General features: G+C 43.6%; 2 long non-coding RNA genes across 2 annotated transcripts; one reads left to right on the top strand and one right to left on the bottom strand.

Annotated features, from left to right (window-relative positions):
- Positions 1 to 31,159: 31,159 nt before the first annotated feature.
- On the bottom strand, positions 31,160 to 34,503 carry LOC125521647 (uncharacterized). Its single transcript, XR_007289347.2, has 2 exons — positions 33,163 to 34,503; positions 31,160 to 31,631 (listed from the first exon to the last, which is right to left on the bottom strand). It is a non-coding gene; the product is annotated as an uncharacterized LOC125521647 (long non-coding RNA).
- Positions 34,504 to 46,291: 11,788 nt separating this feature from the next.
- On the top strand, positions 46,292 to 50,098 carry LOC147959608 (uncharacterized). The gene is made up of 2 exons (XR_015612017.1): positions 46,292 to 46,942; positions 49,795 to 50,098. It is a non-coding gene; the product is annotated as an uncharacterized LOC147959608 (long non-coding RNA).
- Positions 50,099 to 72,089: the final 21,991 nt, after the last annotated feature.

Below are 72,089 nucleotides of genomic sequence, written 5' to 3'. Positions count from 1 at the left end.
TAAAAGCAACAAATTCTTCAATTTTTTTGATATCGTACTAACTATAAACACCCTTTTCATAAGAAGATAAGATTTCATTATCACTAAACTCACTTAAGTAGGGGAGGTATCTTTTAGGGTTCTTAGAGCAACAAGTAAGATCACAAATTTCACAAAGATTCCAAGCATAACATAGCAATCTGTTTATTTGATCCCATAAGTGTCTTGCTTTTTCAGACAAATGGTGACGCATAAAATGAGCATGCTCATCTAAAGATTTCCCATCAACTAGGCTAGTTGGGGTTTCAGCACGAGCGCATAAGGACCAAAGATGATCCAAGTAGAGCACTTTAAGTGGATCCATATCAATAGATTTTTAGCAAGCAAAGATGCAAGCAAAATAGAAGGCACATGGAAACACAAAGAAAGATACATACGGGAAGAAGGCGAACGGAAAAAGGGCGAATAAAACGGCAAGGGTGAAGTGGGGGAGAGGAAAACGAGAGGCAAATAGAAAATAATGTAATGCGAAGGATAAGAGTTGTGATGGGTACTTGGTATGTCTTGACTTAGCGTAGATCTCCCCGGCAACGGCGCCAGAAATCCTTCTTGCTACCTCTTGAGCACTGCGTTGGTTTTCCCTTGAAGAGGAAAGGGTGATGCAGTAGAGCAACGTAAGTATTTCCCTCCGTTTTTGAGAGCCAAGGTATCAATCCAGTAGGAGACCACGCGCAAGTCACCTCGTACCTACACACACAAATAAGAACCTCTTAACCAACGCGATAAAGGGGTTGTCAATCCCTTCATGGCCACTTGCAAGAGTGAGATCTGATAGAGATGATAATAATAAGATAAATATTTTTGGTATTTTTATGATATAGATTGAAAGTAAAGATTGCAAAATAAAATATATTGGAAACTTATATGATGGAGAATAGACCCGGGGCCATAGGTTTCACTAGTGGCTTCTCTCAAGATAGCATAAGTATTACGGTGGGTGAACAAATTAATGTTGAGCAATTGATAGAAAAGCAAATAATTATGAGAATATCTAGGCATGATCATGTATATAGGCATCACGTCTGCGACAAGTAGACCGAAACGATTCTGCATCTACTACTATTACTCCACACATCGACCGCTATCCAGCATGCATCTAGAGTATTAAGTTCATAAGAACAGAGTAACGCCTTAAGCAAGATGACATGATGTAGAGGGATAAACTCATGCAATATGATGTAAACCCTATCTTTTTATCCTCGATGGTAACAATACAATACGTGTCGTTTCCCTTTTTGTCACTGGGATCGAGCACCGCAAGATTGAACCCAAAGCTAAGCACTTCTCCCATTGCAAGAAAGATCAATCTAGTAGGCCAAACCAAACTGATAATTCGAAGAGACTTGCAAAGATAAACCAATCATACATAAAATAATTCAGAGAAGATTCAAATATTGTTCATGGATAGACTTGATCATAAACCCACAATTCATCGGATCTCGACAAACACACCGCAAAAGAAGATTACATCGAATAGATCTCCAAGAGAATTGAGGAGAACTTTGTATTGAGATCCAAAGAGAGAGAAGAAGCCATCTAGCTACTAGCTATGGACCCGAAGGTCTGAACTAAACTACTCACACATCATCGGAGGGGCCATAGAGTTGATGTAGAGGCCCTCCGTGATCAATGCCCCCTCCGGCGGAGCTCCGGAAATGGCCCTAAGATGGGATCTCTTGGGTACATAAGGTTGCGGCGGTGGAAATAGGGTTTCGTGGTGCTCCTGGATGTTTGCGGGGTATATGGATATATATAGGAGGAAGAAGTAGGTTGGTGGAGCAACGAGGGGCCCACGAGGGTGGAGGGCGCGTCCAGGGGGGTGCGCGCACCCCCTGCCTCGTGGCCTCCTCGATTGTTTCTTGATGTCCACTCCAAGTCTCCTGGATCACGTTTGTTCCAAAAATGATGCTCCCGAAGGTTTCATTCCGTTTGGACTCCGTTTGATATTCCTTTTCGGCGAAACTCTAAAATAGGCAAAAAAATCAGCAATTTGGGTTGGGCCTCCAGTTAATAGGTTAGTCCCAAAAATAATATAAAAGTGTAAAAATAAGCCCATTAACATCCAAAATAGATAATATAATAGCATGGAGCAATCAAAAATTATAGATACGTTGGAGACGTATCAGCTGTCAACAGTCTCAGCTGACTCATGGGGGCTATGCAGTTAAGTTCTACTCTTTTACACAGTGATCAATAGGACCGGCTCATTCATACTGATTAAACCGGCCCTTGGGGACTACAAATGCAAAATTATGCTATTATCAGCATCCGGTTTAGTTTTAAACCGGACTTGGAGGGAGTCTAGGACAGAAGCTTGTAAGTTTTTAGAGTCTATAGATTATTCAATCTTATCATAATCAGAAGACTTGGGGCTGGCAGGATATATAACTTATGTAAGCCGGATGACATACCTCATACTTTTGGTGCATCTGTTTAACCATTTCAATTTCCAAGTCACGGCTGGAGTGTACTTGATTGAGATAACCAGATAATACTTCACTATTACTCAATTGAGCATAGTGGGAGACATCAAACCTCACTTTTCGTCTCTCCATGACCTCTTGTTTGGCAGAATATCTAGCTAATACAGTTGGATTCCTCGGTTCAGTAAAGCTAGTGCCAGTGATCTGAATGTCATCACCATGAGTCTCTGGCGGGTTAAGTGAGCTTGACGGTTCAGTAGTTGACGGGTCAATGTTTGTTTCATCAATAGACAACTCAGGCATCTTAGTTTGAGTATTGGAAGCAGGATCTTCTGGTGCAGAGGCTCGCTGATCCGGTTCAACAACATTAGGATCTTCGGACGTTTTTGTCATCTTCGCCCTCTTGTTGGGTTTCGCTTGGCCGCTGAAAAGAATTTGGATAAGTCAGCATAATGGTGAAGATATAAAGGTACAGAAGAAAGATAATTAATTCCGACCCAGGGGCAGTCTTGAAAGCCGACAGCTGAGTCTGGGATGAATCGCCAGAGGAGGAACGGGAAATCTCCTGCAAAATTGAATCAAAGGAATTGAGTAGTTAACGAAAGAAACCCGCCAGTAAATAAAAAAGTTAAGGCCAAAAAGAACCTCATTTTGGCGTTTCCGAGGAGTGTTTGGTAAACCGGAGGATAAATCTTCACCTCCACTGGTCCGGGTCTGGCGGCGGCTCTCGTGTTGCTGTCGTTTCGAAAGAAAGTGAGGATCTAAATAAACCAGGGGGTGTGAAAACCTTACTTTCCGAGTTACTCACCGAGGTTTCTGCCTTGGTAAAGGTTCTGAGTCGGAGGAAATAATAGTTACCTCTTCTTCAACTGCTTGGCTGGCTCCCGTGTCATCCTAGCAATAGTCAGTGCCAATAAGGTGGTTGAAAAACAAGCCAAGAGAGTCAAGGGCTACCTCCAACTCAGAGGTATCATCCAGCTTAAGCAGATCGGAGGCGCTTGATTTCTTCCTAGGTCTTTTGCTGGTCTTTTTGGCGGCTTTCGCGGCAGCCCTAGCCTTTTTGGCAGCATCGTGGTCGTATTTTGCCTTCTAGAAGTCAGATTTAGCCTCTAGAAGAGTAACATATTTGAGTTCACGTAATGTTTGGGTGATGAAGTAAAGTAAGGGAAATCAAGAGACTTACGTCTGGCGGCGGGTTAAGCTTGCAGAAAGGATTCAGACCCACTTTGTTGCAGTCTTCAAATTTGCTATTTACAAGTGTTGTTGCCATTTCAATAATACCTTCTTCAGTCAGACGCACAGAGCTATGGCGTAATGGATCGTCTGTTCCTCCGGTATAAGTACACATCAAGCCAGATCGGCGGCTTAAGGGTATGATCCGCCATGCGACCCAACAGCGGATTAAATCAACTCCGGTTAAACCGTTTCCTAGCAAGGCTTGGACTTTTCTGATTGTAGGGACGAGTTTCTTGCGTTCGGCGGCAGTAAGTTTCTCAGTGAGTTGATAACTTGTGTCAAGACGTTCAGCACGATAACCCGGCAATGGATTTTCATCAGACAGCAAGACACGTTTGCAGTAGAACCATGTTTGATTCCAGTCTTTGGGGTGACTCGGTAAAGCTGCTTGAGGGAAGATGGCGTCTCTTCTGGTTAAGTATGGGGACGAACAGGTTCTACAGGTTAAAGCTGTAAATTCGGATCTACAGCTATTCAGAAAAAGGAAATAAATTCTAAATCTACAGAGGCGGCAGCAGAAAAGCGGAGGTGCCCCAGAAAAGATCTATCGCAATGAGGATATGTTCTAATATCAAAAGCAGGTGCTAAGACTCCTACCGCACATGACCTACATTATTTACGGATCAAAACTACGTGATCTAGCAAGAAGAAGGAGGAGCAGTGATGAACACCGACGAACACCGAAACCCTAAAGAACAAATCCATGAAAGGAAAGGGAGAGACTTACTAATGCTAGTTGACAACGGAGGAGTGCTGCGGCGTTTTTGGACCGTTTAGCGCGATGCAGCGGCCGGAGTTGATGAAGGGGACGGAGGTCGACGGTGGCGGAACTCGTGAGGGCTGGTGCATCGCGAGGAAGAAGAAGACGAGAAGGAGAAGAGAGGAGAATGAGAAAGGGGTGGTTTGACCCTATTTATAAGGAAAAGAGTAACAGGCAGGCGCGAAAAACGAGGAGGCCAAATGATGATTATCCAGCTAATTGAATGCCTCAATTCTCGGAAGGTCATTAAGGATAAAAGATCCGTTAAAGATGACGCCCTGGCGGGTTTCCAAAATTTCCGGAGATGATGTTGAAGGAAATATGCCCTAGAGGCAATAATAAAGTTATTATTTATTTCCTTATAATCATGATAAATGTTTATTATTCATGCTAGAATTGTATTAACCGGAAACATAATACATGTGTGAATACATAGACAAAAAAAGTGTCACTAGTATGCCTCTACTTGACTAGCTCGTTAATCAAAGATGGTTATGTTTCCTAACCATGAACAATGAGTTGTTATTTGATTAACGAGGTCACATCATTAGTTGAATGATCTGATTGACATGACCCATTCCATTAGCTTAGCACCCGATTGTTTAGTATGTTGCTAATGCTTTTCTTCATGACTTATACATGTTCCTATGACTATGAGGTTATGCAACTCCCGTTTACCGGAGGAACACTTTGGGTGCTACCAAACGTCACAACGTAACTGGGTGATTATAAAGGAGCATTACAGGTGTCTCCAAAGGTAGATGTTGGGTTGGCGTATTTCGAGATTAGGATTTGTCACTCCGATTGTCGGAGAGGTATCTCTGGGCCCTCTCGGTAATACACATCACATAAGCCTTGCAAGCATTACAACTAATATGTTAGTTGTGAGATGATGTATTACGGAACGAGTAAAGAGACTTGCCGGTAACGAGATTGAACTAGGTATTGGATACCGACGATCGAATCTCGAGCAAGTAACATACCGATGACAAAGGGAACAACGTATGTTGTTATGCGGTCTGACCGATAAAGATCTTCGTAGAATATGTAGGAGCCAATATGGGCATCCAGGTCCCGCTATTAGTTATTGACCGAAGACGTGTCTCGGTCATGTCTACATTGTTCTCGAACCCGTAGGGTCCGCACGCTTAAGGTTACGATGATAGTTATATTATGAGTTTATGTATTTTGATGTACCGAAGGTTGTTCGGAGTCCCGGATGTGATCATGGACATGACGAGGAGTCTCTAAATGATCGAGACGTAAAGATTGATATATTGGAAGCCTATGTTTGGATATCGGAAGTGTTCCGGGTGAAATCGGGATTTTACCGGAGTACCGGGAGGGTTACCGGAACCCCCCGGGAGCTATATGGGCCATAGTGGGCCTTAGTGGAAAAGAGAAGGGGCTGCCCTAGATGGGCTGCGCGCCTCCCCCTTCCCCTAGTCCTATTAGGACTAGGAGAGGTGGCCGGCCCCCTCCTCCTCTTTTCCCCCTCCGCGAATCATATTCCAACTAGGATTGGGGGGGAATCCTACTCCCAGAGGGAGTAGGACTCTCCTGCGCCCTCCTCCTTGACCGGCCAGCCTCCCCCCCCCCCTCTACTCCTTTATATACGGAGGCAGGGGGCACCTCTAAACACACAAGTTGATCCACGTGATCTATTCCTTAGCCGTGTGCGGTGCCCCCTGCCACCATATTCCTCGATAATACTGTAGCAGAGTTTAGGCGAAGCCCTGCTGCTGTAGTACATCAAGATCGTCACCACGCCGTCGTGCTGACGGAACTCTTCCCCGACACTTTGCTGGATCGGAGTCCGGGGATCGTCATCGAGCTGAACGTGTGCTCGAACTCGGAGGTGCCGTAGTTTCGGTGCTTGATCGGTTGGATCGTGAAGACGTACGACTACTTCCTCTACGTCGTGTCAGCGCTTCCGCAGTCGGTCTGCGTTGGGTACGTAGACAACACTCTCCCCTCTCGTTGCTATGCATCACATGATCTTGCGTGTGCGTAGGAAATTTTTTGAAATTACTACGTTCCCTAACAGTGGCATCCGAGCCTAGGTTATTTATGTTGATGTTATATGCACGAGTAGAACACAAGTGAGTTGTGGACGATACAAGTCATACTGCCTACCAGCATGTCATACTTTGGTTCGGCGGTATTGTTGGACGAGACGACCCGGACCAACCTTACGCGTACGCTTACGCGAGACCGGTTCCCTCGACGTGCTTTGCACATAGATGGCTTGCGGGCGACTGTCTCTCCAACTTTAGTTGAACCAAGTATGGCTACGCCCGGTCCTTGCAAAGGTTAAAACGGAGTCTATTTGACAAACTATCGTTGTGGTTTTGATGCGTACGTGAGATTGGTTCTTGCTTAAAGCCCGTAGCAGCCACGTAAAACTTGCAACAACAAAGTAGAGGACGTCTAACTTGTTTTTGCAGGGCATGTTGTGATGTGATATGGTCAAGGCATGATTTTTATTGTATGAGATGATCATGTTTTGTAACCGAGTTATCGGCAACTGGCAGGAGCCATATGGTTGTCGCTTTATTGTATGCAATGCAGTCGCGATGTAATGCTTTACTTTATCACTAAACGGTAGCGATAGTCGTGGAAGCATAAGATTGGCGAGACGACAACGATTCTACGATGGAGATCAAGGTGTCGCGCCGGTGACGGTGGTGATCATGACGGTGCTTCGGAGATGGAGATCACAAGCACAAGATGATGATGGCCATATCATATCACTTATATTGATTGCATGTGATGTTTATCTTTTTATGCATCTTATCTTGCTTTGATTGACGGTAGCATTATAAGATGATCTCTCACTAAATTATCAAGAAGTGTTCTCCCTGAGTATGCACCGTTGCGAAAGTTCTTCGTGCTGAGACACCACGTGATGATCGGGTGTGATAGGCTCTACGTTCAAATACAACGGGTGCAAAACAGTTGCACACGCGGAATACTCAGGTTATACTTGACGAGCCAAGCATATACAGATATGGCCTCGGAACACGGAGACCGAAAGGTCGAGCGTGAATCATATAGTAGATATGATCAACATAATGATGTTCACTGCTGAAACTACTCCATCTCACGTGATGATCGGACATGGTTTAGTTGATTTGGATCACGTGATCACTTAGAGGATTAGAGGGATGTCTATCTAAGTGGGAGTTCTTAAGTAATATGATTAATTGAACTTAAATTTATCATGAACTTAGTACCTGATAGTATCTTGCTTGTTTATGTTGATTGTAGATAGATGGCTCGTGTTGTTGTTCCGTTGAATTTTAATGCGTTCCTTGAGAAAGCAAAGTTGAAAGATGATGGTAGCAATTACACAGACTGGGTCCGTAACTTGAGGATTATCCTCATTGCTGCACAGAAGAATTACGTCCTGGAAGCACCGCTGGGTGCCAGGCCTGCTGCTGGAGCAACACCAGATGTTATGAACGTCTGGCAGAGCAAAGCTGATGACTACTCGATAGTTCAGTGTGCCATGCTTTACGGCTTAGAATCGGGACTTCAACGAAGTTTTGAACGTCATGGAGCATATGAGATGTTCCAGGAGTTGAAGTTAATATTTCAAGCAAATGCCCAGATTGAGAGATATGAAGTCTCCAATAAGTTCTATAGCTGCAAGATGGAGGAGAACAGTTCTGTCAGTGAGCATATACTCAAAATGTCTGGGTATAATAATCACTTGATTCAATTGGGAGTTAATCTTCCAAATGATTGCGTCATTGACAGAATTCTCCAATCACTGCCACCAAGCTACAAGAGCTTCGTGATGAACTATAATATGCAAGGGATGAACAAGACTATTCCCGAGCTCTTCGCAATGCTGAAAGCTGCGGAGGTAGAAATCAAGAAGGAGCATCAAGTGTTGATGGTTAACAAGACCACTAGTTTCAAGAAAAAGGGCAAAGGGAAGAAGAAAGGGAACTTCAAGAAGAACAGCAAGAAAGTTGCTGCTCAGGAGAAGAAACCCAAGTCTGGACCTAAGCCTGAAACTGAGTGCTTCTACTGCAAGCAGACTGGTCACTGGAAGCGGAACTGCCCCAAATATTTGGCGGATAAGAAGGATGGCAAGGTGAACAAAGGTATATATGATATACATGTTATTGATGTGTACCTTACTAATGCTCGCAGTAGCACCTGGGTATTTGATACTGGTTCTTTTGCTAATATTTGCAACTCGAAACAGGGGCTACGGATTAAGCGAAGATTGGCTAAGGACGAGGTGACGATGCGCGTGGGAAACGGTTCCAAAGTCGATGTGATCGCGGTCGGCACGCTACCTCTACATCTACCTTCGGGATTAATATTAGACCTAAATAATTGTTATTTGGTGCCAGCGTTGAGCATGAACATTATATCTGGATCTTGTTTAATGCGAGACGGTTATTCATTTAAATCAGAGAATAATGGTTGTTCTATTTATATGAGTAATATCTTTTATGGTCATGCACCCTTGAAGAGTGGTCTATTCTTATTGAATCTCGATAGTAGTAATACACATATTCATAATGTTGAAACCAAAAGATGCAGAGTTGATAATGAAAGTGCAACTTATTTGTGGCACTGTCGTTTAGGTCATATCGGTGTAAAGCGCATGAAGAAACTCCATACTGATGGACTTTTGGAACCACTTGATTATGAATCACTTGGTACTTGCGAACCGTGCCTCATGGGCAAGATGACTAAAACACCGTTCTCCGGTACTATGGAGAGAGCAACAGATTTGTTGGAAATCATACATACCGATGTATGTGGTCCGATGAATATTGAGGCTCGTGGCGGGTATCGTTATTTTCTCACCTTCACAGATGATTTAAGCAGATATGGGTATATCTACTTAATGAAACATAAATCTGAAACATTTGAAAAGTTCAAAGAATTTCAGAGTGAAGTTGAAAATCATCGTAACAAGAAAATAAAGTTTATACGATCTGATCGTGGAGGAGAATATTTGAGTTACGAGTTTGGTGTACATTTGAAAAACTGTGGAATAGTTTCGCAACTCACGCCACCCGGAACACCATAGCGTAATGGTGTGTCCGAACGTCGTAATCGTACTTTACTAGATATGGTGCGATCTATGATGTCTCTTACTGATTTACCGCTATCATTTTGGGGTTATGCTCTAGAGATGGCCGCATTCACGTTAAACAGGGCACCATCAAAATCCGTTGAGACTACGCCTTATGAACTATGGTTTGGCAAGAAACCAAAGTTGTCGTTTCTGAAAGTTTGGGGCTGCGATGCTTATGTGAAAAAGCTTCAACCTGATAAGCTCGAACCCAAATCGGAGAAATGTGTCTTCATAGGATATCCAAAGGAAACTATTGGATACACCTTCTATCACAGATCCGAAGGCAAGAATTTTGTTGCTAAATTCGGAAACTTTCTTGAGAAGGAGTTTCTCTCGAAAGAAGTGAGCGGGAGGAAAGTAGAACTTGACGAGGTAACTGTACCTGCTCCCTTGTTGGAAAGTAGTATATCACAGAAAACTGTTTCTGCGACACCTACACCAATAAGTAAGGAAGTTAATGATAATGATCATGAAACTTCAGAACAAGATACTACTGAACCTCGTAGATCAACCAGAATAAGATCCGCACCAGAGTGGTACGGTAATCCAGTTCTGGAAGTCATGCTACTAGATCATGATGAACCTACGAACTATGAAGAAGCGATGGTGAGCCCAGATTCCGCAAAGTGGCTTGAAGCCATGAAATCTGAGATGGGATCCATGTATGAGAACAAAGTATGGACTTTGGTTGACTTGCCCAATGATCGGCAAGCAATTGAGAATAAATGGATCTTCAAGAAGAAGACTGACGCTGATGGTAATGTTACTGTCTACAAAGCTCGACTTGTCGCGAAAGGTTTTCGACAAGTTCAAGGGGTTGACTACGATGAGACTTTCTCACCTGTAGCGATGCTTAAGTCTGTCCGAATCATGTTAGCGATTGCCGCATTTTATGATTATGAAATTTGGCAGATGGATGTCAAAACTGCATTCCTGAATGGATTTCTGGAAGAAGAGTTGTATATGATGCAACCGGAAGGTTTTGTCGATCCAAAGGGAGCTAACAAAGTGTGCAAGCTCCAGCGATCCATTTATGGACTGGTGCAAGCCTCTCGGAGTTGGAATAAACGTTTTGATAGTGTGATCAAAGCATTTGGTTTTATACAGACTTTCGGAGAAGCCTGTATTTATAAGAAAGTGAGTGGGAGCTCTGTAGCATTTCTAATATTATATGTGGATGACATATTGCTGATTGGAAATGATATAGAATTTCTGGATAGCATAAAGGGATACTTGAACAAAAGTTTTTCAATGAAAGACCTCGGTGAAGCTGCTTACATATTAGGCATAAAGATCTATAGAGATAGATCAAGACGCTTAATTGGACTTTCACAAAGCACATACCTTGACAAGATTTTGAAGAAGTTCAAAATGGATCAAGCAAAGAAAGGATTCTTGCCTGTGTTACAAGGTGTGAAGTTGAGTAAGACTCAATGCCCGACCACTGCAGAAGATAGAGAGAATATGAAAGATGTTCCCTATGCATCAGCCATAGGATCTATCATGTATGCAATGTTGTGTACCAGACCCGATGTGTGCCTTGCTATAAGTCTAGCAGGGAGGTACCAAAGTAATCCAGGAGTGGATCACTGGACAGCGGTCAAGAACATCCTGAAATACCTGAAAAGGACTAGGGATATGTTTCTCGTATATGGAGGTGACAAAGAGCTCACCGTAAAAGGTTACGTTGATGCAAGATTTGACACTGATCCGGACGATTCTAAATCACAAACCGGATACGTGTTTACATTAAACGGTGGAGCTGTCAGTTGGTGCAGTTCTAAACAAAGCGTCGTAGCGGGATCTACATGTGAAGCGGAGTACATAGCTGCTTCGGAAGCAGCAAATGAAGGAGTCTGGATGAAGGAGTTCATATCCGATCTAGGTGTCATACCTAGTGCATCGGGTCCAATGAAAATCTTTTGTGACAATACTGGTGCAATAGCCTTGGCAAAGGAATCCAGATTTCACAAAAGGACCAAACACATCAAGAGACGCTTCAATTCCATCCGGGATCTAGTCCAGGTGAGAGACATAGAGATTTGCAAGATACATACGGATCTGAATGTTGCAGACCCGTTGACTAAGCCTCTTCCACGAGCAAAACATGATCAGCACCAAAGCTCCATGGGTGTTAGAATCATTACAGTGTAATCTAGATTATTGACTCTAGTGCAAGTGGGAGACTGAAGGAAATATGCCCTAGAGGCAATAATAAAGTTATTATTTATTTCCTTATAATCATGATAAATGTTTATTATTCATGCTAGAATTGTATTAACCGGAAACATAATACATGTGTGAATACATAGACAAACAAAGTGTCACTAGTATGCCTCTACTTGACTAGCTCGTTAATCAAAGATGGTTATGTTTCCTAACCATGAACAATGAGTTGTTATTTGATTAACGAGGTCACATCATTAGTTGAATGATCTGATTGACATGACCCATTCCATTAGCTTAGCACCCGATCGTTTAGTATGTTGCTAATGCTTTTCTTCATGACTTATACATGTTCCTATGACTATGAGGTTATGCAACTCCCGTTTACCGGAGGAACACTTTGGGTGCTACCAAACGTCACAACGTAACTGGGTGATTATAAAGGAGCATTACAGGTGTCTCCAAAGGTAGATGTTGGGTTGGCGTATTTCGAGATTAGGATTTGTCACTCCGATTGTCGGAGAGGTATCTCTGGGCCCTCTCGGTAATACACATCACATAAGCCTTGCAAGCATTACAACTAATATGTTAGTTGTGAGATGATGTATTACGGAACGAGTAAAGAGACTTGCCGGTAACGAGATTGAACTAGGTATTGGATACCGACGATCGAACCTCGAGCAAGTAACATACCGATGACAAAGGGAACAACGTATGTTGTTATGCGGTCTGACCGATAAAGATCTTCGTAGAATATGTAGGAGCCAATATGGGCATCCAGGTCCTGCTATTGGTTATTGACCGGAGACGTGTCTCGGTCATGTCTACATTGTTCTCGAACCCGTAGGGTCCGCACGCTTAAGGTTACGATGACAGTTATATTATGAGTTTATGTATTTTGATGTACCGAAGGTTGTTCGGAGTCCCGGATGTGATCATGGACATGACGAGGAGTCTCAAAATGATCGAGATGTAAAGATTGATATATTGGAAGCCTATGTTTGGATATCGGAAGTGTTCTGGGTGAAATCGGGATTTTACCGGAGTACCGGGAGGGTTACCGGAACCCCCCGGGAGCTATATGGGCCATAGTGGGCCTTAGTGGAAAAGAGAAGGGGCTGCCCTAGATGGGCTGCACGCCTCCCCCTTCCCCTAGTCCTATTAGTACTAGGAGAGGTGGCCGGCCCCCTCCTCCTCTTTTCCCCCTCCGTGAATCCTATTCCAACTAGGATTGGGGGGGGGAATCCTACTCCCAGAGGGAGTAGGACTCTCCTGCGCCCTCCTCCTTGACCGGCCAGCCTCCCCCCCTCTACTCCTTTATATACGGAGGCAGGGGGCACCTCTAGACACACAAGTTGATCCACGTGATCTATTCCTTAGCCGTGTGCGGTGCCCCCTGCCACCATACTCCTCGATAATACTGTAGCGGAGTTTAGGCGAAGCCCTGCTGCTGTAGTACATCAAGATCGTCACCACGCCCTCGTGCTGACGGAAATCTTCCCCGACACTTTGCTGGATCGGAGTCCGGGGATCGTCATCGAGCTGAACGTGTGCTCGAACTCGGAGGTGCCGTAGTTTCGGTGCTTGATCGGTTGGATCGTGAAGACGTACGACTACTTCCTCTACGTCGTGTCAGCGCTTCCGCAGTCAGTCTGCATTGGGTACGTAGACAACACTCTCCCCTCTCGTTGCTATGCATCACATGATCTTGCGTGTGCGTAGGAAAATTTTGAAATTACTACGTTCCCTAACAGATGTCATGGCGGGTTACAATGCTTCACAACAGAGGAAGAAGGATTTTTTTCTAAGTGTTGAAGATTGACCTGAACAAGTTCAAATCAACCTGGGGCCTAATGTTGGGGATATGACTATCAGGTATGACCCGCCCAGGAGGGGCCGGGTCAACCACAATGACAGTTCATCCTAAAAGCCCAAGAGAGTATACCAGACGGCGGTTCATAGATAGGACGGTAAGAGGCCCAAGCCCAGAGATGGCGTAAGGCCCGTAAGTGTAAACCACCATGTATGAGTAGACTTGTAATATAAGGCATGTAAGATACGTCACCGAGTTGGACACGTTGTATGAGCCGGCCGGGACTCTGTAGGCCATAGGGCGTCAACCCGTGTATATAAGGAGACGACCCGGCAGCGGCTTAGGGCAAGAAAGATCAAATCGAGAGCCAGACAAGGCGTGTTTGCTCCCTGGTAATCGAAACCCTAGCAATACCACCTTAACTGGAGTAGGCCTTTACCTTCACCGCAAGGGGCCGAACCAATATAAACTCTCTGTGTCCCTTGTCCCGTTTAACCCCTTTAATCTAATCTCGTCGCAATGGCTCCACAACTAAGTCCTTCCATGAGCACATCTGCCATGACACTTCCACGACAAGACTTTTACTCTATTTTTTTGGTATATGATTTTCCTCGTAACGATTCAATGGTACACGATATCATAGTCACCGAACTTGCATGGTTTATATGTTGAACTGAATCATATTTTTCTGAAAAGAAAATTTTCATGTGTTTATTTTTTTGAACTCAACTTTTTTTGCAACGATGTGTTGGACTATGCTTGTACTAATTTATGTGTATGTTTGTACTGATATATTTTTCATATAGTAGTTTTGAATGGTTCCCAAAAAATAGTACTTGAACTGATGCCCATATAGATTTGTACTGAGCATGTTTTCACACATTAGATTTTACTGTTTATCTTTGATATGGTTTTCCTCGGTTTACGGTATCATAGTCCTTGAACTTGCATGGTATATACTATTGAGCTGAATGATATTTTCTCATAAAGAAAAGAGAGAAAAAATCATGTGTTTCTTTTTGCAACGATGTTTTGGACTTCTCTCATCTCAAGTACTGTTTTCCATTAACATAGGTTTATCATTTGATAAAAAAAAAGTTCTTACTGTAAGTGCATCTAGTGCCACCCCTAGTTGGTTTTGGAGTATTGACGACAAACCTAGTTGAGGGACTAATGTGTTTGTGAGAATTGCAGGAAAACACAGGTAGAAGTCCCTCATTGATTCGGTTTCACTACCAGAGATGACCCCTAAAAATGTACGAAGACATTGAAGACAATGGTGGTTTATGAAGATATTCATATTGAAGACAATGACATGAGAAGACTCCCTATGAAGCTTTTGGAACTCGAAGACCTAGATCCTTCGTAGTTTTATTTCATTCATGTTGTGTCATAGGAACCACCGTACTGTTAAGTGGGGTCAAAGAGAACCAGTCAGAATGACTGAAGTGATGCCAAATTCAAATCCTATGTCTTCGAGCGAAGACTTTGAGAGAAAATCTTGTCCAGAGTCAGACAAGTCAGCTTTACTTGTAGCCCAAGTAAAGTTGCCGTGTGAGTTCGAAATCCGACCGTTGGTACACGTGTCAATTCCTTACTGACCCAGGGTCATTTTGGACAGATCAGGTCGGGTTGCCAAGTGGCTATAAATAGTCCACCCCCCCACAACCTTAAATGGTTGGCTGCTCAAATTTCAGTGCACGGCTTTTGTCGTTTGAGAGCAACCCACCTCGAAGCCTTTGAAAGAAAAATTCCCAGTGAGGAGAAAAGCCCTAACCACCCAGAGCCAGAGTAAATTGGGCATCACTTAAGTCTTCGTGTCTGTGTGATTTGAAGACTTATTACACTTGAGGACTGTGCATCCTCCAGACGGTTAGGCGTCGCGTTCTGAGCATCCAAGAGAAATTGTGGATTGCCAGTGAACGAAGTCTGTGAAGGTTTGGGAGTCTACCTTGAAGACTTACCAGAGTGATTGGGCGAGGTCTGTCCTTAGCTCAAGGAGAAAACGGTGAGGACTGGGTGTCTTGGACTAAGTGTCCTTGACTGGGTGTCCGGGACTGTGTGTCCTTCGGTTTAAATACCTAGCCGCTCCAACCAGACGTACAGTTGTCACAGCAACTGGAACTGGTCCAACAAATCATTGTCTTCAACGTGTCACTGGTTTCATCTTCACTTCCCTTCATTTACAGTTATTCATTGTGAAGCCATTGCATGCTTGCTTTATCTTTTGTCTTCACAACATGAATGTATGATCTGTTCGGCTTCATAACTTCTTCCTACCTGATCCTTATTACACTGAAGCTGTTTGTCATTGCGCTTTCACTCTATTGAATACATGACCATGGCCGCCCTAGTGTAATCTAACTTCCGCTGCATAGTAATAGGCATAATCTTCACTGTTTGTCTTCATAACTCTCACGTTTTGAAGACTTTCATAAAAATCGCCTATTCACCCCCCCTCTAGTCGATATAACGCACTTTCAATTGGTATCAGAGCATGGTGCTCCCTTGTTCTGTGTGATTCGGTTTAACCACCTGGAGTTTTAGTTATGTCGACTGCAGGGATAATCAAAGTCTCCGCTGCTTGCCCCGTCTTCGATGGAACTGAATATCCCTACTGGAAGAATAAGATGCGCATGCATCTTGAAGCCATTGACATCGACCTATGGTATGTCGTCGAGAACGGCGTTCCCAAGGCTGGAGAAGGTGTCACTGCTGCTGATGTCAAGAAGTTCACTCAACTGGACTCCACTGCCAAGAATATCATACGTGGTCATCTGACCAAAGGACAGTATGGCCGTGTGAGTGCTTTGAAGACATCCAAGCTAGTCTGGGACTGGCTCTCAAAGGTCAATGAAGGCATCTCAACCCAGAGAGATGAAAGAATCAGTGTTCTTCGCAACCTCTTCAACCGCTTCAAGCGAAATGACGATGAGAATGTCCAGCACACATTTGACCGGCTCACTGACGTCACAAATGAGCTTCAAGCCCTCGGCACCACTGAGATCACCAAACATGAAATCGTCAAGACGCTGCTGAGATCACTTGATAGTTCGTTTGACATCCTGGCCCTGATGATTCAAGAACGTCCTGATTTCAAGACACTCGATCCGTCTGACATACTTGAGAGGCTCAACACACATGAGTTTCAACTTTCTGAGAAAAGAGATATCTACGGCCCAAACTATGGGCGAACTCGTGCCTTGAAGGCAAAAGCTGTCTCCTCATCTGAAGAAGAATCTAACTGTAGTTCTGATGATCCTGAAGACATTGGAAGAGAACTTGCAATGCTAGTGAAGAAGTTCCAAAAATTCACTAAGAAGAAAGGCTTCAGGAAATCCTCACGATCAAGCTCAAGGAATGATGAAGCTTCTGCTCATGACTACAAGAAGAAAACATGTCACAAGTGCAAGAAAACTGGACACTTCATCTCTGAGTGTCCACAGTGGGAAAATGAGAACAGAAGGAAGAAGAAGAGCAAGGAATATGATTCTGACGACAAGAAGAAGAAGAAATACTCAAAGTCTTCTTCCAAAACTTCATCAAAGTCTTCATCACACAAGAAGAGCTCATCTGGCAAGGCACGTGCGTTTGTTGGAAAGGAGATGGATTCAGAGGAGGAGTCCGCATCTGAGGAGGCAGAGGTGGAGTCTGAGGAGGAGTCTGATTCTGGCATTGCGAGTCTGGCTACAGCATACGTCGCCAAGTCCATCTTCAATACTGAAGACAATGACTGCATCACCGACACCGACGCAAATGACAAGAACGACTCCACTCCTACCTACTGCTTCATGGCACGCGGTGCCAAGGTAAACACATGCACTACTCGCTATGAAACATCAAGTGACGATGACTCTGAATGTGATTCAAAACCTAGCTACAAAACACTTGCTAAAATTGCAACTGAACAACAGAAAGCTATGGAACATATTCAAAAATTGTTAGACAGAAGCGATGATCTGTTGGGTGCTGAAATGACTCGATCTGAATCCTTAATTGAAGACATAAAAAACCTTCACGTTAAGTATCAGGAACTTGAAGATCGTTATGATACTCTCTCAACAACTCATGAAAAGCTTTCCTATGATTATCTTCAAAGGAAGCAAGAACTTGAGAAATTGAGGGTGGCTCATGAAGATCTTCAAAAGGAAAACGAGTCACTTCGTGCTGAACAGATCAGTCCCGCTCAGGAAGGATTTGAACCACCATGTCTTAAATGCATTGAGCGTGATAATGCTGCTTCTGTTGCTGAATGTTCCACTGCTACTACCGTTTCAATATCTTCAATTGTTGACGTGGTAACTAACCCCTCTGCTGAGGATACCACTGCTATTGCTGATGAGAATGCTAGGTTGAAGACATTGCTTGAAACAGGGATGTACAAAAGTCTGAAAGGGCATCAGACATTATGTGATGTCCTTAAGAAGCAGATTCTGAACCGAAACCCTAGGAAAGAGGGTGTTGGGTTCGTGAGGAAAATTAATGCAGATGGGTCTTACTGGAAACCTGAGCAGTACCCCAAAACCACATGGGTTGCTGCAAAGGAATCCTCAGCAGATCCATCCAATCTGTCTGGCTTCACTTGTACTAACCCAATTATCATTGATGAATCCTTTGATGCAAACTATAAACTGTTTAAGAATCAGAATGATAAAGTGTTTGCCAGGTACATTGGTACTAACTGCAGGAATGGACCGCCTATGAAGAAGATCTGGGTTCCGAAAACATGTCTGGAAAATCTTCCTGTGAATGTCTTCATGACACCTCACTTGAAGAAGACAAACCTCAGACCAAAGGCTTCATATGGTCCAAATGCTTCATACAAACAGGGGACTCACCTGAGTCGCACTAACGCAAATGTTTTGCAGGGGAACCATACTCAGGCATATGAATATGAGAGTGGTTCGTCGAACCGTCATGTTCATATGACCAAAAATTATTCTGCTTATTCCTATGAGTGTTATTGTCCACCTGCTAGACTGTTTGCTAAGGTTTCAAAGCCAAAATTCTCAGATGCTGCACTTAGACTTATAGCTTCTAAGCCACCCTTGAAGATGTGGGTGGTTAAGAAAGCTTAACTCTCCTTTGCAGGGAAAGGTCTCCAGCACAAAAACAAAATCTTCTGATGCTATTGCTGGGGACCATAAAAATCTTGTGGGGCGCAAGATAAAATGCCCAAATGGCATCATTATGTACTTCGTTCCTGAATCGCATGCTACTCTCCCCATTAGTCCTAATCTGGATCTAAGTTTTCATAACCCACTGGTTCGTCAAATGTTTATGCTTCACAACACTCTTCGTGAAGCCTATCCCCCTAACTGCACTGTAGGGTACGATACCAGCGACTTCAAAGTCTTCAGAATGGATTATTGACAGTGGGTGTACAAATCACATGACTGGCAGAAGAAGCCTTCTTATGGACTCAACTTTACGTCCATCCAACAAGAGCCACATTACATTCGCTGACACCGGTAAAAGTAAGGTATTGGGTCTAGGTAGAGTTGCAATCTCAAAGGACCAACACATGGATAAAGTCATGCTTGTTGAATCCCTTGGCTTCAACTTAATGTCTGTCTCAATGCTTTGCGATTTGAATATGATTGTAATGTTTGGCAAATATCGCTGCCTGGTGCTAATGGAATCTGACAAATCTCTAGTGTTTGAAGGGTATAGGAAAGGTGATTTGTATGTGGTAGATTTCTTAGCAGGACCACAACTTGCAGTATGTCTTCTTGCAAAAGCTTCAGAATGCTGGCTTTGGCATCGAAGGCTTGGGCATGCTGGCATGAGGAACCTCCACACCCTTGCGAAGAAAAAGCACGTCATAGGCATCGAGGGCGTCAAGTTTAAGAAAGATCACTTATGCGGTGCTTGTGAAGCAGGGAAGATGACAAGGGCAAAACATCCTTCGAAGACAATCATGACTACTACACAACCCTTCGAACTGCTTCACATGGATCTTTTCGGTCCCACTCACTACTCAACTTTTACTACTTCTGCATGCCTCTATGGCTTCGTAATTGTTGATGATTATTCTAGATATACTTGGGTGCACATAATCCTTTACAAGACTGAAGTGCAGGATGTCTTCAGACGCTTCGCAAATCGAGCTATGAACAATTTTGGCGCCAAGATAAAGCACATCAGAAGTGACAATGGCACCGAATTCAAGAATACTGGCCTTGATACATATCTGGACACCTTGGGCATCACACATGAATTCTCAGCTCCATACACGCCACAGCAGAATGGCGTCGTCGAACGCAAGAACAGAACACTCATTGAGATGGCCAGAACAATGCTAGATGAATACAAGACTCCAAGAAAATTCTGGACTGAAGCCATTGATACTGCATGCCATACAATCAATCGTGTTTATCTTCACAAGCTCCTGAATAAGACATCCTATGAACTCCTAACTGGCAAGAAGCCAAATGTCAGTTATTTCAGAGTATTTGGCGCAAAATGCTGGATCAAGGACCCACACCACACCTCAAAGTTTGCTCCAAAGGCACATGAAGGCTTCATGCTTGGATATGGAAAGGATTCGCACTCCTACAGAGTCTTCAATCTCTTCCACTACAAAGTGGTTGAAACAGTGGATGTGCGATTTGATGAAACCAATGGATCACAAAGAGAGCAATTGCCAAATGTGCTAGATGAAGTTCCATCAAATGAATCAATCAAGCTTATGGGAACTGGAGAAATTGTACCTTCTGAAGCTCAACCTGAAGAAGAACTTATCATCTCAGCACCTGATCCACATGAAGACAATGCTCAGCCTGAAGATATACCTTCAAATGACCACATAGATCAGCAAGAGCAAAGTCTTCGCCCCACACACCCTCGTGTTGCAAATGAAGTACAAATTGACAAAATACTGGACAGCATCAATGCACCTGGTCCACTCACTCGTTCAAGGGCAACTCAGCTAACGAACTTCTGTGGGCATTTCGCATTTGTCTCAATATCAGAACCCAAGAAAGTTGAAGAAGCCTTCATGGAACCTGAATGGATTCAAGCTATGCAAGAAGAGCTTCAACAGTTTGAGCTGAATAATGTATGGGAACTGGTTAAGCGTCCTGATCCACGGAAGCACAACATAATAGGCACCAAATGGATATACCGCAACAAGCAAGATGAGCATGGTCAAGTTGTCAGAAACAAAGCTCGTCTAGTTGCTCAAGGATATACTCAAGTGGAGGGCATTGACTTCGATGAAACATTTGCTCATGTGGCTAGGCTTGAAGCCATACGCATACTGCTGGCCTATGCAAATCATCATAACATACTTCTATATCAAATGGATGTGAAAAGTGCCTTTCTCAATGGCAAGATTGAAGAAGAAGTGTATGTTGCACAACCACCTGGCTTTGAAAATCCAAAACATCCGGATATGGTATACAAGCTCAACAAGGCACTGTATGGCCTCAAACAAGCCCCTAGGGCCTGGTATGATACACTCAAGTACTTTCTGAAAAGCAAAGGCTTCATACCTGGTTCCCTGGATCCCACTCTTTTCACGAAGACATATGATGGTGAACTGTTTGTGTGCCAAATATATGTGGATGACATTATCTTCGGCTGCACCAATCAGAAGTATAGTGAAGAGTTTGGATACATGATGCAAGAGCAATATCAGATGTCCATGATGGGGGAGCTGAGGTTCTTTCTCGGTCTTCAAATACGGCAACAACGCAACGGCATCTTCATATCTCAAGAGAAATATCTTAAAGAGTGCCTGAAGAAGTTCGGTATGCAAGACTGCAAAGGCTTCACAACACCAATGCCAGCCAAGCATCATCTGGGTCCCGACGACAATGGTAAAGAGTTCGATCAAAAGGTATACCGCTCCATGATTGGGTCTTTGCTTTATTTATGTGCATCTAGGCCAGATATCATGCTTAGTGTTTGCATGTGTGCTCGATTTCAAGCGACACCAAAGGAGTCGCATCACTTAGCTGTGAAGCGAATTCTTCGATATTTGGCTCACACCCCAACTCTAGGATTATGGTATCCAAAGGGCTCAGAGTTTGATCTGGTTGGATTTTCGGATGCTGATTATGCTGGTGACAAAGTTGATCGCAAATCTACATCCGGCACATGTCATTTTCTGGGACGATCACTTGTATGTTGGTCTTCAAAGAAGCAGAACTGTGTATCTCTCTCCACTGCTGAATCTGAATACATTGCTGCTGGATCTTGCTGCGCTCAGCTTCTGTGGATGAAGCAAACACTCAAGGATTATGGCATTCATCTGAAGCAAGTGCCACTTTACTGCGACAACGAAAGCGCCATCAAGATTGCCAACAACCCAGTTCAGCACTCGAAGACAAAGCACATTGAAATTCGTCATCACTTTCTCAGAGATCATGTTGTGAAGGAAGACATTGATATCATACACGTCAACACTGAAGAGCAATTGGCAGATATCTTCACAAAGCCCTTGGATGAGAAGAGATTTTGCAAGTTACGGTGTGAGCTAAATATCTTGGAATCCTCAAATGTCCTGTGATCAGGCACACATCCTAACACTTATGCATATTGATGACTTAGATGTGCAACACACGAAGTAGCGTATATCTTCAATCAATGAAGACATACATTCTAAGTGTGAATACATTAATGTGGAATTTGACTTCGGAGCGCCACGATAATTGTGCGCCGTGTCTGGGTCTAATACTTCCTATACGGTGGGTAACGCCACCACCAAACGTTCCATTTTGAAGTGTTTCTCTTATGGCGTCACCTCTCAATGTCTTCACAATTGGTTTGGCTTCATTCTCTGTATGTCTTCATGATTATCTTCACTGCGTTGATTATATGGATATATATGTACTGATGTTCTGTCCTCTACAGCATTGACTTATAGCTATGTCTTCTTGGTTGAATCTTTTGAACTAAGTGAATGTGATCGGACCCTAACCTCTCTATGCTTTCTATCTCAAACTCTATCTCTCCAAGTCATATGCATTCTGTTGAAACTGTCGAATGTCTTCACTGTGTCCTTGTCAGCCGAAGACATTGAGACAACCATAAAAGTCAGTTTTAATGCTCATTCCTCCACATAAGATCCGGAGAAGCAGAAACGACCGCCCGATAATTTAGGCGTGCGTGGGACGTGGAACAAATCCCGATAATCTAACTGGCCACGCGTGCCTCAAATGCGAACCGCCAGGGGTACCTGCGTAATAGCGCAGTGCCGCCTCTATCCCTATAAATATACGATTCACTGCGGTCATTATCTCCTTCTTCCACCCTCGCACGAACCCTAGCGCCACCGCTAGCACTCGACGACGCCGGCGACGAAGCGCTTCACTGCCGCAACCTCTCCGACGCCGTTTTCACGCCGACAGCGGACATCACTTTCTCCGCCGTCGCCGTAGGTGTCTTCCGTCGCCAAGTTAGGGCACGGAGGATCGAACTGCTCGGCCTCAACTCTCACTTCGTCTAGCAGTTCCAAGTGTGGTAAATAAAACCTCTTTTTACAGCTTCTTTTGATCCTACAGTTCAGTCACTTTCTGCCATAAGAAGTTTCTCTTCACACCAGTTAAATCTCTCGCTGCATCTCATAACATGCCTAGTATATTCACTTGTGCTTCATAAAGTAGTTAGATTCCTCACTTATACTGATCTATGGGTTCGTACAAATCTGGAACCAACTTCTTATCTATAAGTGAATGTCTTCGCATAATAAGGTCAATGTCTTCTAAACCGATTTATCTTCAAAATCTTCTGAGAATGCATATGACCTCTTCCCCTTCCCTCGCACCTTAATGCTGTCACAAGTACATGTCCGTGGGAGAATCCTTTGGTTCTCATAGTCTGCATTCATTTGCAGAGTACTTGCAGCATCACATCAACTCGCCTGAAGCTAGTTCTTGCAAAAGGAATCCTTTGAAGCCTTTGAACATCTTGAAGCCTTCCAAGTTATTCATGGCTTCAGAAACAGTAGCAAGGAAGGGAGGCAGACAGCGACGTGGTGAAACGTCCAAAGATCTGCCTGATGAATTGGCAGAAATGTACAAAACTGATCCTGAAGAAAGCTATGGTCAGCGCAAGACACGAATCCAATGGATTCGAAGATATTGGGTAGAGCAATGGTTCCACTACCGCTTTGTCACTCAGGAATATGCGGAGAAGTGCGCCATCAAGAGACCTTGGGGAGATGTATTATACAAAAATCTCGTACCTAGGTCCAGAGACGAAGCCATTGCTCAAGGCTTCTATCCATGCATGGTGAGAGGACCACAGCCAGCTGATGCACATCCGTCATCACTTCTCTAGTGTCGCGATGATAATCTCTTCAAGCGCAACTTTCAGTTTGCACAACAGTCAGCAAAGATAAACAAGAAGAAATTTGGGCTTGACTTCAACCCTGGTCCCTCCTCACCAAGGGCAGATGGCACACGCAACGCCGATCCCAATATCATCGGGCCGTATGCCAATCTTGCAGGCCTCATCACTCGCATCCTAGTCCAAGGGACTGCTGTGAATGACCCTCCAGCAGATACTGAGTCAGATGACGCCCCTGCTGCTCCGAAGCCAAAGCAGAAGAAGCCAAAAGCTCCAAAAGCTTCAAAGCCAGCCGTTTCTCCCAAGATCGCAAGAGTGAAGCCTTTAGCAACTGCACCTCCTGAAGCCAGTGTGCAGTCAGAAGACTTATCACGAGTGTCCAAGCCCCAAGAAGCCAAGAAGCCTCAGCCACACACAGGCAAAGAGCTCACAGCTGCTGACATTCCGCGCTGCGAAGCCATTGATCTCTCAAGCGATGAAGATCTTGGAGATGATGCTCTTGAGCAGCTCATCAAGAGCAAGGAGGAGGCTGAAATCTTCAACAATCTGCCTCTGTTTGATGTCGCCATCATCCACAACTTCATCGATGAATGGTTTGACACACCAGACATAAACTTCAATGATCTGCAGCTACCCATAGGCCTCAGCGTTGCCTTTCAAGGTGCAATTGCTTCAGAAATTGCAATAGCCCAGCGCATTGTAGAACTGAAGCAGAAAATTGATTATGAAAAGGCTCAGTTCAAGAAGCACGTGGCCAAGCTCAGTGTGCAAGAAGTGAAAAGCTTCAAAACTATGTTGCATGAGCTGAAAGAGAGCTTCCTGAAGACGCGTGCTGAAGCTCAAGGCTCGCGAGAACGCATGAAGACTTTGGCTGATCACTGCGTGCAGGCCTACAATGAGGCAGAAAAGCGCAAGGCGCTTGGACGTCCCGGCATTGACCCCAGGATGGCCGCGAAGAAGAAAAGGAAGGTGGCTGTGCCCGAACCTGAAGCGCCAAGGTCAGAACATGATGCTCCGATTGTCTTCCCCGCTGCAACGACTGGCTCGAAGCCAAAGAGTCAATCAACCGCCTCACAGCACAAGAAGACACGGACTGCAGAGGCTAAGGCTAAGAAGAGAAAACATTCTGAAGCCTCTCCTTCTGAACCCATTATCAAGAAGCGCAAGACCAAGAAATCTCGGGCTGCTCCCACAGAGCCCCTGATAGTTGAACCACTCTGCGTCCGCTATCCTGACGCAGATCGTCAGATGACAGTGCATGAGCCTGGTTACATAGAGGCTCCGCACGCTGAAGACATTCTAGCAGCCAACCCTAATGCTGCTGAAGACATTGGTCCCCAAGACAATGTGCAAGGTGATGCAGCCCTTCCTCAGCTTGAGACAAGCGAACAGATCAGTATTGGTCGTCCATTGACGCCAATCACACAAGATGCGTCGTGGGCAGATCGCCCACAGGAGGAAGATGAGCCCCAACCCACTGCAACTCCACCGGCGCCTACCCTCCATAGGCTTCGCAGAGGGCCAAGGGCTCAGGCTGTTGAAGACATTCCGGCTGCATCAGCCGAAGAGCAAGCAGAAATACCACAAGCTCCAACTCCCCCGCACCAACAAGAAGCAGTTCTCAAGGAGAACGTGCCTGAAGCTGAAAATGTTGAGGCTGCCACAAACAACGCCGAAGCAAATGTGGAGCCCTCCCCAACAACAGCTTCAGAAGACACCGAAGCTACTGCTCCTGAACATTCTGTGCCTAAGTCTGCTGCCGGACCACAATTCCACTATCATATTGCGCACAGGCCCCAGGTCCAGAAGCCGATCCCACGACTACCAAGGTTCCCAGGTCCTGCATCAGCTCCTGGTTCCTTCAACATCAACGGCTTCAGGGCAGATAACACGTTTTTCGACCGCTCCAAGAACCCTTATTCAAGGGAACGGATTGTATCAGATAGGTTCTGGAGCCATCAACAGCGCAGCTATTATTCATGCATCCTCTACAACCAAGGCCGCATCTTTCCTCACAAGTGCCTTGAGGTTGAAACTGTTGCAGGTCTGCCTGGTCTGGAAGAAGCACCGGATTGCTTCAAGCAAGTGGGTTTGCTGCCATTTATCACTGACGAAGAGCACTGGAACGAAGAGCTTCTGCTCCAGTTCTATGCCACTTTGCATATCAAAGGCTATAACAGAGATCCGAAGACATGGATCCTGGAGTGGATGACATGCAATATCCATCATGAAGCCAATGCTTTCGACCTAATTCAGCTTACTGGCCTTCCCACTCCTGGCGAATTCTTTGAAGAAGGGTGCCAACTCCATGCTGAAGCAATTGAGAGCATATTTCAGCGTCCTGAGCCAGATATGAGTCAGATGCTCTCAATGATGAAGCCATTTCCTCCAAATGCACCCTATCCAACTAGGTTCTTCGTTGAAGACTTAGAATACCTGCCCAGAACAATATATCACATCATAAGGCGGACTTTCTGGCCAGTCAAGGGACACTCTCGATATGCAACGATTGATGGTGCAATGAAGACTCTCCTCTTCTGCATTCTTCATGGCAAATGCTTCAATGCACAGGATCTCTTCATCCGTCAATTTGCAGCATCTGCTTCAGAACTGTTTGGATTAAAGTTTTATGCTCCTTGGGTTGTGAGGCTGATCAAGCTTCACTCTGCAATCTCCTATCAACCCTCAGCCCGCAATCATAGGATATTTTTGCCAGATGTGGACACATCTGCTGAAGCAATATATCCCGAGCCGGCCAAGCAACCACTAAGTCTTCAGAATGCAGAACACCAGAGCTTCACTCAAAATATTGAAGGTGTTGAAGCTCTCTCCCGAGTGTATCCAATGGCTGGCACCACACGTGCCCCTGCATCAACTGAAGCCACCAACAGCACAGCTGCAAAGAGACCCAAGAAGCGCGCTCGTGCACTCCATGACAGAGAGCTTCTTGTGGCTCTTCACCAAAAACAAGATAGGCATCACGACTGGCTCAAGAGGCAGATGAGAAGCATCATGCAAGACGTCAATCGCATCAGAAATATGGCAACAAAGAATGCATTTGTCACACACGAGACCTGTCGCCGCACTTGGAAGGGCCTCACCATGATGTGCCCTGAAGCTGAACTGCATGAGGATGGCTTCACAGAGCACTTCAAATTTGACTCCACGCCTCCGAGAAGAGCGGTGATGCGCAGCACACCATCACTTGAAGAGTCAGAGTTCTCTTCTTCTGCTGCCACCGTGTCTGCCCGGATTATTGAAGAAGAAGACGACGCGACATCATCTCCACCTGCTTCAACGCGCGTCGAATCTGCACCAAGCTCGTCTGCACCGCCGCCAAACAACTCCACCGACCCTGCTGCGCCTGGGAACGCGTAGAAACCTCTATGTCTTCAAACCTTTTTGGTCATCACTGACAAAAGGGGGAGAAGCATATGATGGTAATAGTCTTCAAGCGGGTCACTATGGGCGGGTGCCTTCATATCTTGCTACATTTTGCTTCGTGCTTACAACTCCCGTTTTTGCTACATTTGCTTCCTTGAGTTGTAACACTTAGCCTTGATGGCCGTCTGCTACCTGCTTGTCACTCCGTTATGCGAAGATAAATTCCGCATGTGCGACGATAAATTCCGCACTCATCTCATTCTGCAGACGTCCATTTTCCATTATGCATGTCATTATCTTCATATACTTTCACATGCATAGTGGATTGTCATAAGTTGAAGTGGATCTCCACAAGTACAACCTGCCATGTGCATTTGCATTCAAGAAGCAAATTACTTATATGCACATCTTCAGGGGGAGCCCTTGCAACTTATGAAGACAATTCTTTTACAATTTCGCAAATTATGTTTCCCGTTGAAAACTTCAACTAGTTTGTCATCAATCACCAAAAAGGGGGAGATTGTAAGTGCATCTAGTGCCACCCCTAGTTGGTTTTGGAGTATTGACGACAAACCTAGTTGAGGGACTAATGTGTTTGTGAGAATTGCAGGAAAACACAGGTAGAAGTCCCTCATTGATTCGGTTTCACTACCAGAGATGACCCCTAAAAATGTACGAAGACATTGAAGACAATGGTGGTTTATGAAGATATTCATATTGAAGACAATGACATGAGAAGACTCCCTATGAAGCTTTTGGAACTCGAAGACCTAGATCCTTCATAGTTTTATTTCATTCATGTTGTGTCATAGGAACCACCGTACTGTTAAGTGGGGTCGAAGAGAACCAGTCAGAATGACTGAAGTGATGCCAAATTCAAATCCTATGTCTTCGAGCGAAGACTTTGAGAGAAAATCTTGTCCAGAGTCAGACAAGTCAGCTTTACTTGTAGCCCAAGTAAAGTTGCCGTGTGAGTTCGAAATCCGACCGTTGGTACACGTGTCAATTCCTTAGTGACCCAGGGTCATTTCGGACAGATCAGGTCGGGTTGCCAAGTGGCTATAAATAGTCCACCCCCCCACAACCTTAAATGGTTGGCTGCTCAAATTTCAGTGCACGGCTTTTGTCGTTTGAGAGCAACCCACCTCGAAGCCTTTGAAAGAAAAATTCCCAGTGAGGAGAAAAGCCCTAACCACCCAGAGCCAGAGTAAATTGGGCATCACTTAAGTCTTCGTGTCTGTGTGATTTGAAGACTTATTACACTTGAGGACTGTGCATCCTCCAGACGGTTAGGCGTCGCGTTCTGAGCATCCAAGAGAAATTGTGGATTGCCAGTGAACGAAGTCTGTGAAGGTTTGGGAGTCTACCTTGAAGACTTACCAGAGTGATTGGGCGAGGTCTGTCCTTAGCTCAAGGAGAAAACGGTGAGGACTGGGTGTCTTGGACTAAGTGTCCTTGACTGAGTGTCCGGGACTGTGTGTCCTTCGGTTTAAATACCTAGCCGCTCCAACCAGACGTACAGTTGTCACAGCAACTGGAACTGGTCCAACAAATCATTGTCTTCAACGTGTCACTGGTTTCATCTTCACTTTCCTTCATTTACAGTTATTCATTGTGAAGCCATTGCATGCTTGCTTTATCTTTTGTCTTCACAACATGAATGTATGATCTGTTCGGCTTTATAACTTCTTCCTACCTGATCCTTATTACACTGAAGCTGTTTGTCATTGCGCTTTCACTCTATTGAATACATGACCATGGCTGCCCTAGTGTAATCTAACTTCCGCTGCATAGTAATAGGCATAATCTTCACTGTTTGTCTTCATAACTCTCACGTTTTGAAGACTTTCATAAAAATCGCCTATTCACCCCCCCTCTAGTCGATATAACGCACTTTCACTTACTAAACAAAATGTTTTGAAATTTTTCACCGACAACACATGAACTTCTGAGTTCTCCCGATCATACAATATAATACATAGAATAGATCATAATAACATTTATCACAAAAAAAGTGTTGAACTGCTCGCCTTGAGACCTTGAACTGCTCGCCTGTTGCCATTGATGGCTATGGATCATGCAATCCTAACCAAAAGATCACATTATTTTCACGAAACTAATCTCTTGAACTTGCTCGACGACAATCTTTGAACCTCCTACAAGAACAGTCATTATTTTAAAGTTCACAAGAATACCTACAAGCCATGATCACAAACATTCACAGAACATTCTTTTAAAGAGTTATGCAGCAATAATTAGAACCAGAAAAATAGGGTGAAACTATGGCATCTACACTACACATCATCTAGACTCTAGCAACAACTGTTTTGCATGATCATTGGCATTTGGAATAGCATACAACAGTTGGACGGAGAAGGGAGAAAGAGTTGGACTGGTGTGAGCCCCATACTTGGACAGGACCGGAGGAAGTAATGCATGGGGGCGGCGGGGGCTGTCTGTAGTCCAACCTCCCCCCGTGCCGCAGTTCAGAGAGAAACAAATTAGTAAGAGAAAAGAGCAGTAGAGAGGAAAGAGATACGACAGATGAATGGACTGTTGTTGTTCTTTTTTGTTGAACCGCAGATGAAGAAACTCATGTAGGTCGCAGCTGAAGAATAATGGTGGCTTCATAACAAGTTTAACAACACACATTTTAGCAACAAGTACGTGCAGGTAGAGGTCATCCCACGGTTGGATGGAAACTCGATGCATGAGCTGACCATAAACCAAGAAAAGAGCTACAACTTTTTAAATCTACTTGTGTGAATCTCCCTTTCCAGAACCAACCACCTCAGACAAATTACACGCACAAGCTTACCTTCATTTTAACCGTGGCATTTTTCAGCAAAAAATGGTGTGCATTAGCTCCACATAAATATGCGGCTTCCTGCATTTTCCATCTTTATGCGTCAAATGCAGTGTGCATTAGTAGTAGCAAGTGCCTCAGCATGGTGCCCTGGTCAGGGACGATGCCGCTGGCGACGCACCACGGACGCAGATATAGATGGACAACAGCCAAGCAGAATGTAGATAGCTCGTCACTTTGGCATCATTGCAGCCGACATCCTTGTGGCCGCGCGCAAGATCACTACGGCATTAGCATGCCCATGTTGTTGAACTGATGAGATTTTTTTCATTGCACTGTTGTAACATAAGGACTAGAACAACTATCAATATAAATTGATACTTTTTTGTAGGTTTTTGAGAATTGCAATTTCTGTTTTGTAAATATATAATTTTTTTAAATAAGTGTACTACACCATTATAAAAGTTTGTACTGAACATGTCCAAAATAATTACTGTAGCTTTTATTTGACCACAGAGAAGCATTTTTTAAAATTTGAAGATTGTTTGGGCTGGACATACCAAAACAAACACTTCAGGAAACAAGAGTCTGAACTTTTTGTGCATTTTCCCATTGATCTTCACTGAACTAAAATTAGAATTTGAACTCCAACTTTCTTTTAATAGAACATGGTAAATCCATGTTGTCTATTTTTTTAACCAGAAAACTGAGCAAGATTGCTCGTTGAAGGCCACATATTTTTTCATATAGTAAGACAAGTGAAAGATAATATATAAAGGCCCATTGGAGAAAGAATTAGCAAAACTGAAACAAAAACATATGTTACCAGAACTGAAAGTAGTGGTTTTTCAAACTTTTGGGTGAGAGCATGGTGCTCTAATCCGATTTTGCATATATCTAAAACTCCATGGGCGACCTGAACTGATGCATAACAGTATGAGTGCAGAATTCTTGTAAGCATAAGAAAATACATAGAGTGCACATATAATTTTTCAGGATTTCCTCGATGTTCTGCACATTAAAGTTGATGTACTGAAAATAATGCAAAATTTGAACTGAAAATTAAGTAAAAGCTGAACTCTTGTATAGTTCAAGTAACTGTTTTGTAATTATATGTGTTAACCATGTGCTACACACAATGAACTGATACATTTTTTATTAGAGAATTGTAGTAATATAGGTACTGGAACTTCTAGTAGTATATATATACATCGTGTCATCAGCAAATAACATCCATGATCTCCACAAGACCATACACTCCAACCAGCCACAATCATGCGAATATCCCACTCTCTCGTATCTTGAGAACATAGGCAGCAGAGGGAGAGAAGCACCAGGATCCGGAGTACCGTCATGAGGTGCAGTTTTTGCGCTCTCCTCATCCGTGCTGGTCACCTCACAAATGTCGACGCCCACGATGTCAACCTTTCCCTCCGTCCTGCTGGCCTTCCCAGATTAATCTGTTGGCTCTATTGGACCACCTTGGCATGAATGCCGAGGCCTCAGGACCCTGTGGTGTCAACGCCAGTGGCAGTGCGCTGGGAGTATATATCTATATTGTAGCGTTTCAAACAACGCATTGAAAATGTGATCTGAATATTCTGAAAAAAAGAGCAAAGCACAACATAGATGTAGCGTAATTCCTTTTTACCAGCATTAAGTTATGTTGTTAAAGCTAGATGCCATATGTAGCTATAATCTACAGCATACTTTTGAAAGGGCAATATAGAGCACGTGGGATTAAAATCTAAGGTTCAGTTTCACATGTATCCCAAGAACAAATCCCCAATATTGGGCAGTGAGCATAAAATGTAAACTGAACCAAGTAGTCCCCAATATTCTGCAGTAACTAATAGTAAGTAATAACCCATGATTTGCAAACAACAGTATTACTACTCTATATGGGCACTAAACTCACCATAGCAACAGTATTTATGTTTTTAGGATAAAAAGAGTGTTTGTCAGTTAACAATCAAATAACCAAACAGGAAAAAACACATAAATAGTAGCTGAATAGTCTAAAAAGGCATATGTTTGGAGCCATTACATATGACTGAATAACCAATTTGCAATGTCGCAATTGTGCTGGTCAAGGAAAATGGTGAGATGGAATGGAACATGACATTGGCAAACAGAACAGATCAATATACTATACTGCAGCCAGCAACACATTTACAGCTATATCCACAAGTACTGCAACCCACAAACTTATTTCAGTAGCACTTAATCTAAGGAAAAAAGTATATAGTGCCTTATCAGCGAGCTTGACCATGCAAAAGCAGCTAACCACAATTTATCATATTATCCATGCATAAGTATGAGTAGAATGTCCATGCAAGAGTCAAAATCACCAGTTATATTGATATTTGTTTGGAAGTCAAATGATGACAATAAAAATCATTCTTAGAATAGCATATGTACTATCTCAGAAATAAATTGGTACTGCAGAACATCATTGTGTTCATGTGCCATCCTAAAATGAGGAGAATTGGGAGAAAGAACAGATTGGATGGGTACTCTTTTTTTTGAGAGCAAGACAACACTTTCATTCCAAGAGAAGCAACAGTACAAATATTTTTCCCAAATACAGCCTGGGATTACACATGATAAACCTGTTTAACAGAGTGCTCACAGCTACAAGCTGGATTGTGCGCTGAAACATTTAGCAAACGACCAACATGAATAACAGAACAAGAGTAAATAAAGGGTCTGGTGTACTCTTCGTGCCGAACTTAAGCATAGACCATTGGATGATGTGATAAGCCATATGAGAATGTGACCTTGATTCACAACCAAGATATCAGTAACTCTATGCAGCGCCAATCAGGCCCCTTAATTGGTCAAGGCAGTCAAGAAGTGATTTATAAATACTAGTCATGCATGATCTCCACAATACCGATAAATTGAGTTGTTTCAATAACACAAATTGAACTTTTTCTACGATTATTTTTTAACTGATGATAAAATACATAGTGAACGGTGCACTTATTGTATGATTTCTTGCAAAACCATGGAAGTATACTCTGTTCAAATCCATTCTGCGACTTTGTTTCCAGGGAGTGGAAGAATTTAGGACAATGCAAATATTTATCTATAATTTGGTCATTTTAGTGTGGTCTGAACTGAACATACCTGATCAGTGATTTTCCAGAGCCATGAAAGGAGTTGGAGGAGGCAGCGATGGGGAATAAAGAGTTCGCGACGACGCATCTGGGAGATTGAGGGATGGAGGCGCATGGGGGCAGGTTGGATGCTGCACCAGCAGCTCGCAGTGGTCGTGGCTGTCGCATGGCTTCCCGGGGACGCGGTGACCGGGGATGTTCTGGAACTCTTTCCTGAACATCTTAGGTCAGAACACATATATTTTTGTTATCTTTTTTATATAGACAAAACTTCCAAGCTTTCTCTAAGACACTCGTTGAACTTTTAACTTCCTAAAAGTTCAACTATGTATGGATTCATTAAACTTCCAACCAAAATCAGACGAGCATCACAAATGCTACGAGCAACAGTTCAGAATCAGCGAGAACACAAGTTTAGTAACATTGTCAGTTCAGTAATAGACACAAGAAAACATGGTTGAATCATCAATTTAGAGATGAGATATTTATTGTGGCTTCCATTTTGATAGTAGTACATCAGTTGTTTTAAGAAACAAGAAATATGAACAAAAAAAGTCTAGCTCCTTGTCAGCATTTCAAGAAACATGTGTAGAGGTATATAAAAGAAATTGAATTAACAACAATATATCATATGAACTTGTGGAAGCACATTTTATTTTTTCACTGCATTTTCCCCACAACTTGTTGCAACAAAGCACCATCTTTTGGCAGCACAATGGTTTGCAGAATCATGGCAGCTGGGACTAAATTGTCCTGCTGTGAATCAAAACTTCAGAGATAACTAAATTGTACTGCTATGCAATCAAAATTACAACTGCAAGTTAGCAAGGATACGTGATTCCAGAAATGTCCCCCAACATGTACTAGGAAATTTCAGAACCTGTACTGACAATGAACTATGAATCGAGGTACAGGCGGAGGAGCTCCACCCCGGCGAGTCTCACAGCCCCGCCACGTCGGCCAGATTCGCACCGTCCGACACGCAGGAGGAAACAGGTGGACGCGGCTACCGGAGCTGGCAGACGATGGCGGTTGGCGGCGCCAGGAGCCGGAGAGGTTGGGGACTAGGCGTCGCGGGGATCCAGGGAGATGGGGGCGTGCGGCGCCGGGATACAGGGAGGAGGTAGGGGCAGGGCGGCACCAGGATCCGGGAGGTTGGAGGTTGGGGGCGGCGCGGCCCTAGGATCCGGAGAGGAGCTGGGGTGGGGCGGGGTGGCGCCACGAGCCGGGGAGGAGGTGGGGCGGGACGGGGCGGCGCCGGAGCCGGGGAGGAGGTGGGGCGGGGTGGCGCCGCCGGGAGCCAGGAGAAGTGGGAGCGGGGGGTGGCTGAATGTGTAGGTGGGTGGGCAGAGGTTAGGGTATTTACTTCTTTTTTCTTGTTCGAAGACGGTTGACAGGTTGATTATATATGGGCTATTTTGTTTCGCGTAACAAAATATTATTCTGTTACCCTACTTGAACTGATGGTTTCAGGCAGTTGTACTCATGATTTTCATTTCGTCGAACTGACCGTGTTTTCGTCGGAATGAAGCGTGTAATATATCATTGGAAATCTCTTGACATCTACATTACAAATATATAGGAAATTTTTTGCAAAATCATCACGGTTTAAGAGCAGTTTTGAAAAAATCGTTTTTCTCAAAACCGAAAACGCGAATCATATTTTGGACTCAATTTTCAAACGTTTTGTCGAAATTGACCAAATAAGATGGCGTTGGAAAGCTGGTGAAAATCCGCATCTTCCATATATATATATATATATATATATATATATATATATATATATATATATATATATATATATATTATTTTTTCTAATTCTATACGATTTAAAAGTAATTTAAAAAACGGTGAAATTCTGGGCAAAACGTATTTTCATGATTTTTTGCAAATGGTTTGTCAGATTGACGCAAATGATATGGCGTTGAAAAGCTATGGAAAATGCGCAACTGTTTCGTATTGAAATGTTTTTCTAATTTCTTATGGTTTAAAAACGAATTCGAATACGGTCAAATTTGATTTCGAACGCGGTTTTTTTAAGTTTGTCGAAATAAGGCAAATAATATACTGTTAGAAAGATAGCAAAAATACGAAACTTAGTCATGTTGAACGTTTTCTCAAATTTGCAACTGTTGTAGAGTAATTTGGATTACAGTAAGACCCATCGTGGTGTTTTTCCGTCAGAAAAAACAGAGTACTTGTACCGATCTACGTGTGTGTTTGTACTGATGTATTCTTCGCAGAGTAATTTTGAAAGGTTCCAAAAAAGAGTACTTGAACTGATGTCCATATGGTTTTGTATTGAGCGTGTTTTCCCGTATGAAAAACAGAGTACTCGTACTGATATATGTGTGTATTTGTACTAAGCTATTTTTTGTAGAGTAATTTGGAATGATTCTGAAAAAAGAGTATTTGAACTGATGTCCGCATGGGTTTGTACTGAGCGTGTTTTCACTGACTAGATTTTGCTCTATTTTTTGGGTAATTTTTCCTCGTAACTTTGCAACAATTTACGGTATCATAGTCCCCGAACTTGCATGGTTTATATCGTTGAACTGAATGCTATTTTTTCCCAAAAAAATATTTTTGTGTGTTTTCTATTTTTTAATTCAACATTAACTGATGACTTTCGAATCAGAGAGAAACACTCCCTCTGATCCTAAATATAAGTCTTTTAGACATTTCAAATGGACTACAACATACATCCGTATGTAGACATATCTTAGAGTATAGATTCACTCATTTTGCTCCGTATGTAGTCACTTGTTGAAATCTCTAAAAAGACTTATATTTAGGAACGAAGGGAGTAGTATAGAGTACTGAGAGATTGCATAATGTAATTACATATCTATGCTCGCAATTTTTGGACACACATAATGCATGCCGTGGACGAAAACGTGTGCCAACCCCTATGCATAAGTTTACAAGGTCACCGAACTCGCAAGTTGATCACCAAAACATACATCAAGTGGATCGCGTGATATCCCATTGTCACCCTAGATAAGCACATGCAAGACATACATCAAGTGTTCTCAAATCCTTAAAGACTCAATCCGATAAGACAACTTCAAAGGGAAAACTTAATCGATTACAAGAGAGTAGAGGGGGAGAAACATCATAAGATCCAACCATAATAGCAAAGCTCGCGATACATCAAGATCGTTCCGAATCAAGAACATGAGAGAGAGAGAGAGATAAAACACATAGCTAACTGGTACATACCCTCAGCCCCGAGGGTGAACTACTCCCTCCTCGTCATGGAGAGCGCCGGGATGATGAAGATGGCCACCGGAGAGGGATTTCCTCCTCCAACAGGGTGCCGAAACGGGTCTAGATTGGTTTTCGGTGGCCACGGAGGCTTCTGGCGGCGGAACTCCCGATCTAGGTTTCTTTCTGAAAGTTTCAGTATGTATAAGAGGTCTTGGCGTCAAAAACAAGTCAGGGGGGTCTCCGGGCTGTCCACGAGGTAGGGAGGCGCGCCCAGGGGGTGGGCGCGCCCCCCACCCTCGTGGGCAGCTCGGGACTCTTCTGGCCCAACTCTTCTACTCCATGGCCTTCTTCTGGTCCAAAAATAAGTTCCGTGAAGTTTCACGTCAATTGGACTCCATTTGATTTTCCTTTTCTGTAGAACTCAAAAATAAGGAAAAATAGAAACTGGCACTGGGCTCTAGGGTAATAGGTTAGTCCGAAAAATCATATAAAATATCATATAAATGCATATAAAACATCCAAGGTTGATAATATAATAGCATGGGACAATCAAAAATTATAGATACGTTGGAGACGTATCAAGCATCCCCAAGCTTAATTCCTGCTCATCCTCGAGTAGATAAATGATAAAAACAGAATTTTTGATGTGGAATGCTACCTAACATATTTATCCATGTAATTCTTTATTGTGGCAAGAATATTCAGATCCATAAGATTCAAGACGGAAGTTTAATATTGACATAAAAAATAATACTTCAAGCATACTAACTAAGCAATTATGTCTTCTCAAAATAACATGGCCAAAGAAAGCTTATCCCTACAAATCATATAGTTTGGCTATGCTTCATTTTCGTCACACAAAAATGCTCTCGTCATGCACAACCCTAATGACAAGCCAAGCAATTGTTTCATACTTTAGTAATCTCAAACTTTTTTTCAACTTTCACGCAATAGATGAGCGCGAGCCATGGACATAGTACTATGGGTGGAATAGAATATGAAGATGGAGGTTGTGTGGAGAAGACAAAAAGATAGAAAGTCTCACATCGGCGCGGCTAATCAACGGGCTAGGGAGATGCCCATCAATTGATGTCAATGTGAGGAGTAGGGATTGCCATGCAACGGATGCACTAGAGCTATAAATGTATGAAAGCTCAACAAAAGAAACTAAGCAGGTGTGCATCCAACTTGCTTGCTCACGAAGACCTAGGGCATTTGAGGAAGCCCGTTGTTGGAATATACAAGCCAAGTTCTATAATGAAAAATTCCCACTAGTATATGAAAGTGACAAAACAAGAGACTCTCTATCATGAAGATCATGGTGCTACTTTGAAGCACAAATGTGGAAAAAGGATAGTAGCATTGTCCCTTTTTATTTTTTATTTGGCCTTTCTTTTTTTTGGCCTTTCTTTTTTTCTTATTTTTTATTTGGCCTTTCCTTTTTTCGGGACAATGCTCTATTGATGATGATCATCACACTTCTATTTATTTACAACTCAAAGATTACAACTCGATACTAGAACAAAATATGACTCTATATGCATGCCTCCAGCGGTGTACCGGGATGGGCAATGAGTCAAGAGTGACATGTACGATAAATTATGCATGGTGGCCTTGCCACAAATACGATGTCAACTACATGATCATGCAAGGCAATATGATGTGTGTCATGATGAACGGAACGGTGGAAAGTTGCATGGCAATATATCTCGGAATGGCTATGGAAATGCCATAATAGGTAGGTATGGTGGCTATTTTGACGAAGATATAAGGAGGTTTATGTGTGACAGAGCGTATCATATCATGGGGTTTGGATGCACCGGCGAAGTTTGCACCAACTCTCGAGGTGAGAAAGGGCAATGCACGGTACCGAAGAGGCTAGCAATGATGAAAGGGTGAGAGTGCGTATAATCCATGGGCTCAACATTAGTCATAAAGAACTCATATACTTATTGCAAAAATCTACAAGTCATCAAAAACCAAGCACTTCACGCATGCTCCTAGGGGGATATATTGGTGGGAAAAGACCATCGCTCGTCCCCGACCGCCACTCATAAGGAAGGCAATCAAAGAAACACCTCATGCTTCAAATTTATCACACAACGGTTACCATACGTGCATGCTATGGGACTTGCAAACCTCAATACAAGTATTTCTCAAATTCACAATTACTCAACTAGCACGACTCTAATATTACCATCTTCATATCTCAAAACAATCATCAAGTATCAAACTTCTCATAGTATTCAATGCACTCTATATGAAATTTTTTATTATACCTATCTTGGATGCCTATCATATTAGGACTAATTTTATAACCCAAACAAATTACCATGCTGTTCTAAAAGACTCTCAAAATAATATAAGTGAAGCATGAGAGTTCATCTATTGGTTCAAAATAAAACCACCGCCGTGCTCTAAAAGGATATAAGTGAAGCACTAGAGCAAATGACAAACTACTCCGAAAGATATAAGTGAAGATCAATGAGTAGTGGAATAATTATGCAACTATGTGAAGACTCTCTAACATTTAATAATTTCAGATCTTGGTATTTTATTCAAACAGCAAGCAAAACAAAATAAAATAAAATGACGCTCCAAGCAAAACACATATCATTTGGTGAATAAAAATATAGCCTCAAGTAAAGTTACCGATGAACGAAGACGAAAGAGGGGATGACATCTGGGGCATCCCCAAGCTTAGGCTCTTGGTTGTCCTTGAATATTACCTTGGCGTGCCTTGGGCATCCCCAAGCTTAGGCTCTTTTCACTCCTTATTCCATAGTCCATTGAATCTTTACCCAAAACTTGAAAACTTCACAACACAAAACTTAACAGAAAACTCGTAAGCTCCGTTAGTATAAGAAAAAAACACCACTTTTGGTATTGTCGTGAACTCATTCTAAATTCATATTGGTGTAATATCTAATGTATTTCGACTTATATATGGTTCATACCCTCCGATACTACTGATAGATTCATAAAAATAAGCGGACAACACAATGAAAACAGAATCTATCAAAAAAACAGAACAGTCTGGAGTAATCTATATCAAACTTATTCTTCTGTAACCCCAAAAATTCTATAATAAATTGGTGGACGTGAGGAATTTGTCTATTAATCATCTGCAAAAAGAATCAACCTAATTGCACTCTCCAGTAAAAAATGGCAGCAAAACTTGTGAGTGCTAAAGTTTCTGTTTTTTACAGCAAGATCGCAAAGACTTCACCCAAGTCTTCCCAAAGGTTCTACTTGGAACAAACACTAATTAAAACATAAAACCACATCTAAACAGAGGCTAGATTAATTATTTATTACTAAACAGGAGCAAAAAGCAAAGAAGAAAAATAAAATTGGGTTGCCTCCCAACAAGCGCTATCAACGCCCCTAGTCTTCCCAAAGGTTCCACTTGGCATGATGATTTCAATGATGCTCACATAAAATATAAGAATTGAAACATAAAGAGAGCATCATGAATAATATGACTAGCACATTTAAGTCTAACCCACCACCTATGCGTAGGGATTTTCTGAGCAAACAACTTATGTGAGCAATAATCAACTAGCATACGAAGGCAAAGCAAGCATAGCTTCAAGATTTTCAACACATAGAGAGGAAACTTGATATTATTGCAATTCCTACAAGCATATGTTCCCCCCTCATAATAATTTTCAGTAGAATCATGAATGAATTCAACAATATAACCATCACATAAAGCATTCTTTTCATGATCTACAAGCATAGAAAATTACTACTCACCACATAAGCAAAATTCTTCGCATTCATAATAGGGGAGCAAACTCAACAAAATAACTATCATGTGAGGCATAATCCAATTTAAAATTAAAATCATGATGACAAGTTTCATGCTTATCATTATTCTTTATAGCATACATGTCATCACAATAATCATCACAGATAGCAACTTTGTTCTCACAATCAATTGGAACCTCTTTCGAAATAGTGGATTCATCACTAAATAAAGTCATGACCTCTCCAAATCCACTTTCATCAATATAATCATCATAAATAGGAGGCATGCTTTCATCATAATAAATTTGCTCATCAAAACTTGGGGGACAAAAAATATCATCTTCATCAAACATAGCTTCCCCAAGCTTGTGGCTTTGCATATCATTAGCATCATGGATATTCAAGGAATTCGTACTAACAACATTGCAATCATGCTCATCATTCAAATATTTAGTGCCAAACATTCTGATGCATTCTTCTTATAGTACTTGAGCACAATTTTCCTTCCCATCATTTTCACGAAAGACATTAAAAAGATGAAGCATATGAGGCAACATTAATTCTATTTTTTTGTAATTTTATTTTATAAACTAAACTAGTGATAAAACAAGAAACTAAAAGATTCGATTGCAAGATCTAAAGATATACCTTCAACCACTAACCTCCCCGGCAACGGCGCCAGAAAAGAGCTTGATGTCTACTACACAACCTTCTTCTTGTAGACGTTGTTGGGCCTAGGTTCAAACGGTATTGATAAAAGTGAGGACAAACGGTATTGCAATGCGTTGAAACAAGGCCTAGGGTTCATACTTTCACTAGTGCAAGTTCTCTCAACAATAATAACATAATCGGATCATATAACTATCCCTCAACATGCAACAAAGAGTCACTCCGAAGTCACTAATAGCGGAGAACAAACAAAGAGATTATTGTAGGGTACGAAACCACCTGAAAGTTATCCTTTCTGATCGATCTATTCAAGAGTCCATAGTAAAATAACACGAAGCTATTCCTTTCGTTCAATCTATCCTAGAGTTCGTACTAGAATAACACCTTAAGACGCAAATCAACCAAAACCCAAATGTCACCTAGATACTCCAATGTCACCTCAAGTATCCGTGGGTATGATTATACGATATGCATCACACAATATCAGATTCATATATTCAACCAACACAAAGAACTTCAAAGAGTGCCCCAAAGTTTCTTCCGGAGAGTCAAGACGAAAATGTGTGCCAACCCCTATGCATAAGTTCACAAGGTCACGGAACTCGCAAGTTGATCACCAAAACATACATCAAGTGGATCACGTGATATCCCATTGTCACCGCAGATAAGCACATGCAAGACATACATCAAGTGTTCTCAAATCCTTAAAGACTCAATCCGATAAGACAACTTCAGAGGGAAAACTCAATCCATTACAAGAGAGTAGAGGGGGAGAAACATCATAAGATCCAACTATAATAGCAAAGCTCGCGATACATCAAGATCATTCCGAATCAAGAACACGAGAGAGAGAGAGAGATCAAACACATAGCTACTGGTACATTCCCTCAACCCCGAGGGTGAACTACTCCCTCCTCGTCATGGAGAGCGCCGGGATGATGAAGATGGCCACCGAAGAGGGATTCCCCCTCCGGCAGGGTGCCGGAATGGGTCTAGATTGGTTTTCGGTGGCTACGAAGGCTTCTGGTGGCGGAACTCCCGATCTAGGTTTCTTTCTGGAAGTTTCAATATATATAAGAGGTTTTGGCGTCGAGAACAAATCTGGGGGGTCTCTGGGACAGGCTGTCCACGAGGTAGGGAGGCGCGCCCAGGGGGGTGGGCGCGCCCCCCACCCTCGTGGGCAGTCCGGGACTCTTCTGGCCCAACTCTTTTACTCCATGGCCTTCTTTTGGTCCAAAAATAAGTTCCGTGAAGTTTCACGTCAATTGGACTCCATTTGATTTTCCTTTTCTATAAAACTCAAAAACAAGGAAAAAACAGAAACTGACACTGGGCTCTAGGTTAATATGTTAGTCCCAAAAAATCATATAAAATAGCATATAAATGCAGATAAAACATCCAAGGTTGATAATATAATAACATGGAACAATAAAAAATTATAGATACGTTGGAGACATATCAACTTACACTGGGCTGCCGCCACCCGTCGCGGCTCCGCTACTCCATGGTCGTCGCCACCGCCATGAGGATTACGAGAAGCTCAGCCATGCTTCGATGGAGGGGATCCAGACGCCCGTGTGCTGGCCCTGGGTCACCACCGCCCGCCGCTCTGCGACACCGTAGTAGCCACCACCTCGCCTGGGTGCGGGACGAACCACGCGCAGGGGCCTGGATCTGAGCGAGGATTAGACGCTTGCTGCGGAAAGAGGCGTCGAACCAGCATGTTTTGTGGGCGAGGCCTAGCAGACCACGGCGTCTGCCAGGCGGAACATTTGATGTGAGTCATTGATTTGGATTTACAGATCTTGATGTAATCTGGGCAATAAGATTTGTTTAAGTTAATTTGATCCAAGGGTCCTGGTTATCTTGTGTACAGTTTGTTGTGTGGTTTTAGGAGAGTTTATGTTTTCTTTTTTAATAGTAGTGTAGACTATACGATTTAAAAGTAATTTGAAAAACGGTGAAATTCTGTGCGAAACGTATTTTTGCGATTTTTTGCAAATGGTTTGTCGGATTGACGTAAATGATATGGTGTTGGAAAGCTATGGAAAATGCGCAACTTTTTCGTATTGAAATGTTTTTCTAATTCCTTATGATTTAAAAACGAATTCGAATACGGTCAAATTTGATTTTGAACGTGATTTTTTTAAGTTTGTCGAAATAAGGCAAATAATATACTGTTAGAAACATAGCGAAAATACGAAACTTAGTCATGTTGAACGTTTTCTCAAATTCACAACCGTTGTAGAGTAATTTGGATTATGGTAAGACCCATCGTGTTATTTTTCCGTCAGAAAAAACAGAGTACTTGTACTGATCTACGTGTGCGTTTGTACTATGTATTCTTCGGAGAGTAATTCTGAAAGGTTCCAAAAAAAGAGTACTTGAACTGATGTCCATATGGTTTTGTACTTAGCGTGTTTTCCCGTGTGAAAAACAGAGTACTCATACTGATGTATGTGTGTGTTTGTATTGAGCTATTTTTTGTAGAGTAATTTTGAATGGTTCTGAAAAAAGAGTATTTGAACTGATGTCCGCATGGGTTTGTACTGAGCGTGTTTTCACTGACTAGATTTTGCTTTGTTTTTTGGGTAATTTTTCCTCGTAACTTTGCAATAGTTTACGGTATCATAGTCCCCGAACTTGCATGGTTTATATCGTTGAACTGAATGCTATTTTTTCCCAAAAAATTTATTTTTCTTTGTTTTTCTATTTTTTAATTCAACATGAACTGTTGACTTTCGAATCAAAGAGAAATACTCCCTCTGTTACTAAATATAAGTCTTTTAGACATTTCAAATGGACTAAAACATATATTCGTATGTAGACATATCTTAGAGTGTAGATTCACTCATTTTGCTCCGTATGTAGTCACTTGGTTGAAATCTCTAGAAAGACTTATATTTAGGAATGGAGGGAGTAGTATAGAGTACTGAGAGATTTCATAATGTAATTACATATCTATGCTCGCAATTTTTTGACACACATAATGCATGCCGTGGAGAATAGCAAGTCTCAGAGCTGGGCATCAGTTATCAAGCATCACCGAAGCAGCCAGATAATTTCAGTACACCACACACAAAAAGGATATCTAAGAAACATCACATGCACAAGTTCAATAGCAGCAGCTTCTATTTCGACGGGTTCAATCACGACAGTAAAGTCATCAACCGCTCAAGTGCAGTAGCAGATCGCACACCCACATCTGCTCACCTATCGACGTATTCATCTTGCTCCTCGCCATGTGCACCACCAAACTGCTCCCTTTCTCCAGCAACAAACCACTCCATGCCGATCCAGGGTTAGATTGAGTTCCAAACTAGTACCTGAAAATCCCATCCCCAAATATGCATGTTAAGCTTCAGAGTTTTAAGTAATCTAAACTGAAGCCATCTGAAAACATTGAACTGATACCTAGTGATCTCGTGAGCAAGGTTTTCTGTGATACTAGTAAGCTTGCACGTGCGTGCACGTCTCGCGTCTCGGCTGACACATATAACCATATATAGGATAACCTTCCCTCCAAAAAAAGATATAGGATAACCTTCTTGGAAATTTGCAATTTCACACGAAGTGTACAATACCTAATTCTTGTCTCACACATAATTTTTTTAAATATCAATATCTCATTTATTTAGTCAAAGTATGCAGGAATCTCTGACAAGATAAAGTCTCTCATACATAACTTGAAACATCATTCTTTATGAATCAATATTCCTCTTGAATCAAATATCACAACAATAGCACCCAAAAGGTGGAAAAGAATCAGCATGTTGGAGATATGAATATTTGATGCATAATCATATATACATCATGTTGTCTCGTCTTCTTGCGCAATGCATGTCTCAATCTCTTGAATAATACAAAAAAATTAATAAAAATGATTTACATGCTTATTAACAGTACATGGGTAATGATCATGCCCATCAATGGTAGACTAACAGCAACATTGCACTCAATTTTTATTGTATTTTGTGGGACAAACAACTATTTTTTGTTGCCTCCTACCTACAGTTTGAAGTTTCACAAGTTGCCAATGCAAGTATGTCATGGATAAGCCTAAATGTGAGCAACACTAAATTAAAAGATGGGCAATTTGAAGTTCCTACTATTTTTACTTGATATGCCTTCTGATAAAATTCCAAAGCATATACAGTTTCTGTTCAAGAGGCATGATAATGGCACACTGCTTCAAGGTTATAGCCTGCTCATGCACACCTAAATGATCAAGAATATTTAGGCTAACGCCTGCTGCTTCCTTAATTGACTTCATCTATGTAGAAAAAATTGTAAAGCTCGTCTAACTTTGGGAATCGGAAAAATAATAGTGTCAACATGGGACTGCAAATCACCGATGACAAATTTGATCTGCCTCATCAAACACAAATATATGTTCCCTACGAAAGAAGTAATGATTTTAGATTGTCAACATCGCATAATTTGGAATTTAAGATAACTTATAAATCAGGTTGTATCCAATAATTTGGACCTGTGAGCATTTGAAGTTTGGAGTCTCGTCCAAGTGCAGTACTCACAGCCTAGAAGTGCGAACTAAGATATTCAAACTGCTTATGCATTATTTTTGTTGCTAAATTCCGGTGCACTTAAAAATAGCACCACTACTAAAACTATGGTGATTCCTCCCCACCTTCTTGATCATATCCCAAGTTTGACCAGCAAAATCATTAGTGGGGGAGGGAATAATGCACAACCCACACCATCATCACTCCATTCCCCCCAATGCAGCTACCAAAACTTATTGTGGTAAGATACTCTGTCCAGGGAACTTTAATCATTGTTACCGACGACATTTCTTTGCAACGATACTTGACATGACCATATGATGTGCTAGAAAGTCAAGCTGTAACGAATAGCAATTCTCAGAGAACAATTTACAGAGCTAAAATCCAAAACAAATGGAACCTGGCTTAACATAGTATGATGATTTTTTCAATAGAAACGACTGATCCATCAATGTTAGTATTAATCACAGCATTTCTACATTTATTTTAGGAATACTGAAAACACATCACCGTACTGGTTCCTTTGAAGTTGTTGCCTCTGCAGCTTTGTGTGCTCGCTTTCATTGGTGCAGCTTTGTGTGCTCGCTTTCATTGGTTTAACCTGAATAGGATTTGAACAAAGGCCAATGTTAAAATCTAGTAAAAACTAAAACAAAATAAGATCATATATGGATGAACCGAGGCATGGAGTATAGGAGAAGATAGATGTGACGCCCGGATAATTAAGCTACAGTGATCCCTCGCTAAGGATGCCATGTCACCTCGGTTACTGTGGATAAACCCATGTCAGTTCGAAACCCAGTTCAAATTTCAAATTTAAAACAAAGGCAAACAACAAAATTTTCAAACAATAAAACTAAAATGTTCGAGAGGTGAAAATTAATGCCTAGCTAATATGATGAAGAAAACACACTTTTATAAAATGCTTAAATACTCTAAAAATGAATAAAACAGCGGCAAAACTATTATTTAAATGCTCTTAAAATAATAAACAAATACAAACTACTGTATTTAATGTGCCAAAATATTTGTGGCAGTGGCATAATTACATATACTAAATTCGGTACAACTTTTGTATCTTACTAAACTAGGAAAATAGAAACAGAAAAAAATAAGTAAACATAAAAGTGAAAATAAAACAAAAACCAGGAAACCCTCCTCCCCTGCTGGGTTGTGGCCCAGCTGGCCACTGCCAGCCAGACCGGCCTATCTGGCAACCATCCCCTTCCTCCTGTTCAAAGGGGGGATCGTGGCAGAGATCCCCCGGCTGTGGCCAAGGCATGTCGCCGTGGCGACCATCCTCCCTCCCCACGGCGCCTACTTGACACCCCCGAGCCCCCTCGTCGAACCCTAGCACCCCAGATTCCATCCCCACGTTCGATCCCCCCTCGGTCCAGTCAAACCTGAGAGCAACCGCAGCCGCGCCATCATCGATCCTGTGGCCGCCGTGCTCCCCGAGCCACGCAGCAGCTCCGCCACGCTCGTCTCCGTCGTCTGATATCATCGGTTCGAACTGGAGTGCTCTGCATCGTCGTCGTCGTCGTCATCTTCACCGTTGGTCACCGAAGGGAGCCGTCGTTGACTCGTCGTCACCACACCTCTCCCGAGCCGGCTGAGCTGCTCATCGGAATCGCTGTGAGCACCTGAGCACTTCCCCTCTCCCGCCCCTGTCAACCACGCACTTAGTTTGCTTCCCCACTGTGACTGTAGCTCACCGTCGCCATAGCCGTTGGGGCCCTGACCTCTGAGTCCGCCACTGCGCCCGTGTCCCCCCCCATCCCCTGCCCGTCTGCATCTGTGCGCGCGCTCACCCCCTCGCGCAGACCGCTCACGCTTTGGCTGCACGCCCGACCGCTCCTCCGTCAGCGCATCCACGGCCGCCCGTGGTCGCGTTGTCCCGCTACCCGCGACCGGCCGCAATCTCACCTGCACCTGCTCGCGGCCTCCGCCGCTCCCCGCATTACCGCCACCCCGGCCACTCCCCTGCTGCCGTCCTCTCGCGCGCTCGCCGATTCCTCACTGCGCCCGCGTCTGCTGCGGCCGCTACTGCTTGCCGCGGCTGCTGCTGCTCATGCTACTGCCGCCCAGGCGCGCGCCTCGGCAGCCTCCCGTCTGTGCTCGGCCTTGCCGTGGCCTCCGCCTATCGCTAGCTCCGGCAACGCGGCCCGGGCCGCATCCGGCCATGCGCGGCGTTGCCTGGCCGCGTCCGCGCCATGCCACTGACTGCTGCTACTTTGCTGAATTTACTGCTGCTGTTTGCCTGCCTCTAGCCGTCACCGCTACCGCTTGTACTAATAGTAGCTATGGCTAGCTTTATCAATATTTCACTGATTTGCCCTTTGTACATCGCCTAAACAGCGATTAAATAATTGTTAACAGGTCTAACAAAATATGGGTAGGTAGTACACTTGACAAGCTCCAAGTTACCCCATTGGACCAAATTCAAATAAGGCATGAATTAAATATTATGAAAATCACAAAATGCTATCTTTTATTGACAGAAAACAGTTTTAACCTCTAGCACCGTGTGTTGGGTGCTGTGTGTGTGCCGTGCGTGTGGCCGGTTGGGCTGTGGCCGGCCCTTGCTAGTACTAGGTTTAGCTAGTAGTATTAATTAGTGCTAAGTTAGTCTAATAGTAGATGACATGTAGGTCCCAATTAAATAAGTTAGGTTTATTTTTTTAGGTAAATAGTCCATGACATGTGGGTCATCTCTCTTTTTGACTAGTCAAATTGACTTGGTCAACTTGAATTAAAAGTAATTTAGAAAATCTAGAATATTATTAAAACTTTGAAAAATTATACAAATAATCCGTAACTCGGATGAAAATACTTTATACACGAGAGTTGCTCAGAACGACGGGACGAATTCGGATACGCGGCCCGTTCGTCCGCCACACATCCCTAGCATACCGAACACGCAACTTTCCCCCTCCGGTTCACCGGTCCGAAGACGCGAAACACCGGGGATACTTTCCCAGATGTTTTCCCCCTTCGCCGGTATCACCTCCTACTGCGTTAGGTCAACCCTAGCACCACGCATTGCCATGTTATGCGTTGTGTTGCATTGTTTGCTCTGTTATTTATTGTGTCCCCCTTCCGTTACTTCTTTCCGGTAGACCCCGAGACCGCTGCTGGTGTCCCGATCGACTACGGTGTTGACGACCCCTCCTTGCCAGAGCAACCAGGCAAGCCCCCCCCTTTGATCACCAGATATCGCCTACTCTTCTCTCTACTTCTTGCATTAGAGTAGTGTAGCATGTTACTGCTTTTCGTTAATCCTATCCTGATGCATAGCCTGTCCTTGGTACTAGTGTTGTTACCTTTACCTGCAATCCTAATGCTTAGTATAGGATGCTAGTTTATCATCAGTGGCCCTACATTCTTGTCCGTCTGCCATGCTATACTATCGGGTCGTGATCACTCGGGAGGTGATCACGGGTATATACTATATACTTTATACATGATACATGTGATGACTAAAGTCGGGTTGGCTCGAGGAGTACCCACGGTTGATTCACGAATTGGGGGGCTGGAAGGACATACTTTCCCGACGGCCCTCTGTGTTGATCTTTGTGGCGAAGCGACAGGGCAGGTTGAGACCACCTAGGAGAGAGGTGGGCCTGGCCCTGGTCGGCGTTCGCGGTTATTTCAAGATAACGCGTTTAATGAGATCTTGGTATTTAATCTGAGTCTGGTCACTGGCCTATACGCACTAACCATCTACGCGGGGACAATTATGGGCACTCTACGTCGTGGTATCAGCCGAAGCCTTCATGACGTCAGCGACTGAGCGGCGCGCATCGGATTGGACTGGAACGCCTGCTAGGCTAGGTCTGCTTCCGGCCGCCCTCGCAACGTGCAGGTGTGCAATGGGCGATGGGCTCAGACCCCTGCGCCATAGGATTTAGACCGGCGTGCTGACCTCTTTGTTGTGCCTAGGTAGGGCTGCGACGTGTTGATCTTCCGAGGCCGGGCATGACCCAGGAAAGTGTGTCCGGCCAAATGGGATCGAGCGTGTTGGGTTATGTGGTGCACCCCTGCAGGGAAGTTAATCTATTCGAATAGCCGTGATCTTCGGTAACAGGACGACTTGGAGTTGTACCTTGACCTTATGACAACTAGAATCGGATACTCAATAAAACACACCCTTTCAAGTGCCAGATACAACCGGTGATCGCTCTCTCACAGGGCGACGAGGGGAGGATCATCGGTTAGGATTATGCTATGCGATACTACTTGGTGAACTTACCATCTACTCTCTTCTCCTGTTGCAAGATGGAGGTGGCCAGAAGCGTAGTCTTCGATAAGACTAGCTATCCCCCTCTTATTCTGGCATTCTGCAGTTCAGTTCACATATGATAGCCTTTTCCGTTTGATACCAATGCATACATATGTAGTGTAGCTCCTTGCTTGCAAGTACTTTGGAACTCACGGTTGCTTTGCTCCCCCTTTTCCCCATTTCTATACTTGATTGCTGCGATCAGACGTTGGAGCCCAGGAACCAGACGCCACCGTCGACGACGACTACTACTACTCGGGAGGTGCCTTCTACTACGTGCAGCCCGCTGACGATGACCTGGAGTAGTTTAGGAGGATCCAGGCAGGAGGCCTGCGCCTCTTTCGATCTGTATCCCAGTTTATGCTAGCCTTCTTAAGGCAAACTTGTTTAACTTATGTCTGTACTCAGATATTGTTGCTTCCGCTGACTCGTTTATGATCGAGCTCTTGTATTCGAGCCCTCGAGGCCCCTGGCTTGTAATATGATGCTTGTATGACTTATTTTATTTATAGAGTTGTGTTGTGATATCTTCCCGTGAGTCCCTGATCTTGATCGTACACGTTTGCGTGTATGATTAGTGTACGATCAAATCGGGGGCGTCACAAGTTGGTATCGGAGCCGACTTCCTGTAGGAATTCCCCTTTCCAACTCCTTGGCCGAAGTCGAGTCTAGACATTACAAAACTTTAATAGCATGGTTGTGTGCCTTACGGGCCCGCATCGCCATTGGGTGGTATTAGAATCTTTTACTCCTCGATCTTTACTCTGGGACTCTGATCTCTCTTCTATTCGGGTTAAACGATTTTTACTAAATCTAACTTTAGGTTCTCGAAAATACTTTCTCCCGGAGAGCCCCTTCAGACCAGATGATCGCCGGCTGCACCAGAAGATTTCAAAGATACTCATCGATATTCTCTCGAGACCTTGTGCCCGTTGCTTTTGCAATTCCCTACCACCGAAATATCCCTATGGATAAATGCTTACACCTGTTGATCTTGTTATTACAAGATACCCCGAGAGATCTTGTTATTACAAGATACCCCGAGAATACTTTGTGCTACTGCCTTGTAGTTCCTTGCCGCAGAAATACCCCTACGGATAATTCCTCGCACTTATCGAGCATCTGCTCATTACGAGTTGTTCATGTGTTTCGCAAAAGTCTTCAAAATACTATTTGATCCTCCAAAAATCCTCAGTAGCTTATTGCTCTGCAATACTTGTCTGCTTGCATTATGGATGCTTTCCATATGTCTGGCAATATTCGTTAGTATCCCTAGACATTGTCATTTTGATCCTATTGATTCAACATGAGTGCGAATGCACGCAATCATCAGTTGATCCCTTTAAATTATCTTTCCGGCTCAGATGTCATTTTTGAACATGAGCTGGTTATCGACCCATTAAATTGCCGTCGATTGTACCTCCAAGTATATTCAACTTACTCATATCTGATCAGAGCATCTGATTCTGATACTTTGGTCTGGAAATTAGAATTTCTTTGTATTTAAGCCTCGAATTATTCAGATATTTCAATAATCCGATGCCTTTGCATTCTTTCTTCTTCTGGTTGGGTACCGATACTCACATCAGATCCTTGTGTAACGCCAAATTCTTTGTCTGATTATTATCTGGTAAAGTCCTTCATATTCAATAACTTTGTGAGTTTTCCTCGGATACATAATGCCTTTTGGTAAATCGTGTCTTATGCCTTTAGAGACTTGTATCCTCTGCTTCGTCAACTGTGCTATACTTTCGAGCTGGTGATCAATACTATTGAAGTTTGTGGTATATGTTCCTAAGAGACCTTGATGGGTTGAACCTATGCCTTTTCCTAATCTATGTGAGCCCGAAAGATTTCACGGGTCATACTCCTCTGGTAATTCACCGGGTAGGTTTTGACACTGAAATCATTTTTACCTAGAGCAATGAATGAAAGGTTATGCATTGAAGAAGTGGGAGTCAACCTTGAACTTTGTGTTCATGCCCATGGACATGATGTAGATCTTACCATTAAAGCTTCTCTTTAATTAATTATTCCCTTGGTGGAAGTTCATCTTATATCTGGGATCTGGCCTTCTGCAATCGTGGTTCCGACCATGTTCTTCTTTGATCCCATTTCTCGGGCAAGTTTAAGCACTTGTCTTCTGCAGAGCATTACCCTAGTCCAACCTCTACTTTGATCTGTCGTCGAGTATTACCCCCCTGGTATCTCAAGATTATCATGGAACTGCATAACTTCTTATGAGTTCTTCATCAAGTGCTACATTCTCACTGATTCCAATTTTTCACGGGCCCTAAGTTATTAAACACTCAAGGACATCGGTAACTGAATCGAGTCTGCATCGTGATTAAAGAACTATTAGTAATCTTCTTTACTTACGAGTTTGTACTCGATCACGTCATTTCTAGCCTGATCGGCTATATCAGTATCGTGCTGATTTTAACTGTGCTACCTGGTCCTTATTTCCAGAGCACCACTTTCTGCGATGAGCTAAGCTGACGATGGTCTTCCTTGTCTTATCGTTTCACCTCGAACGACAAGCTTGATTTTGAGTTGGTGTCGTATCATTGGTTCCAATAATCTTTCTCTGCAGTAGTTCTATTGCTTGATGTAGCCGTTGTTCGATGGCTTCTTCATGGAGCCTCTCAACAAAATTTGTCATGGTCACCATCAACATTCTGAGCTCTTCCAGGATATCAATCGAATTCACGATGAGAAATACATCCTTGCCCTCGATGAGTTGTGTTATCATCGGCCACTTTATTGTCTTCCCTCCAACACAAACTTGTTCATGTCTTGTGTTATACCTTGAGTTCCCTGCCATCCAGCAGTTGTTCTTCTTTACCTTGAAGTATTACCATCTTTTATGTCAAGAATGTCATGAGAATTTCACCACCTCTTGAGAATTCTTGATATAGGTAATACTTATCACCATCACCATTCCTTCTTGGTCCTCGTGTTGTTCCCAACCGGAATACCGACAAATGAACTATGATGTGTGAGTTCAAAACTTCTGGCAACCCTATTGCTTTGAACCAATGTTTGCTCGTGGATGTTCTCCTCGAGCACACAACATTATATCATTTGATTTGACAAATGTTATCTCCTTGTTCACATAAGTGTGGAAATCCAGCTTTTGGAAATCTTGAAGAATTGTCGCTGAGTTCATCAGGCACCCCCCTCATCATTCCCTTGGGTTAATGATGAACTCTTGTTTCGAAACTCGCTCCCATAGTTCATTTCCTAAGAATTTTACAAGGTCATCTCAACAATTGTGTTGCACCTTTTCTTCTCAGGCATCCTGAGTCAGAGGTATCCTGACACCAATCAAATCTGAATCTCGGTCAGATATGATGGTTGGGACATATTTCCAAGAGTTATAACACTGGTCCTTATATATCGGTAAGGTGATGTCATGCCCATCACACCTGGCCGGAGGACTTGTGGTTATAGTTTCCTGTTTAACAAGGTTAAACATTCTTCCATGAGGAAATTGTAACACTTATTCTATGGGTTGTTCCTGATGGATCCTTTGCGTATCCAAAGTCTGACCTTTGCTTAAAGACCATGTCAACGCTATCTCGAAGCATGTATGTGGTACTCCGATTTTCAGTACGAACATTTGCAGCACAATGCTAAAATTTCTTTATAAATTACCCCAAGCACCGTTGTATGGGTAATGTCATCAAATTTCTATCCCTTTTCCTAAAGAGTTGTCTACATTATATCCTGTCATGGATATCATGCTCTACTTGACCTCGGGAAGGATATACCCCTGGGATATGTGTTTAAACACATTTTCCTTTCCATTGTTCTATTTAATCTGATAATCATATTTTCCTTTCCCTTGTTTGGTTTAACCTTTCTTGTGATCTATATGATCTAAGCAGTAATATTCTCCTGCTTATGTAAACACCTCATTGTACCACTCGGTCAGAAAGACCCTATTACTTTTGTTGATGACATTTCGGTAACCACCGATGGACGAGAACTTTGCCTACTGGCCTGCCTCGTTCAACGAGCAGGAAAATGGTTCTCTTCGTCCCTCGCCCTTGGTACCAACGTTGTTGACAACATAACTGACAGGCTATCCTCTACCATGCCTGGCTACCATGACCGTGCAATATGTCGGCGCCCTTCCTACTTTTGAACCTCATGGTGGGCCCATAACCCACAGTTCCACAGGATCAAAACATGACTCTTCAGTAACCCCGGTTTCCAAGGTTATTCCTCGCGCTTGACTCCGTATGCATCCACAGGTCGCCTTCCTAGAGATGGTCTAATCTGGTATCAGACGCGATACTTATTCTCGTTGCTCTGGACCCCTTTCACACTTTGTTTCAGGCATCAAACGATTGCCTATCTTTTTCAAACTTCTCATGCGACCTTCATACTTTGCTCTTGATATTTTATTAAGTTTCAATTTGAGAGTTACTTTCAACCACCTTCTCCGATGTTATCTACCAGCAAGACAACCTTGCAGAGGTCCGTTCTCACAGAATACCCCCCAATTCTTTCGTAAGTATGATGGAGTTCCCAAAGAAAGGACGACAACTTCATCATGATGCATTGATGCATAGGTATGAAAAAAAATCAACGCTATGGATCGACCTCTTCGAGAAGAGAAACCACAACCGAGAAGATCTGTTAGAATCTCGTAACCTAAATCTCTTCCCCCTTACTACTGCTCCTAAATCTCGGGACGAGATTTCTTGTAGTGGAGGAGAATTGTGACGCCCGGATAATTAAGCTACAGTGATCCCTTGCTAAGGATGCCACGTCACCTCGGTTACTGTGGATAAACTCGTGTCAGTTCGAAACCCAGTTCAAATTTCAAATTTAAAACAAAGGTAAACAACAAAATTTTCAAACAATAAAACTAAAATGTTCAAGAGGTGAAAATTAATGCCTAGGTAATATGGTGAAGAAAACACACTTTTATAAAATGCTTAAATACTCTAAAAATGAATAAAACAGCGGCAAAACTATTATTTAAATGCTCTTAAAATATTAAACAAATACAAACTAATGTATTTAATGTGCCAAAATATTTGTGGCAGTGGCATAATTACATATACTAAATTCGGTACAACTTTTGTATCTTACTAAACTAGGAAAATAGAGAGTAATGGAATGAACAGCTATACTATATGCATATTTGGCTGGTGGAAAGCTCTATGGTTACAGTTTTGCGTAAAGCCAATTTTTCCCTACTTCAAAGGAATAAAATTTAATTACTATCATGGTGGTTGTTAAACATTGAGAATGGTTGACAGCATTCTCAATCCCAATTAAGCATCATCATTAAACATAACCCAACAAAATTAATCTAGAGTAACATGTTGAGATTCACATGAAAATCCAAGTACTAGATACTCAAGATGTCCATAACCGGGGACACGGCTAACCATGATTAGTTTGTTACACTCTGCAGAGGTTTGCGCACTTTTTCCCATAAGCTCGATCGCCTCCGTTTGTTTTCTCGCACTACATGGTGTTTGAGAAGACGGATGACCGAGACATAGTCTTTCAGAAGCGCTAGCACCTTACGATCGGGTAGACCGTACCACCTACATCCCCTACATCTACTAGTCTACCACTGTAAGAGTTCGCACGACTTAGTCAACTATGCTAGAGCCCATAATAGCTTGTGGCTGCACACGGAAGTTTCTAGTATGAATAGTCTTATGATCCCTTTGAGCCTGGGTGGCGGTCCAAAAGAAAACAGGCAAGTCCTGGAATACCCAGGTGCCTCAATCCACCCAGATGTGTGTTTAAGTTGCCACCTTAGATAAACCATTAATTAACAATCTCACATCTGTCATGGATATCACTCACCCAATCCACGTCTACTAGCATAGCATGGCATAATAAGCAAACGTAGAAGTAACTCCCAAAGGTTTGATAATAAACAGGTAATAGGTACTACCTCATCTACTTCCCATCCCACAATTTAATTAGATCCTAATCATGCAATGTGTGAGGATTGATCTAATGCAATAAAACTGGGTAGTAGAAAAGGTATGATCAAAGTGTTACTTGCCTTGCTGATGATCCGGGAAACCTAACGATTCGAAGTAACAGGCGGCGCACTCCGGGTACTCTATCGCAAACAAACAAACAAGCATACAATAAGTACTCATCTAATGCACAGGTAAAACTCAAATAAGAGATCTAACCAGAAGGTTCAACTTAAGAACTCCGGTTGGCAAAAAGAATCAAATCGAACGAAGCAACGAAAGTCAAATGGCGAAAGAAAACAACTTCGTTCTAGTAATCTGGATCTAGGGCAAGTTTTACAGTAGCAAAATCTTGTTTAAGTTGGTTAAACGGATAGAGGGTTTCGAGACGAAACTCTAGGCGCTTGAATCGCCTGATTCCGATAAACGAGCGAAAAGTTATACTAAAACGAAAATCGGATCAGGAATCGCGATCAGAAAAATCGTGGATTTAATCCGAGAAAAGAAAACGACGAACGGATTAATGAACGAACGTTCGTTATCCAGATCTAAACGATGAACGTGTTCGTTTAAACGAACAAACGAGCGAACGCTCGCTATTTAACCTAAACCGAAAAAAACCGATCTAAAAAAACGAAAACTAAAAAAACCAAAAAAAAACCGACGGAAAACTGTTCGGTTTTCTAAAAAAAACAGGCGGCGCGGACTACGAGGTGGCGGCGAACCTCGACGGGCGTGCGGCGGGGCGGCGGCTCCGGCGGGTGGCGCGGCGGGGCGGTGGCGGCGGGCGGCGAGCGGGGCGGCGGCGGCGCGCAGGCGGCGGCGGCGGCGGGTGCGGGGCTGGGGCGGGGCGCTAGGGCGGGCGCTGGGCTAGGGTTCCCCCCCCGGGGTGGGCCGTCTTATAAAGCCCCTACGGGCCTGGAGTCCTAGTCGGACACGGCCCGTAGGTCGGTTCTCTTTTTTTTAAATAGTTACGCTCGGAAGAAAAATAAAAAGAGATACTAAACGGACTCCAAAAATCCCGAAATAAATTTTCCCGGGCTTCTAAAATCAAGCCCGACAAAGTGAACATTTATTTGGGCCCTAAATGCAATTTTGAAAAATGCACATTTTTCCTAAATTAAAAAAAACACCGAAAAACTCCGAAATAAAATCTTATTTGATTTCATTATTAAATCCTCAATATTTCCGTATTTTGGGAAAGTCATTTTATTCCCTCTCTCATATTTTTGTAATATAAATAATTGATGATAAAATAAATAAAATCAAATGATCCTATTCTCAAAATTTGAGAAAATTCAAATATGAAAATAACGAAATCCCCAACTCTCTCCGTGGGTCCTTGAGTTGCGTAGAATTTTCTAGGATCAACCAAAATGCAAAATAAAATATGATATACAATGATGATCTAATGTATAACATTCCAAATTGAAAATTTGGGATGTTACAAACCTACCCCCCTTAAGATGAATCTCGCCCTCGAGATTCGGGTTGGCTAGAAAATAGGTGAGGGTGGTCTTTGAGCAAATCTTCCTCTCGTTCCCAGGTGGCTTCATCCTCTGAGTGGTGGCTCCACTGAACTTTGCAAAACTTGATAACTTTGCTGCAAGTAACTCGGCTGGCAAACTCGAGGATCTTAACTGGTTTCTCCTCGTAGGTCAAATCGTTATCCAACTGAATAGTTTTCAAAGGCACCGTGTCTCTCAATGGTATGTCAGCCATCTCCGCGTGACACTTCTTCAACTGAGAAACGTGGAACACATCATGCACTCCTGACAATCCTTCAGGCAATTCCAACTTGTAGGCCACTTCTCCCATACGCTCCAAAACTCGATATGGTCCTACAAATCGTGGCGCTAACTTCCCTTTAACTCCAAAACGCTTTGTTCCCCGAAGTGGAGATACTCGAAGATAAGCTCTATCTCCAACTTCGTAAACTGTCTCCTTGCGTTTAGAATCTGCATAACTTTTCTGTCTGGACTGGGTTACCTTGAGCCTATCGCGAATCAATTTCACCTTCTGTTCAGACTCTTTAATCAAGTCAGGTCCAAACAACTGGCGGTCTCCAACTTCGTCCCACGACAACGGTGTCCTGCACCTCCTTCCGTACAAAGCTTCGAAAGGGGCCATCTTCAAACTGGTTTGGTAACTGTTGTTGTAAGAGAACTCGGCATATGGCAGATTGTCATCCCAACTAGATCCATAATCTAGCGCACAAGCTCTCAGCATATCCTCCAAAATCTGATTGACTCTCTCGGTCTGTCCATCTGTCTGTGGATGAAAAGCTGTACTGAATTCTAGCCTGGTACCCAAAGTTTCGTGCAACTGCTTCCAGAACTTTGAGGTAAACTGGGTTCCTCTATCTGATACGATACTCCTCGGAACTCCATGCAGACATACTATTCTGGTCATGTATATCTTTGCCAACTTAGCACTGGTGTAAGTGGTCTTTACTGGGATGAAATGAGCTACTTTCGTCAATCGATCAACTACAACTCAAATTGAGTCATAGCCTGAACGAGTCCTGGGCAAACCCGTGATAAAATCCATGCCTAGCTTATCCCACTTCCATTCGGGTATCGGCAATGGTTATAACAATCCTGCTGGCTTCTGATGCTCTACCTTTACTCTCTGGCATACATCACAAACTGCTACATACTCCGCTATATCCTTCTTCATTTTGGTCCACCAGAAAATATCCTTCAAATCCAAATACATCTTGGTATTTTTTGGGTGAATCGAATACGGTGAATCGTGTGCCTCTTGCAAAATCAACTTCCTGATCTCCGGGTTATTGGGCACATAAACACGGTCTTCAAACCATAGGGTATCGTGCTCATCCTCACGAAATCCTTTAGCTTTTCCTTTGCTCAGTTTCTCCTTTATAGCGGCAACCTCTTTGTCAGTCTTATGAGCTTCCCTGATTCTATCCATCAAGGTTGACTGAATCTCCAATGCTGCTACACAGCCTCTCGGGGCTATTTCCAAACATAGTTCACGAAGATTTTCTGCTGGGTATTTCTCCCGTCATTAATGTATTGACATGGCTCTTACGGCTTAATGTGTCAGCTACTACATTAGCCTTTCCGGGATGATAATATAATTTCATATCATAATCTTTGATAAGCTCCAACCATCTCCTTTGTCTGAGATTCAACTCCTTCTGTGTGAAAATGTACTTCAAACTCTTATGATCCGTGTACACCTCACAATGGTTTCCAATGAGGAAATGTCTCCATGTTTTCAAAGCATGCACTACGGCTGCTAACTCCAAATCATGCGTAGCATAATTCAACTCATGGGGCTTCAGTTGTCTTGAGGCATATGAAACAACTCTCCCTTCCTGCATAAGCACTGCTTCAAGTCCTCGACGTGAAGTGTCGCAGTACACCTCATAATCTTTGGTCTGGTCTGGCAAAATCAACACTGGTGAGGTAACCAAGCGTTTCTTCAACTCCTGAAAACTAGCCTCACACTCCTCTGTCCATATGAACTTGGTATCTTTCTTTAACAACTCAGTCATAGGCTTCGCAATCTTTGAGAAATTCTCAATAAATCTCCGGTAGTATCCTGCGAGTCCAAGAAAACTCCGGATCTCTCCAACTGTTGTTGGGGCTTCCCACTTGGTCACGGTTTCAACTTTAGCGGGATCTACTACTATACCTTCTCCAGATATAACGTGTCCGAGGAATCCTACTTCCTTCAACCAAAACTCATATTTGCTGAACTTGGCATATAATTGATGTTCTCTGAGCTTTCCAAGTACCAAACGCAAAAATGCTCCTCTTCATTCTTCGAATAAACAAGGATATCATCAATGAACACTACGACGAACTTATCCAAAAACTCCATAAACACTTTGTTCATCATGTTCATAAAGTAGGCAGGCGCGTTAGTCAGACCAAATGACATAACGGTATACTCATACAGCCCATACCTGGTGGTAAAAGTGAAGGAAATATGCCCTAGAGGCAATAATAAAGTTATTATTTATTTCCTTACATCATGATAAATGTTTATTATTCATGCTAGAATTGTATTAACCGGAAACATAATACATGTGTGAATACATAGACAAACAGAGTGTCACTAGTATGCCTCTACTTGACTAGCTCGTTAATCGAAGATGGTTATGTTTCCTACCCATAAACAAAAGAGTTGTTATTTGATTAACGGGATCACATCATTAGGAGAATGATGTGATTGACATGACCCATTCCATTAGCTTAGCACCCGATCGTTTAGTATGTTGCTATTGCTTTCTTCATGACTTATACATGTTCCTATGACTATGAGATTATGCAACTCCCGTTTGCCGGAGGAACACTTTGGGTGCTACCAAACGTCACAACGTAACCGGGTGATTATAAAGGAGCATTACAGGTGTCTCCAAAGGTACATGTTGGGTTGGCGTATTTCGAGATTAGGATTTGTCACTCCGATTGTCGGAGAGGTATCTCTGGGCCCTCTCGGTAATGCACATCACATAAGCCTTGCAAGCATTACAACTAATATGTTAGTTGTGAGATGATGTATTACGGAACGAGTAAAGAGACTTGCCGGTAACGAGATTGAACTAGGTATTGGATACCGACGATCGAATCTCGGGCAAGTAACATACCGATGACAAAGGGAACAACGTATGTTGTTATGCGGTCTGACCGATAAAGATCTTCGTAGAATATGTAGGAGCCAATATGGGCATCCAGGTCCCGCTATTGGTTATTGACCGGAGACGTGTCTCGGTCATGTCTACATTGTTCTCGAACCCGTAGGGTCCGCACGCTTAAGGTTTCGATGACAGTTATATTATGAGTTTATGAGTTTTGATGTACCGAAGGAGTTCGGAGTCTCGGATGAGATCGGGGACATGACGAGGAGTCTCGAAATGGTCGAGACGTAAAGATCGATATATTGGACGACTATATTCGGACATCGGAAAGGTTCCGAGTGATTCGGGTATTTTTCGGAGTACCGGGTAGTTACGGGAGAAGCAATGGGCCTTGATGGGTTTTAGTGGGAAGAGGAAAAAGGGCCAAGGGGCTGCTGCGCCCCCTCCCCTCTAGTCCGAATTGGACTAGGAAAAATGGGGCCGACCACCTCTCCTTCTCCTCCACTTCCTTCTCCCTTCCTCCCCTCTTGGTGGACTCCTACTAGGACTTGGAGTCCTAGTAGGACTCCACATCCTGGCCGCACCTAGCCTTGGCCGGCCACCTCCTCCTTCATCCTTTATATACTAAGGCAAGGGGCACCCCATGAACACAAGTTGATCCACGTGATCTATTCCTTAGCCGTGTGTGGCGCCCCCAGCCACCATAGTCCTCGATAATATTGTAGCGGTGCTTAGGCGAAGCCCTGCAGCAGTAGTACGTCAAGATCGTCACCACGCCGTCGTGCTGACGGAACTCTTCCCCGACACTTTGCTGGATCGGAGTCCGGGGATCGTCATCGAGCTGAATGTGTGCTAGAACTCGGAGGTGCCGTAGTTTCGGTGCTTGATCGGTCAGATCGTGAAGACGTACGACTACATCAACCAAACGATTCCGTTGTCGATCTACTAGGTATGTAGATCATACTCCCCCTCTCGTTGCTATGCATCACCATGATCTTGCGTGTGCGTAGGATTTTTTTTTTGAAATTACTACGTTCCCCAACAAAAAGATGTCTTCAGAATATCCTGTTCTCGAATCTTCAACTGGTGGTATCCTGATCGCAGATCGATCTTGGAAAATACCTTAGCTCCTTGCAATCGATCAAACAGATCGTTGATCATTGGTAGTGGGTACTTGTTCTTGATCGTTACTTCATTCAATCCTCGATAATCAACAACCATCCTTAACGATCCATCTTTCTTCTCCACTAGAAGTACTGGCGATCCCCAAGGTGAAGAACTTGGGCGAATATATCCCTTATCCAGTAACTCCTTAATCTGCTTCTTAATTTCCACCAAATCCTTTGCTGGCATCCTATAAGGTCTCTTTGATATTGGCCCAGTGTCGGGCAATAGCTCAATCAAGAACTCAATATCTCTATCCGGTGGTATGCCTGGCAACTCTTCTGGAATTACATTAGGGAAATCCCTTACCACTGGTACTTCCTCCTGCACAACTCCTGTTAGGCAATTTACTTGGGTCCTCTTTGGCACATGCCGGGATACATACTTGATCCTTCTCCCTTCTGGTGTGGTAAGCAAAATTGACTTACTAGCACATTCAATATTCCTTTCATACTTTGATAACCAATCCATGCCTAATATCACATCCAATCCTTGAGATTCCAATACTATTAGGTCTGAGGGAAAAACATAGTTACCAATCCTTAATGGTAACCGATCACACCATAGACTAGCCACATACTCTGCTCCGGGCGAGGTTATTAACATGGGTGACCTAAGGGCTTGGGTTGGTAGGTTATACTTATCCACAAATCCCCTTGAGATGTATGAATGCGATGCACCAGTATCAAAAAGAACGAGGGAAGTAAATGACTTAACCAAAAACTTACCTATTACTGCATCGGGCTGAGCTTCAACCTCCTCCACGCTAACGTGGTTCACCTGTCCCCTGTTGAAAGGTTCGGCTTCTTCCCAGAACTTCCATTGCCATTTTGGCCTTCAGGACATTCATTGGCATAATGTCCGGTCTTCGAACACTTATAGCAAGTGACTTGGCTCAAGTCCTTCTTGGCTGGGGTCGAGGGGTTGGTGCGGTTCTGGCCGTTGCTTCCTCCATTGCCATTACCATTCTTGGTGCCATTGTGATTGTGCGAGCTACCTCCTCCATGGGTATGCTGAAAATTTCCTCCCGGTCTAGGGGTAAAACGTGGCTTCTGCTGAGCTCCTGAATTGTACTTTCCTTGTCCATACTTCCTCTTGCGATTCTCAATTTGCTGCTGCTTCCCTTTAATCATAAGAGCACGATCTACCAACTCCTGGTAGTTATTGAAGGTGGCTACCATCAACTGCATGCTCAACTCATCATTCAGTCCTTCCAAAAACTTCTCTTGCTTAGCTGCATCCGTAGCGACGTCATCTGGGGCATAACGTGCTAACTTACTAAATTCATTCCTCCACATACTGGCCAACTGTCCTTCCTCCTTGGAGCAAGTTGCGAAACTCACGCTTCTTCATGGCCATAACTCCTACTGAAACATGGGCAGTACAGAAAGCCTGCTGAAACTGGTCCCATGTGACAGTGTCTACTGGGAAAGTGGCTGTGAAATTCTCCCACCATGATGTTGTGGGTCCTTCTAACTGATGTGCGGCAAACTTCACCTTCTCCGCATCTGTGCATCCTGTTGTGGTCAACTCCCTAGCTGTCTTGCGGAGCCAATCATCTGCTACTATCGGCTCGGTGCTACTGGAAAACACCGACGGATTCAGCCTAAGAAAACGGGCTAAGTGGTCAACAGGTGGTGGTGGTGGTGGTGGGTTGTTGTTGTTGTTCCCCTAATTCTGATTCTGGACTAGCAACTGCATCAATGTGTTCTGCTGCTGGATCAACTGGGTGAGCTCCGGTGGGAAAGCAAAACCGGGGTCATGTCTCGGAGGCATATGAGGGTTTAGAAAAGATGAGATATAAGAATAGAGAGGGTCTAAAGAGAAAACACTACCCATATGCACATGAGGCAAAAGCAAACAATTCACTTCAATCAATCAAACAAGGGCATACAATCGATCTAACTATCGCAAAAGTGCTCGGACTACTATATTTACATGGGGGACTACTACTACTGATGAGGTGGTCTACTAGAAATATTCTTCGGTTGCAGACTCCATGATATCTGCTCCAGCTTCATCAACATAGTCATCATCGCTACTATCTGGTTCCGAGTCGGTGCCGTCGATGATGATGTAGTCTTCCGGGCTAATCTCCTGGGGTTCTTCGTCTTCATCTACTGGCGTAGGGCCTCCCATAAATATTTCAATCTTCTTGATCAGGTCGTCATTCTTCTCCACCAATACTTCAATTTCCTCTTCATAATCTTCACGTGTAGCCTTGAGTTCTTCCTCCGGTTCCTTGATTCTAGTCTTAGCCTTCTTCAGATCTATTATGTCGGCGCACATCTGGTTCTCCTGTCGTCGAATGTGCTGGTTTAGCTCCTGGATAAAAGCTGCAATTGATCTATCCTTCCTAGTGCTGATCATCTCCCAGTGTTCATCTCGGCGCCCACAAATCTGGTACATAGTATCCTTAAGATCCTTGCGGTAGACTTCTCCAATGCGTCCCATGACGATGTGAGTTGCCATGCTCTTTCCTAGACTCCAAGTTGGTGCATCAAAAGAAAACTTTATGGGCTCAGTGACTGGCATGAACGTTCTTCCTGGAACTTGAACTTGAATCATCCAGCGCTCTTCTTTAGGTAAAGTGGCGTTGTAAGTTCCCGTGAAGCTTGGTACTCCTATGTTCAGGTATCTAGTGACTTCCTTCAAGTGACGTCCAAAGGGTGTATCTTCATCCGGTTGTGTGAACTTGTTCCTTGCATCCTCCATCCTAAAGAGTAGAAAAGATGAGAAGTCAGAAGAGAAGAGAGTGATCTAGGTCTGTAGCTTAGTGGTCGTGTCCTACAGTCAGCGTGTGCTCTGATACCATCTCTGTAGCGACCAGACCTCAAACAGTCTGATCTCTGTGCTCCGGTGTCATCCCTGGATCAGTAATGCTGACACCACACAGTACTCGGAGGATTTATAGCAGAGTAGCAATCACACACTTATTACATCGAGTGTCTCAAAAGAGAACTTATTACAACAAATATGGCTTAAGGCCATATTATAACTATAACAGCGGAAGGCTTGGAAGATAAGTGAGTCCATCAACTCCAACGACATCACTGAGTATAGAACCACGACCAAAAGCTCCTTAATCGTCGTCTGAAAAGTCTTCAACATTAACGTTGCAGCCTGAAACGGGTCAGCACATGAAATATGCTGGCAAGGTAACACATAGAGAGTAATGGAATGAACAGCTATACTATATGCATATTTGGCTGGTGGAAAGCTCTATGGTTACAGTTTTGCGTAAAGCCAATTTTTCCCTACTTCAAAGGAATAAAATTTAATTACTATCATGGTGGTTGTTAAACATTGAGAATGGTTGACAGCATTCTCAATCCCAATTAAGCATCATCATTAAACATAACCCAACAAAATTAATCTAGAGTAACATGTTGAGATTCACATGAAAATCCAAGTACTAGATACTCAAGATGTCCATAACCGAGGACACGGCTAACCATGATTAGTTTGTTACACTCTGCAGAGGTTTACGCACTTTTCCCCACAAGACTCGATCGCCTCCATTTGTTTTCTCGCACTACATGGTGTTTGAGAAGACGGATGACCAAGACATAGTCTTTCAGAAGCGCTAGCACCTTACGATCGGGTAGACCGTACCACCTACATCCCCTACATCTACTAGTCTACCACTGTAAGAGTTCGCACGACTTAGTCAACTATGCTAGAGCCCATAATAGCTTGTGGCTGCACACGGAAGTTTCTAGTATGAATAGTCTTATGATCCCTTTGAGCCTGGGTGGCGGTCCAAAAGAAAACAGGCAAGTCCTGGAATACCCAGTGCCTCAATCCACCCAGATGTGTGTTTAAGTTGCCACCTTAGATAAACCATTAATTAACAATCTCACATCTGTCATGGATATCACTCATCCAATCCACGTCTACTAGCATAGCATGGCATAATAAGCAAACGTAGAAGTAACTCCCAAAGGTTTGATAATAAATAGGTAATAGGTACTACCTCATCTACTTCCCATCCCACAATTTAATTAGATCCTAATCATGCAATGTGTGAGGATTGATCTAATGCAATAAAACTGGTTAGTAGAAAAGGTATGATCAAAGTGTTACTTGCCTTGCTGATGATCCGGGAAACCTAACGATTCGAAGTAACAGGCGGCGCACTCCGGATACTCTATCGCAAACAAACAAACAAGCATACAATAAGTACTCATCTAATGCACAGGTAAAACTCAAATAAGAGATCTAACCAGAAGGTTCAACTTAAGAACTCCGGTTGGCAAAAAGAATCAAATCGAACGAAGCAACGAAAGTCAAACGGCAAAAGAAAACAACTTCGTTCTAGTAATCTGGATCTAGGGCAAGTTTTATAGTAGCAAAATCTTGTTTACGTTGGTTAAACGGATAGAGGTTTTCGAGACGAAACTCTAGGCGCTTGAATCGCCTGATTCCGATAAACGAGCGAAAAGTTATACTAAAACGAAAATCGGATCAGGAATCGCGATCAGAAAAATCGCGGATTTAATCCGAGAAAAGAAAACGACGAACGGATTAACGAACGAACGTTCGTTATCCAGATCTAAACGATGAACTTGTTCGTTTAAACAAACAAACGAGCGAACGCCCGCTATTTAACCTAGACCAAAAAAACCGATCTAAAAAAACGAAAACTAAAAAAACCGACGGAAAACCGTTCGGTTTTCTAAAAAAAATTGGCGGCGCGGACTACGAGGTGGCGGCGAACCTCGGCGGGCATGCGGCGGCTCCGGCGGGCGGCGAGCGGGGCGGCGGCGGCGGGCGGCGAGCGGGGTGGCGGCGGCGCGCAGGCGGCGGCGGCGGGTGCGGGGCTGGGGCGGGGCGCTGGGCTAGGGTCCCCCCCCCGGGGGTGGGCCGGCTTATAAAGCCCCTACGGGCCGGGAGTCCGGGGCCGGGAGTCCTAGTCGGACACGGCCCGTAGGTTGGTTCCTCCTTTTTTTAAATAGTTACGCTCGGAAGAAAAATAAAAAGAAATACTAAACGGATTCCAAAAATCCCGAAATAAATTTTCCCGGGCTTCTAAAATCAAGCCTGACAAAGTGAACATTTATTTGGGCCCTAAATGCAATTTTGAAAAACGCAAATTTTTCCTAAATTCAAAAAAAACACCGAAAAACTCCGGAGTAAAATCTTATTTGATTTTATTATTAAATACTCAATATTTCCGTATTTTGCGAAAGTCATTTTATTCCCTCTCTCATATTTTTGTAATAGAAATAATTGATGATAAAATAAATAAAATCAAATGATCTTATTCTCAAAATTTGAGAAAACTCAAATATGAAAATAACAAAATCCCCAACTCTCTCCGTGGGTCCTTGAGTTGCGTAGAATTTTTCTAGGATCAACCAAAATGCAAAATAAAATATGATATGCAATGATGATCTAATGTATAACATTCCAAATTAAAAATTTGGGATGTTACAGGCAGTGGCATAATTACATATACTAAATTCGGTACAACTTTTGTATCTTACTAAAACTAGGAAAATATAAACAGAAAAAAATAAGTAAACATAAAAGTGAAAATAAAACAAAAACCAGGAAACCCTCCTCCCCTGCTGGGTTGTGGCCTAGCTGGCCACTGCCAGCCAGACCGGCCCATCTGGCAACCATCCCCTTCCTCCTGTTCAAGGGGGGATCGTGGCAGAGATCCCCCGGCTGCGGCCAAGGCATGTCGCCGTGGCGACCATCCTCCCTCCCCACGGCGCCTACTTGACACCCCCGAGCCCCCTCGTCGAACCCTAGCACCCCAGATTCCATCCCCTCGTTCGATCCCCCCTCGGTCCAGTCAAACCTGAGAGCAACCGCAGCCACGCCATCATCGATCCTGTGGCCGCCGTGCTCCCCGAACCACGCAGCAGCTCCACCACGCTCGTCTCCGTCGTCTGATATCATCGGTTCGAACTGGAGTGCTCTGCATCGTCGTCGTCGTCTTCGTCTTCACCGTTGGTCACCGAAGGGAGCCGTCGTGGCAGAGATCCCCCGGCTGTGGCCAAGGCATGTCGCCAATTCCTCACTGCGCCCGCGTCTGCTGCGGCCGCTACTGCTTGCCGCGGCTGCTGCTGCTCATGCTACTGCCGCCCAGGCGCGCGCCTCGGCAGCCTCCCGTCTGTGCTCGGCCTTGCCGTGGCCTCCGCCTATCGCTAGCTCCGGCAACGCGGCCCGGGCCGCGTCCGGCCGTGCGGGGCGTTGCCTGGCCGCGTCCGCGCCATGCCACTGACTGCTGCTACTTTGCTGAATTTACTGCTGCTGTTTGCCTGCCTCTAGCCGTCACCGCTACCGCTTGTACTAATAGTAGCTATGGCTAGCTTTATGAATATTGCACTGATTTGCCCTTTGTACATCGCCTAAACAGCGATTAAATAATTGTTAACAGGTCTAACAAAAATATGGGTAGGTAGTACACTTGACAAGCTCCAAGTTACCCCATTGAACCAAATTCAAATAAGGCATGAATTAAATACTATGAAAATCACAAAATGCTATCTTTTATTGACAGAAAACAGTTTTAACCTCTAGCACGGTGTGTTGCGTGCTGTGTGTGTGCCGTGCGTGTGGCCGGTTGGGCTGTGGCCGGCCCTTGTTAGTACTAGGTTTAGCTAGTAGTATTAATTAGTGCTAAGTTAATCTAATAGTAAATGACATGTAGGTCCTAATTAAATAAGTTAGGTTTATTTATTTTTTTAGGTAAATAGTCCATGACATGTGGGTCACAGCTCTTTTTTTGACTAGTCAAATTGACTTGGTCAACTTGAATTAAAAGTAATTTAGAAAATCTAGAATATTATTAAAACTTTGAAAAATTATACAAAATAATACGTAACTCGGATGAAAATGCTTAATATACGAGAGTTGTTCAGAACGACGGGACGAATCCGGATACGCGGCCCGTTCGTCCGCCACACATCCCTAGCATACCGAACACGCAACTTTCCCCCTCCAGTTCACCGGTCCGAAGACGCGAAACACCGGGGATACTTTCCCGGATGTTTTCCCCCTTCGCCGGTATCACCTCCTACTGCGTTAGGTCACCCCTAGCACCGCGCATTGCCATGTTATGCGTTGTGTTGCATTGTTTGCTCTGTTATTTATTGTGTCCCCCTTCCGTTACTTCTTTCCGGTAGACCCCGAGACCGCTGCTGGTGCCCCGATCGACTACGGTGTTGACGACCCCTCCTTGCCAGAGCAACCAGGCAAGCCCCCCTTTGATCACCAGATATCGCCTATTCTTTTCTCTACTTCTTGCATTAGAGTAGTGTAGCATGTTACTGCTTTCCGTTAATCCTATCCTGATGCATAGCCTGTCCTTGGTACTACTGTTGTTACCTTTACTTGCAATCCTAATGCTTAGTATATGATGCTAGTTTATCATCAGTGGCCCTACATTCTTGTCCGTCTGCCATGCTATACTATCGGGTCGTGATCACTCGGGAGGTGACCACGGGTATATACTATATACTTTATACATGATACATGTGATGACTAAAGTCGGGTTGGCTCGAGGAGTACCCGCGGTTGATTGACGAATTGGGGGGCTGGAAGGACATACTTTCCCGACGGCCCTCTGTGTGGATCTTTGTGGCGAAGCGACAGGGCAGGTTGAGACCACCTAGGAGAGAGGTGGGCCTGGCCCTGGTCGGCGTTTGCGGTTATTTCAAGATAACATGTTTAACGAGATCTTGGTATTTGATCTGAGTCTGGTCACTGGCCTATATGCACTAACCATCTACGCGGGGACAATTATGGGCACTCGACGTCGTGGTATTAGCCGAAGCCTTCGTGACGTCAGCGACTGAGCGGCGCGCGCCGGATTGGACTGGAACGCCTGCTAGGCTAGGTCTGCTTCCGGCCGCCCTCGCAACGTGCAGGTGTGCAATGGGCGATGGGCCCAGACCCCTGCGCCATAGGATTTAGACCGGCGTGCTGACCTCTCTGTTGTGCCTAGGTAGGGCTGCGACGTGTTGATCTTCCGAGGCCGGGCATGACCCAGGAAAGTGTGTCCGGCCAAATGGGATCGAGCGTGTTGGGTTATGTGGTGCACCCCTGCAGGGAAGTTAATCTATTCGAATAGCCGCGATCTTTGGTAACAGGACGACTTGGAGTTGTACCTTGACCTTATGACAACTAGAACTGGATACTCAATAAAACACACCCTTCCAGGTGACAGATACAACCGGTGATCGCTCTCTCACAGGGCGACGAGGGGAGGATCATCGGTTAGGATTATGCTATGCGATACTACTTGGTGAACTTACCATCTACTCTCTTCTCCTGCTGCAAGATAGAGGTGGCCAGAAGCGTAGTCTTTGATAAGACTAGCTATCCCCCTCTTATTCTGGCATTCTGCAGTTCAGTTCACATATGATAGCCTTTTCCATTTGATACCAATGCATACATATGTAGTGTAGCTCCTTGCTTGCGAGTACTTTGGATGAGTACTCACGGTTGCTTTGCTCCCCATTTTCCCCCTTTCTATACTCGATTGCTGCGACCAAACATTGGAGCCCAGGAGCCAGACGCCATCGTCGATGATGACTACTACTACTCGGGAGGTGCCTTCTACTACGTGCAGCCCGCTGACGACGACCTGGAGTAGTTTAGGAGGATCCCAGGAAGGAGGCCTGCACCTCTTTTGATCTGTATCCCAGTTTGTGCTAGCCTTCTTAAGGCAAACTTGTTTAACTTATGTATGTACTCAGATATGGTTGCTTCCGCTGACTCGTCTATGATCGATCTCTTGTATTCGAGCCCTCAAGGCCCCTGGCTTGTAATATGATGCTTGTATGACTTATTTTCTTTGTAGAGTTGTGTTGTGATATCTTCCCGTGAGTCCCTGATCTTGATCGTACACGTTTGCGTGTATGATTAGTGTACGGTCAAATGGGGGCGTCACAAGAGCCTAATAGAGTGGGCTAGCTATACAAAGAGATCAATTAGGGGAACTCACCGAACATTTGGTGGGCATCCACACGCTTCACGGTGCAGCTCCTACCACTGTGCCTCCCTAGGGTGTTCACACAACATGCTGCCATGGTTAGAGGAACAGCGGCAGCGGGAGGAATGACATCGGCGGCATCTGCATCGCTAACCACGAGGAGGACCGCACGGGCATATGCGTCCCTGACGCGAGGTCGAGGAACATAGGCTAGGAGTCATCAGCACATCGACATTTTCAAATGCCCAGCCTGAGAAATCCATCTTTATGGTCGAGCCGGCTGTGTCCCACGCCGCTGCCGCTTCTCGAGGGAGGAGATGGACCTGCCGCCGCCAACACAGGTCGAGCCCACTGTATCCTGCGCTGCCGCCGCCGCTCTACATGTATCAAAATGAAATTTGCACAACAAATTGGAGTAAAATCTAGCATGTATTGTTTATACTTCAGAAATCACAAGCTTCATCTTGTCAATACTTTTTTTTAGAATCGCACTACATCTCGCTAGTGAATCAGGAGAAATTCAGAGGAAGAGGCAGACTCAGCTAGCTAGTCATCTGTACAGCCACCGTTTGCATTGGCTACGGCTAAATCAAAGGGTTACTGATAGGGAATGGGGAGAAATTCAAAGGAACATGCAGACTCGCTAGCTAGGGATCCAAAGGAAGAAGCAAAAGACGCCTGGAAATTGCGGCCACGGAGCAGGCGATTCCTGCTCTTGTGGGAGGACAGGAGTCTTGGAAGTGAAAGCAATAGGGGTTGTCCGCGTTTTATCTTGCTCCCTTGGATTCGCCCATGGTTGTGATTCCTAAGATTCGACCATGGTCGTGCTCCCTGTGAAGTGCGCCACACCTCTGAGAACCTCTGGCACGGCTCGATGGCACGGATCTGGACGCCGGCCATGAAGTGCATCTCCCCCCGTGCACTTATGATGTCTACTACACAACCTTCTTCTTGTAGACGTTGTTGGGCCTCCAAGTACAGAGGTTTGTAGGACAGTAGCAAATTTCCCTCAAGTGGATGACCTAAGGTTTATCAATCTGTGGGAGGCGTAGGATGAAGATGGTCTCTCCCAAACAACCCTGCAACCAAATAACAAAGAGTCTCTTGTGTCCCCAACACACCCAATACAATGGTAAATTGTATAGGTGCACTAGTTCGGCGAAGAGATGGTGATACAAGTGCAATATGGATGGTAGATATAGGTTTTTGTAATCTGAAAATATAAAAACAGCAAGGTAACTAATGATAAAAGTGAGGATAAACGGTATTGCAATGCGTTGAAACAAGGCCTAGGGTTCATACTTTCACTAGTGGAAGTTCTCTCAACAATTATAACATAATTGGATCATATAACTATCCCTCAACATGCAACAAAGAGTCACTCCAAAGTCACTAATAGCGGAGAACAAACGAAGAGATTATTGTAGGGTACGAAACCACCTCAAAGTTATCCTTTCTGATCGATCTATTCAAGAGTCCGTAGTAAAATACCACGAAGCTATTCTTTCCGTTCAATCTATCCTAGAGTTCGTACTAGAATAACACCTTAAGACACAAATCAACCAAAACCCTGATGTCACCTAGATACTCCAATGTCACCTCAAGTATCTGTGGGTATGATTATACGATATGCATCACACAATCTCAGATTCATCTATTCAACCAACACAAAGAACTTCAAAGAGTGTGATGTAGGGTAGAACCCTAATCGCCCGATCTTTCATGAAAGGAGCGGAATCCCGCGAAGAACACGAAGAATGCGAGGGGAAACACGAGGGGAAAACACAAAGAGGCACAAAGAGGAACACTCAAAC

The sequence above is a fragment of the Triticum urartu genome, chromosome 7A (genome assembly GCF_056163025.1).
Source record: "Triticum urartu cultivar PI428250 chromosome 7A, HENAU_Tu73, whole genome shotgun sequence".
Lineage (NCBI taxonomy): Eukaryota > Viridiplantae > Streptophyta > Magnoliopsida > Poales > Poaceae > Triticum > Triticum urartu.
The sequence above is the reverse complement of the archived record's forward strand: the minus strand, read 5'-3'. Positions and strand labels throughout refer to the sequence as shown.